This window comes from Lissotriton helveticus, chromosome 5_1, assembly GCF_964261635.1.
Source record: "Lissotriton helveticus chromosome 5_1, aLisHel1.1, whole genome shotgun sequence".
In the NCBI taxonomy this organism is placed as follows: domain Eukaryota; kingdom Metazoa; phylum Chordata; class Amphibia; order Caudata; family Salamandridae; genus Lissotriton; species Lissotriton helveticus.
Window position 1 is genome coordinate 1,529,049,745 of NC_136065.1, and position 72,089 is coordinate 1,529,121,833.

The 72,089-nt window shown below is 44.5% G+C and overlaps 1 protein-coding gene across 1 annotated transcript; it reads left to right on the forward strand.

Moving 5' to 3' along the window:
- The first annotated feature begins 13,398 nt into the window (after positions 1 to 13,398).
- Positions 13,399 to 35,104, forward strand: IL10 (interleukin 10). Its single transcript, XM_078641286.1, has 5 exons — positions 13,399 to 13,659; positions 21,618 to 21,680; positions 22,730 to 22,882; positions 29,176 to 29,241; positions 31,480 to 35,104. Exons 1-5 carry the CDS (start codon positions 13,492 to 13,494, stop codon positions 31,567 to 31,569), a joined length of 540 nt encoding a protein of 179 aa, XP_078497412.1. The 5' UTR covers positions 13,399 to 13,491; the 3' UTR covers positions 31,570 to 35,104.
- Positions 35,105 to 72,089: the final 36,985 nt, after the last annotated feature.

Sequence of the window (72,089 nt, forward strand, 5' to 3'; positions counted from 1 at the left end):
CCAAACTGGGGCAGTTCTGGGAATGGTTCAGATGGCAGTGGTGGCTGGCAACAATGGGAAGGGGACAAGCACTTGAAGAAAATTTAAAATATCAAAATGAAAATGGGGGGCCATACAAAAGAAAACGAAATATATTAAAAGAAACACTTGCCTGACAACAGGACCTCCTGCTCCTGACCTCGTCGTGCTGCAGCACAGCCAACAGGAAACTTCCTGGACCAATCATGGCGCTGCTCTCACCGATGCCTTATTGGAGGGTACAGCCTATCTCAGTGCTCCACATCGCTATGGAGGCCTGGAGCTCATACCCTGAGTAAGAGGTTGCTAAGTGTGCATATCTTGCTGGCCATCAGAAGATGGCAGCCAAAAAGACAAGCGCGCTTTAAAAAGTGCACATACAATCCACCCTCCTACCAGTCCCTGCTGCTGTTATTCAGCAGTGGCCCTGCCCCTGTCCTGGCATTCATTCAGGATGGGAGGATGTCAGGATGAAAAATAAAATAGTAATGATAAATTATCCGTTTATTTTTCATCTCGGTGCATTTAAGTGGGGCAAAGCTCCTCCACTCCAACGGAGAAGCCGCCCCTGTCTGATGGATAAAGTGATGCTGTTACAGATCCTGAGAGCATTAATAGATAAGACCAGTTGTCTTGTTTTTTCTTTTAAATACTTCTTAGTGTGCAGTCTGATGATGTTCTGACTGTCAATGTGCTGAGAATCACCAGGGATGGTGAGCTTGTCTGAAAGATAAGCAGGAGTGCTGGTCATGATGGCTTTGTAAATGGTGCAGCTGGTTTTGAAAATGGAACAGGCCAGCAGAGTTACATCAAGATGGGGGTGATGTGATTTCCTCAGGCACTTTATGAGACATGGTAAGACATATGGAATGCCCGTAAGGGATGCCAGAGTGGAATCTGTCTAAGGCCATTATCACCATCCAAATTTAGGAGTACAAGGGTTTGAACAGCAGTTCTAAAGTCACTTTCTGGAAGAGACAGTTTGACATTCTTTAGGAAAGAGAGGTCATCCAAGTCCATCTTTGTTTTTTTGATAATGTTTTCTTTGAGAATGAGATTGGTGTCCAGGGTAATTCCAAATGACTTGACATTTTATTGATGTATTTTATTTAGAAACTTATATAGCTCGCAGCTACCCTCAACGAGGGTTGTCCCGGCGCTGCAAACAGTAAGCAGTTGTGAGTGTCTCTGTGCGCCTAATGGTTGGTAAACAGCCAGGTTTTTTAAATGGCATTGAAATAAGAATTTCGATTCTGTCACTCAGAGGGACAGGATCGAGCAGTGATAACTGCGAACGCTCTGCCCCCATTCTAGAATGGTGAATTCGGGAAGTACGTAAGAGGCAAAGATGATTTGAGAGATCGGTTGGACTGGGCATGCTTCAGTCTGGCTCTGAGATAGGCTGTCCCCTGACCCTGCATTGCTCTATATGCCAGGACCAGAGATTTAAACTGAATGCGGCTAGTCACAGGCTGCCAGTGTAGCTTTTTTAAGTGAGGTGGGATTGAGTCACGATATGGGATGTTACAGATCATTCTTGCCGACGCATATGGCACAATCTGCAAACATTTGACCAGATAGGCTGGTGATCTGGCATACAGGCTGTTAGTGTAATCCAGGTGTGATGTTATAAGGGCGTGAATAATGGTCGGCGAGTATCCAAAGGAAGGAAAGGGAAAAATTTTTGGATCATGCGGAGTTTACCAAAACATGCAGATATGACCTTATTTATTTGAGCCTTGCAAGATAATTCATTATCAAATAGGAATCCCAGATTCCTGGCAGAAACCACTGGCACTGGGGGGGTGAGGGGTTCAATTCAGGTGGCCACCAAAGTAAGGGTAGAGGGGGATTTTTTTGATTAAAAAACAACACCTCGTTTTCTTCTGAGTTAAGCCTGAGAGTGTTGAGTGATATCCAGGTAGAGATGTTGCTGAGGCAGCATCTGAAGTTCGAAAAACTGGCATCAGAGTGATCTCTAAATGAAAACACCAAATGTGTGTCATCAGCGTACGAGATCACATTGCTGCCTCACCTACGTCCATTAATTCGCAAATAGTCTCTGACACCTGCAGAAGTGCAGTCTCTGTACTATAGCCGGATCTAAAACTGGACTGCGAGTCGTGGAGAAGTTGCCTGGACCAAAGGTAGTTAGAGAGTTGTTCTTGCACTACTTTCTCCAGGATTTTGGCTGGTTTAGGTAAAAGGGACATGGGCCTGTAGTTGCTAAACACCAATAGGTCGGCTTCAGGTTTTTTTAGGATGGAGATCAACATGGCCTGTTTCCAAGACAAGGGAACATGACCACTATGTAAAGAGGTGTCCAAATCAAGTTCAGCGAAGAGATGATAAGATGGACGAGTACACTGAATAATTGTGCCAGACAAGGGCCCAAAGTGGAGCCTGATGTGCATGCCAACATTTTTTGAGAAAAGGTATCAATAGAGATAGAGTTAAAAGAAGTAGAAGCCTCTTCCTTGGTTACCCTGGAGTCAAGAACTGGGGTATCCACGGACTGGTTGAACGTAGAAAAAATGTCTAGGATTTTTTCGTGAAAAAAATTATATAAACCATCACAAAGTCCTTGGCTAGGCGGGGTTGAGCTAGATAATGCAGATGGTTTAGAAAACTATTTCACTGTTTTGAACAGCGTTTTTGAGGAATTATCAGCAGAGCTGACTTTCTCAATGTAATACTCTCTCATAATAGTACATTTCAAGTTGTGGAATTTCTTAATGACAGTTCTGTAAATAGCTTTTGCCTCAGGATCATAGGATTGTCTCCAGCTTCTCGCAAGTTTTTTACAATAGCTCTTCTCAGCACGCAAAGTGGAGGAGAACCAAGGAGCTGAGGGTTTTAGTCTGGAAGAATCTATCAGTTGCACAGGGGCAATCGGGTTTATGGCTGAGGAAAGCCAGCCATTAAACTTTGAAGTGTCAGAGTGTAAATCCCCTTCTGACTGCCACAAACCGTGGGAAAGTGCAGGGGCCTGCGATGAACAGGTAATTTTGCACCGCTTCCTGCCAAACTCCCTGGGCTTAACTGGAATGTCAGAGCGAGGGTTAGTAGCCAGACTAAATGAGATAAGGAAATGGTCTGACCAAGTGAGAGGGAGGGGTGGTTAAGTGGTCAGATTGGGATGGGTGGTCAACAATAGGTCCAGCCTATGGCCAGCCACGTGAGTGGAGCCACTAACCCGCTAGGTAAAATTGAGGCCCATCATGGTATTGAGGAGCAGTCCTGCTTTGATACAGAAGTGTCATCCACATGCAAATTAAAATCACCTAAAATAGTGAAGTGGGGGTGTTTGAGCAATAGATCAGCAGCCATAGTGTAAAAATCCTTGCGGGATTGGGGGGGGGGGGCGGGAGGTCTGTATAAGAGAATACTTGCCAGAATTGAATGCTAGGCTTCAGAAATACTAAAATACATGGCTTCTAAAGGGCTACGGTTAGAGAGGTTCCTAGAAAAGATCTTCCAGCCTGAGCGTAGGATCACAGCAATCCCACCACCCACCTTGGTACTGGTACGATTATTCCCCACAAAACTGTAGTCAGGGGCGATAGCCAGATTAAGTTTGGGATTTGAGGAGTCTTTAACCCACATTTTGGTAAGAAACGTTAAGTCCCAAGCATGATTAGTGAGGGATAGCCAAATATCTCCTGAATGACATGGTAGCAATCTACAGTTCAGCAGGCACACCTTGATGTTTGGAGAGAGGCTTGTGCGCTCAGCTACAGGTCTGGGGGGAGAGGGGAATAGTCTAGATGAAGTATTAGGACCTGTCTTAAAAGAGAATGAAAAAGTAGCACAATTAAAATGGGCATTGAAAGACCCTGAAAATGTACATAGCGTCAGAGCATTACACCCTATCTCATTAACTTCCATTAGTTGGGACCTGGTCCAATGTATTCGTGCTCCGACGGGGTAGCTGGCAGCAAGGCTGGTGCTGGCCGCGGAACATGCACGGACGGGCGCAGACGGGCTTGCCTTTGGCAGGCCTTTGGTGTGTCAGTGGCACATCACAACTGGCATGGTCTTAAGTAGCACCTGGGCGGTTAGCGCTAGAACGCTAACCCCTAGCTCCTCCCCTCAGCGGGACCAGGAGCAAGAGCCCGGCAGCCTGCTCTACCCTCCACAACAATCGGGCACGCCCGTGGTGGACCTGGGTAGGGGCTGTGTCCAGCCGCGGTCGGTAGTAGGAGTTTTTGCAGGGCGGTGATGTGGGGAGGGGGAGGGACAGGGTGGGCGGAAGTAATGTATGGATTTTGGAGTTTAACAGGCAAGTAAACATATAAATAAATAAAACGAATTTTGTTGCGTGCACTGCATCACCAAATGTGATGCAGTGCGCGCTACTAAATTTGTTTTATTTATTTATATGTTTACTTACCTGTTAAACTCTGAAATCCATACATTACTTCCCCCCACCCTGCCCCTCCCCCTCCCCACATCACCGCCCTGCAGAAACTCCTACTACCGACCGCGGCTGGCTGTGACACAGCGATAAAAGGGTGAGAGAGCGTGTGGCCTGATACAGAGCAAAATGCAAAGTGCAGAGTCTAAATTAAAAGATTTAAAACAAGCAACGCCTTTAATAGCGGCTATGCAGCTAGCGCAAATAACTCACAACTGTGCGCGTCACAACTGCCATGGTCTTAAGTAGCACCTGGGCGGTTAGCGCTAGAATGCTAACCCCTAGCTCCTTCCCTCAGCATGAATGGAAGCAAGAGCCCGGCAGCCTGCTCTACCCTCCACAACAATCGGGCACACTCGTGGTGGACCGGGGTAGGGGCTGTGACACAGCGATAAAAGGGTGAGTGAGCGTGTGGCCAGATATAGAGCAAAATGCAAAGTGCAGAGTCTAAATTAAAAGATTTAAAACAAGCAAAGTCTTTAAAAGTGGCAATGCAGCTAGCGCAAAGAACTTACAACTGCACGCGTCCATTTGTTGAGGGTTGGAGTTTAAAACTTTCAAGGTTCATGTCATTGCATCAGGATTGTACTGTCTTGTTTGTTGTTCTTGGCAAATAAGAGGAATTCTTTTTTGGTTGGGTTGAACTTCAGGTAGGCGCTGAACATCCAGGTCTTGATGATGTGCAAGCAGTGTTTGCCGCATTGGGTGTATGAAGCCGAGAAGACTTTCAGGGAAACCCATGTACTATTGTACTTTCAAACAGTAAACTATCCCTTTCTGCAGGGCCACACCAGATTTTTCGCCTTTTGCAGGATCCTATATTTTTGCTGGGTGAAGAAGCCTGTACTCTTTGCTCCTGATGACTAGTGATAAGGTGTCTTTGCCCCTTCTTTCAACATGGTGAGATTGGTATACCCCTAATTGGCATATTTACCTTGCCTATCAGTCCCTAGTATATGGTATAAAGTGTAACTTGGGCCCAGTAAGTTAAATGTCAATATTGGACTGCAGCATCCATTAAGCCACCCACTACAGCGACACTGCAAATATGCATAGAAGCCTACCATTTTCAGACTGGCTGTTCAAATAACTCCTTTTGACAGGTCAAAACATTTCTTTAAGATGTTTATAAGTCATCCCTACATCCACCTTATTGCCCATAAGGCAGAGTGTAGAGTATCTAAAAGTAGGACATGTGGGACTTTAATGTTAAACCTGTCCTAAAGGTGAAAAAGCTCCAAATGCTTTTTTCACCAGAGCAAGCCTGGATGTTCCATGGGAAAACACTAGGTTACATTGTTACATTTAATAATGCTAATCCCAGTTAGGAAATAGCTAGAAAAATAAGTAAACAACTATGTTGCATAAATAATAAAAATCCAATCCAATCATGCAGTCAGTTTTTTAATAAATATTAAGGAAAATGTACTTTTAGAAAGTTACCTTTTCCCTGCCTAAAGCCTCTAAAGGGCGATTTTAATTTCCTGTAACACTTCTTTCAGCCAGTAATTAGCATTTTAATAGGTGTGAATGCGTGTGAAATGCCTCCCAGGAGCAACCAATAGATTGATTTGAAAAGTTGACCCTCCTCAACCTAACAGAATATGCAAAGTTGGGATGTTAGCATGCTTTTTAAAATCCTGCTTGAATATCAAATCTTGCTTAACAGGTCTGCTAGGATTTTACATCTACCACTGGGGGCACAACTTCAAAGGGCAGGAACAGGATGCCAGAACAGTTCATGTGTATCCACTGTCTGGTTTGTGGAAACAATGCTTTGTTCTACCATACTTTGGCCTTTGAGTTTATTGTAGGTACAGTGGCTCCCCCAAAACTAGATTTTAGTGTTCGACATAGGAGGATGCTTGAATTACCAAAGTACACTCCCCATACACAACCCCAGCATTCAGAGCGCAAGTTTATTGTGCTGTAGATTTCCACCAAACACGCCCAAATGGGTAGGGCTGGCCTCCAGAACTTTTACCCAATTGATTAGCGCATGCCCAGGAGTCATTTACACCCACAATCTCATTTCTGGCATAAATGTGGCATCTCCAGGCACCCACTTCATAAGACTGCTGGACCAGAAAAAGAACTGGTCCTGCTGTCTGTGACCAGAGAGGAGCCCTGGAGGCCTGGACCTGCTGCCTCCTGTACTGAGGACAAAGAAGTGGACTGCAAGGGTCATAAGACTTACGTTATGTTAAACTACATGGACACAACAAGTTACAAGAGGCCATTTCTTGCATCTACCTAGCTTACCAGTGGCTACTGGACCTAGACTGAACCCTGCTGTTTGGCCTCTACCTGACACCCTGTGAGTCTCTTAGTGCCTTACATGTGGTTCTGAATGTCTTTAGAAGTGAATTCTGTGGTGAATTGGGACTTAAAGGTCTAAAGTCAGAAGGTAAAATATTTGACTAGGATGTACCTGATTGGCGTGTCTGACCAATGCTCTATTTTGGTTAATGTCAAAGGATGTATGACACTACAACGCATGCTTTTATAACGCATGCCATTACGACGCAGGTTTTACAACGCAAGTCGTTACAACGACTTGCGTTCGGGGCACTGGATAGTTAATAGTTTAATTTACTATTCCAACTCCAGTCCCCATGGATAGTAGGGAAGGTGTGGGATAGTATTTAAACTATTCCCTATACTAGAGCGCCCCCCCCAGCGCAATTCGTTGTAATAACTTGCGTTGTAAAAGTTGCGTCGTAATGGTAGTGCGTTGTAAAAGTTGCGTTGTAAAGGATGTTTCCCATGTCAAACTGCATCGAGGTCTACTGCGACTATTTGCTATCATTGACAATTGACACTTTAAGAAATTAATATCTCTGGTTCCCTTTATTAGATTTTTGTCATTTTAGTGAAAATTTGTTAGCGAAAATGTCCAAATCCTTTTGGGGTTTTATTGTTTTGTATTTTTAATTCTTTACTGTTTTAGTACCACATAAATATGTTATACATTGCCTTCCAATTAAGACTGTCTATTCTGTGCCATAGCTACTAGGGGGTTGAGCTCATCATTTAGGGACTTTTAGGGTTCACCCTGACAAAAGTTGTCATTGTTCATTGAGGTGGATAGTCACCCACCCCAAAATATAATCCAATTTCCTACAAAAATGTTGCCAGAATGCTTCTCTTCAAGTGTACATTTTTATCAACTTTTCAATGCACAATGGCATTACGATAAGGAGACAAACACCAAGTGACTACGAGCGACTGTGTCTGAGTGTTATTTACTGCATCCGATAAATAATGACACCCTCAGGATTGTTATTTATCATATGCAGCAAAGTACTCCAATTATAAATGTCCCCATTGAAATGAGGATTACCACACTTACTACACCAAAATAGTCATGCCCCAATATTCTCTGTGCTATTATCCCCTTGTAAATATTGCCAAGTTCTACCTACCAATATGTACCTGTGGAAAACTCTGAGTGGTCTTTAAAATCAGACTCATTCTTGATTGTGACACCTTTGCAAATAGGAGCTTGCAAGGGATCCACAATTTTCTGAGGCACTTATAAAGGGCCTTTACTGTTTTATGCTAAATATATCTTCTAAAGAAGCACTTTGGCTCTCCTATCCACACTAAGCGATAGGAGCTCCCTAGCCAAGAGTTGCCAGAGCCTCTGAATCCAATCTCGAGGATCTGGAACTATCAAAGACCCCCAATGCGCTAAGTGCACCTGTCTAACCGCAAGTAGGGCTGAGGCTACTTGTCTACCCCTCAGTGATTTCAGCGGAAAGGACCTAGAACAGGGAAGCCCCAGGAATGTATGAGGGAAGTAATGTGCCCGAAATATCTGCAAATACTACAGCTCATACCATTAGACCCACCTGGAGCTTCCACTGAATGAACTGCTAGATGCTGGCCATTGATTGGTGCCTGGGTGATGACGGAAAAGGGGAGGGGGGAGGTAGGGTTGTTCCTTTTTTGTTTTGTATTTTGTGTAAAAGTGGTATCTTCGCTAGGAGCCTTGCGATTTCACTAAGAGGGTAATTCATCGCAAGGTCGTCCTCTGAGATGTAGACCTGAACGCTATGTAATGCTCTTCAGTTTTCGCTCTGCCGGCTCCATGATGTAGGCAGCCAAGCTGTGTAACTGTGACCTTGCTACCACACAATAAAAATTATTGATTCTAAAGAAGTACTTTGGGCCTCATTTATGAATCGTGCCGCATCACTGTGTGAAAACAGTGATGCATCACTTTTCATCACGCCCTCCTTACTAAATAATGGATGCATCATATTTACTGTATGACACATCACGTCGCAAGGAATTACAGATACGTCAGAGTTGTGTCTGAAGCGTGATGCAACTCCAGCAATGCAGGAGGGAGGGCTATGGATATAGCACTGCGTCACCCTTACTCCTGCCATGTAGCAGGCCTAAGGATTTGACGCATTTGCATCCTAGAAGTGGCGTAGCAAAATCTCATAGATTTCACCTCGTCACTTCCACGAGGATTACTTGTGTGGGAACACCCTTCTTGCATACATTATACCTGACGCAGGTATAATGTAGCGCAGGGGTTTACAAAGTGATGTGTCTGCTTAGAGGCGTCACTTTGTAAACAGGGAGCATGTTTTACGCCACCGTCGCATCCCAAAAAGAGACGCAATGGCAGAGCAAAACTGTTGCAAGGCCTCATAAATAAGGCCCTTCGTTTTTATTGAAAGTGGCACAAATTGTGACAAAAGTCACAATTTTCACATTGATGCAAAAACTAGGCTTTCCATCGATTTTCTAGACGTTACTAAATTAACTTGCCACCTGCTAGCTAAATTCCAATTTCTAAAACTATGTAAAAATGTTCATTTTACATTTTAACGTAGTTTCAGCTTTCACTTATACATGTTGCAGATTTTTTGGTAAGCTTATCCTATTTTATGCAACTAGCATCAGAATGTTAATACTTGTACGCTTTGCTGGGGGTTTGATCGGTGAAAAATGTAATTAATTCTAGTCTGTATTAAGTGAGTAGGGAAAGTTCACTTCCGTACAAAAAATTTTTTTCAAAATTGTCATTGATAATCAGTCTCAGCAGAAGGGGAAGTGATTGAATGGCAATAAAGAAATAGTAACCACCTTCCCATAGAGATGGTACTAGCAGAGGAAGGGGTAAGCCTTCTTTTCTTTCAGGTCTGGCATTAGCTAAAACATTTTGATATTCTTAAAGTAGGTATAATATACTTAAATATAGGGACTTTCGGCCACCTCTCTTTATCCATTGATCCGTTGTTGTATCATTCAAATTTTACATCTGTCCACTACAGCCTGTAGCATGGGGCAATGAGCCAGTCTACTTAAGCAACTGATTAACTTCACTTTGAGTAACTGTATTTTGCTCTCACAAGGAGCATATCCTCAGACAAACTAGTTCCCTTCAGTGACAGTGTTTTTGTTTTTCCTTTATAATTACTTATTTTGTGTTTATAGCCTGATGTGATAGCAGGAGGCTTGATACACATTCCAAATTCTCAGATCCCATCTCCTGCCAATGCTGTTGTAAATTCCTTTTGGAGTGTTTTGCTTTTCTGATTGCTGCTATTTCACAGCATAGCAGATTGTGTCCGTTTAAAACTCTTTTTGCATTAAGATATCCTCTTTTTACTTTCTTCTTCCTCTTCTACGTCTGCTCTTTTTTTCATTCTTTCTTTCCTTCTTTCTTTCCTTCCTTTATGTTTTCTTTCTTTCTTACATTCCTTTTTTCTTACCTATTTCCTTCTTCCATTTTCTTTCCTTTACTTTTCTTCTTTCATTCTAGCTGTCTTTCATTCTTTTCTTTCTCTTTCCTTCTCTTTCTTTCTCTATCCTTATTTTTCTTTATTTTTTCCTTCCTTTCTTTCTCCACTCTTTCTTTCTTTCTTTCCTTCTTTTCCTTTTTTCTTTTGCTTCCCTTTTTTTTCTTTCCTGCACTTGTTCCTTTTCCTTCTTCCTCTCTTTCTTTCTTTCTTTCTCTGTATTTCATTATTTTTTCTTTTCTATTCTTTCTTACTTTCTTTCATTTTTTCTTTCTTTCTTTTTCTTTCTTTCTTCTTTCTTCCCTTTCTTTTTTCCTTCTCTCTTTCCTTCTCTCTCTTCTTTCATCCCTTTTCTTGTCTTCTCTCTTTCTTTCTTTTGACCTTTCACTTCTTTCTTTCTCTCTTTCCTTCTTACCTTATCTCTTGCCTTCTTTCTTTCATTCCTTTCTTCTTTACCTCTTTCCATCCTTCTTTCTTTTTCAAAGCAAGAGGCTTTGCAGCCAATGCCCGATTGACTGATTTTTTAAACTTTGTGCTAATCAAGATCTTTTGATGTTACTAATATCAAGGGGCATGTTTATGCAATAGTGGTGCAGTGCAGCACAGCCAGTTGCCTAGCTGAGCTGCACAGCATCACTGGGAAAGGGCAGGAATTTGCCATATTTAAAGCATATGGCACATTCCTGACTTTTCCCCCTGTGTCGGCGCACAATGGGCTGCCTAGCACCAACTCAGGCACCCTTATACCATTGTGCAAGGGTGCCTGTGTTGCTTGCAGGTTTGTTTTTGTGTAGGAAGGGACACCTTCCTGTACAAAAACAATCCTGAGAGGCATTATTCTCTTTCTATGTGTGCTGCGTAAGGGCAAAGTAACGCACAGCAGCAATTTGCGCTACGTTGTGTTACTCCAGAGTTTTTTTGAGCAATTCAAAGTCATCCAAAGTGGGTTGGTGTGGCTTAAAAAAATCTGACTTAAGGTTTGCATCGCTCTTGCACTACGTTCCATGATGCATGAGCTACGCAAAGCGTGTCATAAATATGACCCTAAGCGTTTAACATAGTTACTTATATCAGTTTCAGCCAGACTTCATTCATTAGTCCGTGATTGTGTCATTCACATTTTTCTTCCACTCACTCCAGCGTGCCTTACGGGGCAATGTATTAATGCATTTCAGACATTGGGCAAGTGAGCGCTTTACAAAACTTCCTAACATAACATAACATTGGCTGACTCCAATTGAATCTACTGTATGCTGCCCTTACACAAGGAATAAATCCACACACAAAGTTGTTCCCTTCAGTGCCAGGAAGTACTACTGTAATGCGTGTATTTTTTTTTTTTTAAGACCAAAAACACTTTTTTTGCCTACAGCAAATAATTTTATTGATGATGGGCCAAATTGGTTATTCCAAACAATGAAGTTTTGTAAAAACCATGACAAACAAAATAAGAATATCCGGAAATCTCGTGGCCAACACCAGACCTATTGACTTTGCTAATGCTAGTTAAAGTTTATATTTATGTTGTATGCACTCAAAGTGCGTATGTGTGTGTGTGCGTGCGTGTGCGTGTGCACATGTGTGTGTTTGTGTGTGACACTGTTGCTGCCAAACTCACACTGATTGTGTGTCCCGTAACTTGTGCTGCTGTTGCCTGTGGTCTGCCAGTTTTCTTGTGTGAGGAAGATTGGCACCAAAGACTTCTGGTGCTGAGCTTGGTGCTCTCATATTTAGAAATAACCTGTGGGTTTAAAAATAGCTGCTTTGGGTGTGTCCAGCAGTTTTCAGGCAGCAATAAAAATGTCAAGATAACTGATTAATAATGCTCCTACCCCAGAGAGATCAGAGTTTTGTCTAGTGGCAGTTTAAATTATCATAAAGTACTGAGGGTTAATACGCCTGCTGCAAAGAATGTGAACGTTGAAGATCAGAGAACTGCACTTGATGTGGCTAGCTCCGTGGATTCCCTGCTTTTGTCACAGAGATCCCTTTATTACTAGCATTTCATAAATTATAATCCTAATATAGCACAGTGAGAACGGTTAGATTCCAGTCTACCATTATCTATTCCCAAAGTTTCTAAAAATGTTTTGTGTGGGTAGAAATGCATGTTTAATAGTAAAACCAACCTCAACCACTGTAGTTCATATTAAATCTTGAGTGTGTGCTTCTTCAGACCACTCGTAAAATACACTGCATACATCTTATAATCCTCATTGTTTTATGTAAGATTTCCTATGGACTGACATACACATGAATGATTTATTACCTCTGTTAATGTGTGTGTGATGTAAAGTGCTCTGACACCCTACACTGGTATGAGTAGCGCTTTAAAACAAATTAAATACATGTGAGTGAGTCTACGGAGAGATGATGGGCACAGCTGGAGGGTGGTGAGGGATTCAGTGAAGAAGGAGGTCGTTGGGAAAGACTGTGGCACCAGACTTCACCAGGGCAAAAACCCTGTTGGCACCCCTGCCGTCTGTTGTAGGCTATTTGCGAGCATCCGCTCTGTGTGAATTAGTGGCTGTCTCTGCTCTCATATTTCTTTCTCTCCTGTGAGCGCGAGCGAAGTTTACACGCTGCGCCCCGGTGTGCGTTACCGCTCTGCCCTGCTCTCTGTGCGTGGCAGAGACATTTGCCTTACCGCTTGTGCTGTTTCATTTCTCTGTGAGGGATGTATGCACTGCTAGTGCCTGGGTACCGGTTGTGGCCATTAATTAACCTAACACGTCCCCCCTCTTCGTCTCTGGCTGTAATGTGAGACGAATTATGCCCTGTATATCTTGCGCTAACTACTGGAACCTATTAGAAGTGCACAAAAATGAATGGCGCAATTTAAGGCACGGAATCGCAGAACTTCAAAAATACCAGCAGATTTGACACGGGACATACACGGTCAGGTGAATTCCAGACGTCAGTAACTAAGAATTCCATTATCGAGGTGAATTTGTTAGAAAAAAATGACAAGCAAAGAATATGGTGAGGAGAACGCAGAAGGTTTTTTTTCTGACCAAATATTGATGATTGCGAAGGGACGGCTGTGTAGGGGAGGACTGCGTGGGAGGGGGCCCGTCGGGGGTGGGGAAACCTATGCCGGGAAGATAGCAAGACGACAGTAACCTTAAACTTTTCAGCGGAAGCTTTTAGAGGAAATTGCCACTCGTTGTAGGGTATATATAGGGTAATAAATCCGGAGTATGGAGGGTAAGGAGGCAATTTGCGTCCATTTGGGGTCTTCTAGGCGCGATCGGTGTAAGATTGAGGGGAGTGTGGTCATAGATAGATACGTGAATGATGCGGTGCCTGTGCCTACTGCCTGCCCTCCTGGCAATGTCCGTCGCGGCTGGCTCCAGGAAGGCAGACGCACACCCGGAGGATGGCTGCGCCCACGTCTCCCAAGTCTTCCCGTCCATGCTGCGCGATCTGCGCAACACTTTCGACAAAGTCAAGGACTACTTCGTAAGTATCTTTCATTGGTTTCGTTGAACGTCCACCGAACAGATTTGCGGGTCTATGTGGGGGTATTAGATTCATAAAATATAAGATGGAATACTGTGCTAGCATGAGGAAAATATACATAATGTGTTCTTTTTTTAAATGCAATGCAGGAAGCCTCCTGTTAAGGATTCTGCCCTTGCTAAATTGGCATATATGGTTTGCTTTCTAGCTTCCTTGACAACTAACGTAACTTTACTGATAATAACAGGAGATGGGGACCTTGTCTCTTCCCTCCCTTTCTCCGCCTGCTGTAAAATCGTATACTTCTTTCTACCCAGCAGCCGCTCAATCAGTTCTCTTACAGTGTACAAACCCCACGCACTTCTTGGTTTTTTTCTGGATCTCGTACTAACTTAAAATGGCACCAACGCGCCTTCCCCTCTTCTCTCTCACTCAAAGCACACACACCTGTCACCTACACTTACATACGCCTTTCTCTCCCTCACACACTCAAGCACACATATTCTATCGCCCCTTCCACATGCGCTCTCCAGCCCTCTTCTCACACAACCACTTCTCACTCTGTCCCACCCACGTTTCTCTCCGTCGTGTACACTTTATTGCCCTCTCACACGCACGCCGCTGCCTCTCTCGGTCTCAAAGCGGTTTCTTTTCCTTCTTGAACCAAAGGAGGCACGAAAGGAAACGGAGGCGTCTGCTTGACTAACAGTTTGAGGACAGACCCAGTAAGCTTCCGTTTAACGCGCCCAGGTCTCGTAGTCTCTCCGCTGCCGCTCGGAGCGCACGTCCTGCGTTGTGTGCGCGGCGTTTCGCGGCTGAGCCTGGGTTCTTCATCCGAGGGACACAGGATTCGGTCACGCACTCTTCAGCGCTCACAGGGAGTCCTCAGCTCCGCTCAGGTTCACAGGGACACGGGGCGCTTTACGGTTCTTTCTCAGCGCTAACAACGGGTAAGTTCCGTTTCTTATTGTTATGTCCTCTATACACACAGGGCTACTGGGATTATGCACCACCGGAAGACCAAACGATGTGGTAAATAGTACTGCAAGACAAGGCAAATTAAGCTGTATAGTGCAGCAGCACTTTTTTTGATAGTGCAACTGGAAATCTGCCGTGAATGCTAGGGCCGTGGCATTTAATAGAGCAGTTGGTGCTCTTATGAGCTTTGCAAAAAAATTAGGAAATAGGCCAGTCAAGGAGCTCTTGCACATTTTTAAATCGAAATGTCTGGCTATTGGGACCTATGGGGCGGGCATCTGGGGCTGGCAGCAAGTGCAGCAGATTCAGCGAATCGAGAACAGGTTTCTCCGATTTATAACTGCCACACCAAGGAGTACTTCTATATATGTCCTACATGCAGAACTTGCCCTTAGCTTTATCACGGATACTATAAAACTTGCCCCAGTTTTACTTTGGCATAACGTCTGGACTAACCCTGCCACCGACTTAAACAGATGTATTATAAAGGACTGTCTAAGCTGGCTTACTTATATCAAGAATCTTGTCAGTGAGATTGGTCATCCCGAATACTTTACTGACCCTGCATCATTGGAGTTGCTCTCGCGACCTATGCTCAAAAAGATGTTGCTGGAATATCTGGAACTGCAAAGATGGAAGGGAGAAAGGTCTAGAAAATCCGTCATGAGCAACGATGAAGTGACAACACAGAGGGGGATTCACCTATACCTTGTAATAGATCACCCCTTACATCATCGTAGGCTCCTGACATACTTCCGCCTGGAATTCTTTTATAGACTCGCATCATTCCCGAACTGCAACTACTGGGGGAGAGCAAAAAGGCGGTGTCCTTGCGATGACAAATCATTTCAATCAAATATACACTGCATTCTTTTTTGCACTTTATATAGCCATCCCAGAAGTCAAATTTTAAAACCTTTGTTATTAACTTGGGGCTTAAGGAAAGCAAGAGAGGCCTATAATAAGCTCAGATCCTTAAATGATACCCTTACTATCAGCACAGTGAGTCTCTTCCTGAACACAATTTTAAAAGTGAGAAAAACTATTGTCATGGGTTAACAAGAGGTAGTCAAGTGTTCTTTAACTAATTTGTTTTTAACGGATTATAGTGCTTAATGCTTTTTAAATTTCTTTTTAACTGTAAAAAGTTAAACCATATTAACAATGTGTAACTTGGTTTGGAAAGATGAAATTTTACTTTGTTTGTATACTTTTATGAATTGTGTTTTCAATTCGAATAAAGTATTTTGAAACTTGAAAACTTGAAACTTTATAGTGTTGCTTAATTATTTTTACACGTAAACGCTGCTTTGACAGAGGTTTCACCTTATTAGTACTAGTTTCATACCCAAATACTCCAATAATAAACTAAACGGTGGCCAGTCAACCGTTTGCCGCACCGCGGCCGCAGCATTGAAGAGCCGAAGGGGGGGTTAGCTAGTGTCGAAATGAGGGCGCTTTGTAGACGACAGGTAAAGCGGGAGGAAGCTGCGGTCCCGAAACTCGTGCCGCCCAGGGCGGTCCACACCCCCCATTGCAAGACACGTTGCTGGATTTTTAGTATTTTTTGGTCCATTTGACGAAGAAACTATTATTATTTTTGATAACGATCTACAAATTATGCAGCAGATGATGGGTTATATGGAAAATGTGTCAATTGCATAATTACGTGGAAATCCCCATTGCCCCATAATCATATCAGTACAGTAGTCCAGGTTATACTGTCCATCAGACCTCTTCCTATGGTGGCTACTGGTGATTTTTTTTGTGTCACCATGGATACGGACTGATTTGAGACATAGGTTATGAAGTAATGCACTGTTCCATGGTAAAGCAAACTATTTCAGACCTGGGACACTTTTCAGGTAGCGAGTAAGTAGTGTATTTCAAGTGTGTAAGACACCGCATGAATTAAACATTCAATCATGAGATCCGACTGACATACATAGTCTAACGGACAGATTTCATTTTTCACGCAGCACAACAATCAAATGTGTTGTGGTGCATTACGAAAGTCGCAAAACACAGCTCCGAGCCTTATCTACCAATTTTTTTTTTACTGCTAATGCCATCTCCTCAGTTGGCGTAATTTCAGCAGTGGCTGTGCAGTAGTATAGCACTGGCTTTGTTATGCCACTGCTGCAGGTATTCCATCTTTCCGAAATGCATATGCTATGCTTCTTCAGTGGCTATACAGTATTTAAGTGTTGCCTGCACCGTACCACTGCAGTATTTGCACACTAGCTGTGTTATGTCCATGCAGTGTTATGCACATACAGGAGTGGGTTAAAGCCCTGCAGTAGGTATGCTCTATTTCAGCACTGGCTGTGACATTTTCTGCAGTGAGTGTATGGTATTTTAGTACTCACTGTGTTATCTTGCTGCTTTATTTCAGCACTGGCTGTGATATTTTCTGCAGTGGGTGTATAGTATTTTAGTACTCACTGTGATATCTTGCTGCTTTATTTCAGCACTGGCTGTGTTATTTTTTTGCAGCGGGTCTACAGTATTTTAGTACTCACTGTGTTATGCTGCTGCTTTATTTCAGCACTGGTTGTGGTATGTCTCTGTAGTAGATAAATTATAGATCTGGTTCTGTTATGATTCTGTAGTGGGTATGCAATGTTTTCGTACTAGTTGTTAATGTTAGTATGCTATTTCAGCACTGGTTGTGTCGTTACCACTGTGTGTTTAGAGAATTTTTGCACTAATTGTTTAAGTTTAATGCAGTGGAAAGACAATATTTCAGCTCCTTTATAATTTCAGTACTTGCCTTGCTGTGCTCCTGTGTTAATTCAGCACCGGTTTATTTATGCTCCTGAGTCATTTCTTCTTGTTATGTTGGATTGAATATGTGAGCACAAGCTGTGTTGCTACAGCAGTGCTGTGTTCCTGTATTATTTTTGCGCGGCTCTATTGCACCACTTTAGTATTCACTTATGTCGTAGGAGTGTTTTGTGCTCAGAAAAGTGTCTGAGTCCAAAGTTAACAGGGTCAGGCCAAGTTGGCAATGTTACCACAGCAGCATTCATATACACTGACACTTTTGTTTGCTTTGTGTTTTTTAACTCGAAGCTTTAAGAATTCATATAGTCAGATTTTCACGTAACTGGTTAAGCAATTCTATAGTGCTATTTTCGAACTTTAATGTGGTTTTGATGCTGTTTAAATACCTAATACACATTTCAATGGGGAACATCCTGCTGCTTTGTGCATTAGCTACCAGGGGGTCAGACCAGATCTAATCAGTGAACTGTGTTATATGGTAATATGAAATTTGTGGGATACCTACTCCTTAATCAACAAGACAATCAACTCTGTAGCGTGGCATGACAAACCACGTACATAAATAAACTGAATAAATGCCTTGTCGACAGTTTTTTTTACTCTACGGGACATACGGTTTAAAACTGTCGACGTTTCCTTTATAAATATGACTTCGTGCAATGCAAGGAGACTAGAACGCTGTTTGGCCGCTTCCTGCAATCAATAGCCCGCCACATCTTTCATCGCTGAGGTATTAATTTGCCCTTATTTATTTCGCTCGGCACTAGACGGGCCGCGTCTTCCTGTTCGTGACAAACCTTTCATTCAGAGTGAAGCATGGCGGCAGGCCGAGCGGCGGGGTTAGTATCGTTTGCGTGTTTACTAAGTGCAAGATGGATGACCCACTCAGGCATTTACATCCTCCTGCATTTTAATGACAGCACAAGGAAAGCCGTGATGTATGAGCCGGGAGGAGAATAAGGGGTTTCTGTGTCTAACAGCTGTTCGCGGGAATTTCAGCAATGTTTTAAGAGCTGTCACCATTTACCACTCACCCCTGCTCTCTGCTATTACCATCCGGCCTCAATAATTTCGTTTTTTTCCCTGCGTATTTGCACAAAGCAAAACAACACTGTGCTCAGAAAAGAAGGTATTGTCCCTGGGAGAATGCTGACGTCTCCTTTCCAAGGGTGAACTATGTGTTTCAATTGCTTGTTGGTTTTCTCTTGGAATTAGTTTTTTTTCGCTTGTGGAAAGAGTCCCATTTGGCCGAGTGGACTTTATAAGGGGCAGGTTTGTGCCACATGTGCGGCTAAGCACTACTTTCTGTATTACAAATGTACATAATTTCTAGCTCCTTCTTAGCAAGGCCATAAATGGACTAAACAATAGTCCCTAAGCCAGTTCTAGAGGCGCGCTACTCTCCTTCTCAAACAGGCTATTCAGGGAGCCCCAACACAATTCAGGGAGCCCCAACACAGTGCACTGCACTCCATCACTAGAGGCAATAATGATCAGAGAAACCTGTGTGATTGAGTGGATATGGAAAAGTAAACATTGTTAAACTAACTTACTGGCACCACTACAGCACCACTCAGCACCACCACAGCACCACTCAGCACCACCACAGCATCACTCAGCACCACCACAGTGCCACTAAACACCACCACTCAGCACCACCAAATTATCACTCAGAACCACCACATTATCACTCAACACCACCACAGCACCACTCAGCACCACCACAGCATCAATCAGCACCACCTCAGCACCTCCACAGCATCATTCAGCACCGCCACAGCACCACTCAGCACCACCACAGCATCCCTCAGCACCACCACAGCATCACTCAGCACCACCACAGCACCACTCAGCACCAATCAGCACCACCACAGCACCACTCAGCACCAATCAGCACCACCACAGCGCCACTCAGAACCACCACAGCATCACTCAGCACCACCACAGCACCACTCAGCACCACCACATTTTCACTCAGCGCCACCACATTATCAATCAGCACCACCATATTATCACTCAGCACCACCACAGCACCACTCAGCACCACCACAGCATCACTCAGCACCACCACAGCACCACTCAGCACCCACCACAGCACCACTCAGCACCACCAAGCATCACTCAGCACCACCACAGCACCACTCAGCGCCACCACATTATCACTCAGCACCACCACATTATCACTCAGTGCCACCCCAGCATCACTCAGCACCACCACAGCGCCACTCAGCACCACCACACCACACAGCACCACCACAGCATCACTCAGCGCCACCCCAGCATCACTCAGCACCACCACAGCACCACTCAGCACCACCCCAGCATCACTCAGCACCACCACAACATCACTCAGCGCCACCACAGCACCACCCAGCACCACCACAGCACCACTCAGCACCACCACAGCATCACTCAGCACCACCACAGCACCACTCAGCACCACCACATTATCACTCAGCACCACCACAGCATCACTCAGCACCACCACAGCATCACTCAGCACCACCACAGCACCACCCCAGCATCACTCAGCACCACCACAGCATCACTCAGCGCCACCACAGCATATATATATATATATATTTTTTTTATTATTATTATTTTTTTTATATTTTTAAATATTATTTTTTTTATTTTATTTTTATTTTTTTGTTGTCGGGAAATGTGAACCGTTTGGCAACAGACATTTCCAAGGGGTGGGCAGCAGTAGCTGACATCACAGGCGGGCAAATTTTAAAACCTTCAATTGGTTGGTGTGAAATGGATGCTGGGAATTTCGAATGAAAAGTAGCTGTCAAAGGGACGCCTACTGTTTAAACCTTCAAACAATACGAGCTGCCTTTGCTGACATATATGTTAAGTGCCTTAAACATCTGTGCAACGAACTTAAAGTCATATCGCCGGAATACCAAAATGTGACCACGTTCCTCAGCACGGCAGGCCAGTTTGGCATGTAATGGGCCCCGCCCTTGCTGGGCCTCACTCAGTCAATGCCGCCCTGTGGTTACCCGAGTCATTTCTTTCTACAGATGAGTAAGTGAGTGGGGTGTACAGCTACAGTGCACATGCACGTAACCTCATCTCGCAACCACGAAGGGTGGCCTGCAGCCGCGGGCCGTGGAGGGAGTTACGGTGGGGCAGGGAGGCAGGGAGGGGGAGGGGCGGGGTGGAGGGTGCTAAAAACAGGCATATGGATCATTGCAGGTAAGTACACAATTTAATTAATAAAACGAAATTCATAGCGCGCACAGCATTGCTTTTTGCCATGCAGTGCGCACTACGAATTTCGTTTTATTAATTAAATTGTGTACTTACCTGCAATGATCCATATGCCTGTTTTTAGCACCCTCCACCCTGCCCCTCCCCCTCCCCGCCTCCCTGCCCCACCGTAACTCCCTCCACGGCCCGCGGCTGGTGGCCTGTCAGGGGAAGTTCATAAATAAAAGTGGATCGATCCATGCTGAACAAAATATGTGACTGTATTATGGGGGATTTATCAGGTGCAGCAGTAAGGGACCAGATGGCCACATAGGGAGAACATTCACCGTCTGCAGTGCACGCAAAAGCTCAGTGTCTCTCTGAGTTAATCACGCTTGGTGTTCACGAGCTGTGCTGTTCATAGCATATGGGCTATCGGAGATACTGAATATGTAAAACCGTTATGGACAGTTTAATTACTTCAAAAGTAGGCCAGGCTCAGAATGCGGTGAAAACACCGCTTGTGACACAAAAACACGGGAGCGACAAAATCGAGTGGTGTCACAACTCTCATCTTAAGTTGAAAGAACTAATATAATCATACATCACATCAGCTTTGGACTTCTGGGTACCATTCTCTCTTCCCTCCCAATAAAACCAATTCCTGTTTTGTAAAAGATCTGCTGTGTTATAAAGAGGTCGGCAGACGATCTTTGTGAAAGCCCTTAAGATAAGGGAATTGTGGTCCCACGATTTGGTGTGAATCACCCAATTTAGTGAAGTGAGGATCTCGAGATTGGAACTGCAATGTCTTGGTCCATATTACAATATGTACTGGAGACCATGTTATCCTTGCTCAAATGTTTTCTCAAACTTGTATGTGTCTTATATTTATATCTGCACTTTACCTGTCAGGTATGAGAAATAATGTTCTGCCTTTGTTTGCCCTTTTCATTTAAGAACACAAACTAATGTATTCTCTTACTTTCTTACAGCAAATGAAAGATAATAATCTGGAAACAATATTGCTGCGCGATGATTTATTAGAAGATTTTAAGGTAGGCAAATTGTTTTATATACCATATTCAAGAATCTTGCTCCTTCCCTGGAATACCTTGATACAATTTTGGGCACTGTCTAAATTTGTAAATGATGGGTTGTTTTGAGAGGTGTACTAAAAAGAAATAGATATTACCTAAAGTACTGCTACGAGGGAATATATATTGCCTTAGGTATTGCTAAGTGTGATCTACAGTTGATGGTGAATAATACACTCGTCACTTGCCAGAGTGAATCAGCCACTGGTGAGATTGCATGCTCGTTTGAACTGGGAAAGGGTAACGTTCCTTTTATCGGAACCTAAAATACTTTTCTATCCTCATCTCCCTCCAACATTGAGAAAACAAACTCTGATCATGTGGGGAAACAATTTAATATAGGTTACGTCCATAAAGATTCACCATAAATTAAAATTAGAACACAATATAATTGTAATTCCTTTTCGAAAGGATTCACAGCCGGCCAATCAGAGAATAGATTTCTTTGTTTTTTCAAGAAGAGTTTTTTTTTTTTTTTTTTATTTATTAAAGTTTTGTATAGCGCTAGCTGGACCCGAGGATATCAGAGTGCTTCACAACAAGTACTAGTGTGATTCACCCCTGATTTGGTTCTAATTTTGATCCTGTAACACCAGATTTTATTTTGGTATTTAGAAGGAAGGATTCTGTTTTGGTGCAACCAAGAAAGAATTACATTTCTGCTTACTAAATAACCAATTTGAATTTGCATCTGCCGAGAGGGGATTTCATATTGGCTGTTCAAAGAAGGTACTACATTTTGATTTGGCTGAATTAGATTCCATTTTCATTCACTTGCAAAGGGATGCCATTATCATCTGCATTCTTATTCTTAATTGCAGACAAAGAAGTAAAGAAGTACTTTTCAATTAATCAGTTTTTGGTCTGCTTTCATCAGAGCCTTTATATGTAGCAAATGCAGACACACCTCAGCTGCAAAAATGTATAACTCGTCTCAAGAGCATATCTGCAACATAGTTGAAATGAGAAACATTTCTTAATCAATTATACTCAATTTTCCTTGCCTGTAGGGTCAACTGGGCTGCCACTCTGTTTCAGAAATGATTCGCTTCTACCTGGATGAGGTATTACCCAAGGCCAACAGCCAAAGCAAGCCCATCGAGCAGACAGTCAACTTCATCGGAAACATGTTGCTCGAGCTGAGGCATATGCTTAGGCGCTGTGTGAGTATTTGCTTATAATATTTCAAGTTTGATGTCACTTAAAAGTGACAAAAACATTTTGTTTGTGAAAGCTAATGCAAGCTAGGTCAATAACACATGAAATTGAGGCCAAAAGGAAACACCAAAACCCTTCTCCCACCAGATATAATACAGTGCCATATCTAAACTGCTGGTTAAGAGATACCAAAGTGAGGTGGTCTCTGTCAAAGCCGCACTAGTAAGGGAGACCCATATTGAAGTACTTAGCTCTTTGAAAAGTCCAGTGTGGTGGGCCCTCCCTCATAGGTCAAGAGGGATCTATAGGATAGTCAAAGACAAGTCATAAGTAGAAAAACAGGGGAAACATCTTTAATCACGAATCTTTAACCCCGACGGTATTAAACCACACATTTTTACCACAAACTTTCCTGAACGACTCCGTTGAACCACTGCTTACAAGAACAACGAAATAAACGTACAACTTACCATGTTCGATTTGCTGCATGTGGTTTTTGTGTATCCGTGCCAACATGTTCATTTCCTGGTTGCTGCATGAGGTAGCGTCTCCTCTTCCCCCAAGCATATACCCAGGGCCGGACTGGCTACCGGGCAGTTGTGTGTGCTGCCGAGCAGGGGGATGATTTCTCCGTGGTATGGGCGTATTTCGTTGATGGGGACCTGCGTGCGCTTTGAAAAAAAAAAAGCAAAACGAATTTCGTTTTGCACACACAGGTCCCCATCAACGAAAGCATCCCCCTGCTCGGCAGCACACACAACTGCCCGGTAGCCAGTCTGGCCCTGCATATACCATGCTGGCAAGTTCGTCAGCCACGGCCGGTGGTAGGTGTAACTGCAGGGCGGTGACGTAGGGAGGGGAAGGGGCAGGGTGGGGGGTTGTAATGTATGGATTACGGACTTTAACAGGTAAGTAAACATATAAATTAATAAAACAAATGTCGTTGCGCGCACTGCATTGCATTTGGTGATGCAGTGCACACAACAAAATACGTTTTATTAATTTATATGTTTACTTACCTGTTAAAGTCCGTAATCCATACATTACAACCCCCAACCCTGCCCCTCCCTACGTCACCGCCCTGCAGTTACACCTACCACCGGCCGTGGCTGAAGTTCGTAGATCTTCTATTTCCAGGTTTGGAGCGAGGCGGAAGTGGTTCACAGCATGAAAAGGCGAACAGCTTCAAAGTTCCGGTGTCTTGTGTAAGGCAGGAGGGTTCGGTGACGGAGAGGGGCCCACTTTATCAGCAAGGAAGGGGAGGTAGTACATGAAGGGAAAAAAGTGCAGAGAAGGGAAGATTCACAAATATGAGTTTAAAGACTTTAACCCCTTCGACGCTCATGACGAGCTGGGCTCGTCATGAGGTAGCCTCCTCGCACGCTCATGACGAGCCCAGCTCGTCATGAATAATGGGTTTTTTAAAAAACAAGCACAGGGGCAGAATTTCGCTAGCGCTCATGTGGTTAAACTCATATTTGTGAACGGCCGGTAGTGGGAGTACCGGGCGGGCGGTGACATGGGGAGGGGGAGGGGCAGGGTGGGGGCCGGTAATGTATGGAATCCGGACCTTAACAGTTAAGTAACCATAAAAATAAATAAAAGGAATTTCGTTGAGCGCACTGCATCGCATTTGGTGATGCAGTGCGCACAACGAAATTCGTTTTATTTATTTTTGTGTTTACTTACCTGTTAAGGTCCGGATTCCATACATTACTAGCCCCCACCCTGCCCCTCCCCCTCCCCACGTCACCGCCCGGCCGGTACTCCCACTACCGGCCGCGGCTGAATTATTTGTCCATTTTTTAGTCAGTACCGAAACAAGTATTCTTTCGAAATGGCGAAATAAAGAATATATGTTGTGACATAGCTGTAAGGCATTCCCAATGTATTCTTTGCTTTTCTTGGTGTTTAAAACATGTGTTTTTTTAAGAACTGAGTGGTATAATCGGGAAATTAGCTAATTGTATATTTTTCGTTGTTCAGGACGTCGTTGTTAAAAATGTAGTGGTTTGGCTTTGTTTGTGGTTTAGCATTCGTGGTTTAGGAATTCATTATATAGGAAGTAGTGGTTTAGTCATTGAACCCTCAGAGATAGAAAGCAGCTGTATCATTCATGATTCATGTAAAATTACACGAAGCATCAAGAGTTTTTTTTAACCTAGCATGAATCATGAAAATGAACTCTACTTTGAATGTATGAACTCTCTCCTCTGAATGTATGAACCTCCAAAAGGCAGTTTTTGATTTGTTGGTGATTGCCTGGCATTGGGCTTATCACAGACTCAGATTAACCGACAGTTTAGAGAGAGATGTCAACATTGTCTAGCACATATAGATATATTTTAATGATCCAGAATGAGAGGGGTAATCATTTCACTATTTATAGTTGGAGGAACAAAACTGGCACAATTGTAAACTAGTTTACTTAGATGGAGGTTATATTGGATATAAGCTAGAGACAGACCAACATTTATAGAAACATATGTGCAAATCTTACGAAATATTTTCTCATTACTGAGTGAAAAATATTGAAATCTAGTTAAAATATGGTGAAAACAAATCAATGTTACGTAGATGAGTGTAAAAAATATTGACAAAGCATCTGTATTTATTTTCAAAGTTTCTCAATGTTTCGAAAATAAGCTAATTTCAAATATGTAAGCTCTGTTCCCATTCACAAATATCTTTGTCCACAGGGTCTCTATCCACCTCTCACATTCTTCCAGTCTTGCACATTTCTTTCAGCAGTCCTTCAGTGTCCTGCAGCAACTCAAACATTCCCTTAGCCCCCCATCTTTGCATATTTGTACACCTCATACAGCCTATGTGCATAATAAATATGTTATAGTGGGTGGGATTCTCCTAATAACTAAGTGACTTGAGTGGCCAGCTTCCTGGCCATGCCAAGAATTACTAAGCATATATCCACTGCTTATTTTAGCCTGCTGCTCAACCACCATAACCTCATAAATTCTTTCTTTCTGCTATTTTTACATTCTCTCTCTGGAAATTCTGGTTCACATAAAAAATGAATGGGCACATTCCCAAAATGTCAAACATCTTCTGAATATTTGAATGTCTAAAACCTGCAAGAAACTAAGAAATGAACATTTTTGGAGCAGAAAAATTCCCTGAATATTTTGATTCAGTAAGAGTGACATAAAGGCACTAACCCTGACAAGAATTATAACCGCACTATCTTCCCTTCTCGAATTTAAATAGAAAAGAGCAATACAGTACAAAATGTTAACAATTCACAGGCCACCTCATCCGATAAAGACAGGGAGCTCATAAAGACACGCTAAACACTTCGAAGTAAATAATATGAGCCAGATTACCAAAGGGTTGGTTTGAGAAGGTGTGATTTACTCTTGTAATAATCCTGCCTTACTCCCGGAATTCAATAGCAAGACAGGAGTTCTCCTGGCTTTATACTGGTATTCATGAGTAAGCCAAGAATACTACTCAAGTAAGTCTCACCTGCTCACAGCCACATCTTTGTGCATTAAACCCTATGTGAATTTATTGTTGAGGAATGTCCAAGTAGACGGTACATAAAATGAAAGTAACTGCCTCTTTAATGACAGTATGGCATGCTGCTCTCGCTCTGATCCCACTCATCATTGCAGAAATAGAAAGGCAACCCTATCTTTCCACATATGTATTATTATACTTAGAACAGGATACTGATGTCACACCTGTTGGCAAATTCTCCTGGTTTCCACAGTAAAGTATTTGAGCCTCAGTGGGAAAACCTCACAGAGTTTAGAAAAGGAAACTAGGATTAGATCTCAAGTGTTCTGGCTCCTCAGGCAATAATGTCCCAGTAGACCACAGTAAGCACCAGTATTTCAATGTCGCGGTAAGGAATGCACCCTACAATCCACAGCCACGAGACCATAAAGAGACTAACCCCTTCTGATAAGACTATCTATTCCTGATCCAGTTCTGTCTCTTCTGAATCATTCCCTCAACTCTGGGAAGGTGCCTAATGCATCCAAGACGGCAATAGTGGTACCACTCCAGAAAAAACAAGGTGAAGATCCTCTCACCTTGAAATACTACCTCCAAATCTGTATCCTACCTTATTTAGCAAAACTATTAGAGGCACATGTGGCACATAAGCTCTGCACCTTCAATAAGGAATCGGAATTTCTGGACCCTTGCCAAGCTGGCTTCCGCCCTGCTCATTCTACCGAAGCAGTCATCCTATCTGTGGAGAATGACATGCCAGGGAAAGGCAACAAATAGGATACCCAAGCATTGGTGCTCCTCGACCTATCCACGGCCTTTGACACAGTGGACCACCATCTCCTGATGGACTGTGTCAGGGCCGCTGGACTGAGGGGCCCAGCACTGGAATGGATCACCTCAATTTTAGGAGCTTGGTCCCAATCCATTTGCTTGAGTCCTTACACCTCACCTCAGGTCCATCTTGGCTGCGGAGTCCCCTAAGGATCTTATTTATCACCCCACCTCTGCAACATCTACGTATGTCCATTAGTTCATTCGCTTAGGAAGATACACTGCCAAATCTTTAACTATGCTGACGACATGCAACTACTTTTCAAATTAGATAATTCCCCCAAATAAAATGCGTTTCCAATTGGCAATACTGTTCATCCGTGACTGGATGAAAAGCTGTAGTTTGACACTGAATGCAGAAAAAAACAAGTTATCATTACCAAAATTCGAAGTTATCATTACCAAAAATAAAGTCAAATATGAGATTGACTCATTCTGACCACCTGAGCTTGGAGATCCCCCTCTCCCAAAAACAGCAGTAAAAAGTCTTGATATAACCATCGATGCTGACTTATCCATAAATCTACAAATCAGCTCAGTAATCTCATCTTCCGTCCTAATGCTTTGCAAAATATTTACCAATGCCAAATATCTCACCTTAGAGGCCCTAGTTTAGGTTGTCATCGTTCTTGGCCTCTCAAGGTTTGATAATGCCAAATCTTCTTGTGTTGGCTTACCCAAAGGCCTCATAAAAAGAACCTGGAGCCCATCCTATCTACAAACAACCTAAATGTTACCATATCACCCCCCCTTGATGAAGGACCTTCATTGGCTACCTGTTGAGCAAAAAATTATCTTCAAAGTCGGCGGCGCTACTTTTAAATCACATCATAGCTAAAACCCCCACTTCATCAATTCTTGAATCATGAAGTTCACCCCAAATCGCCTTTTACGTTCTGCCCATTTGAACTTTTTATCAGTTCCTCATTTCAAGAAGAAGAGACTGGGTGGCTCCAAGTTCTCAGTTATGGCCCCAAACTTTAGAACCACCCTCATCCCCCAGACAAGATCTGCAACTTGCCATCCTGGATTCATGAACCTATTAAAAACCTGGCTATTCAGACAAGCCTACAACTAACACACTATTGCTGGTATCAATCACCCCCTGTTCCCTGCATAGGGCCATGAAACCGTTAGGTGAATGTCCTCTTTATAAACGCAGTAACATAACATACAACCTTATTTATGAGGCCTTGCAACACTTTTGCTCCGCTGTTGCATCACTTTTTGTGACGCACCAGCGGCGTAAAAAATGCTCCATGTGACGCTCTATTTTACAAAGTGACGCATCTAAGCAGATGCCTCACTTTGTAAAGCCCTGTGCTACATTATACCTGCATCAGGAATAATGTATGCAGGGTGGGCATTCCCACTTAAAAAGCCTTGTAGAAGTAGAGCAGTGAAATCTATCAGATTTCACTGCACCACTTCTAGGACGCCTCTACGTCAAAATCTTACACCTGCCTCACAACAGGCATAAGACTGACTCGGGCCCTTTCACATGGGGCCTGCCCCATGTGAAAGGCCCATTTTGCTGGAGTTGCGTCACTTTTGTGACACACTCCAGCAATGCATCATTACTGCGCCTACCAATATGTCAGAAATACTGCTGTATCTGTAACTCCTTGTGACATGATGCATCATACAGTAAATATGACGCATCCATCATGTCGCAAGGAGGGTGCAGTTAAAACTGCTGCATCGCTGTTTTCACACAGCGATGCAACAGTTTTCATAAATAAAGCCAATAACATCTAACATGACAAAGGTAATCAGGGTTTTCTTCACCAAAGTCAATATACATCAGGGCTGTAGCATGCACACCATGATGCTCAAATATATTAAACAGCAGTCTGGTTGCTGATGTGTTCCTGTATGACCAGCTCCTAAGCACATGCTTGTGGAACTATTTGTGGTCTGTATAACTTAACCTTTGCATGTTGCATGTTAGCTGGAAAGTGGACTAACATTTGTATGATTTTCTTTAAAGCATCGTTTTTTGGACTGTGAGAAGAGGAGCAAAACTATACGACAGATCAAGGAAACCTACAGCAAGGTGAGTACTAGTGCAAACTTCATGTTCTCGAAAGAACTTCGGCATGGTGTTCCCTAGCAATTACGATGAAAATTCAGTGTCACTATAATTGCACATATTTACAGGACAAAACAAAATAATATACATAAGTAGAGCTTGCATTTTTTTTGTCATTGTCTAAGTAGCTTCAGGCTATTGGTCAACTTTGCAAATAACACTTCATGTATGATTATGAAGAGAATTCTGTGTTGTATCTACAAGATTATATTTAAACAGCATAACATTGGTCAGAGAGGACAAATAGGAGCGGGCAGAAATTTGTTTTTACGGAGTTTTTTTTTACAAAGTTTTACGATGTTTGCAAGCTCTTTGTGAAAAATGCAAAGGCCTTGCAACGTCACAATAAGTCACCTATGGATGAAATTTCCTGTAAAAAAATATTCTGTGAGAAATATTTCCGATTTCAATTGGGATTTTTCCGGAGTATACTTCAAGTGTGCAAACTGAACATTTAGAAAAGTGCTGGAAAATATTTCACCAAGTTTGCAAAAGAAAATCTTTGCAAATTCCAGCAAGTGGAATCATGGCTTTTTCTTCTCATCTGCAAATCCTAGTTAGCTTTAGGAAAGCAGTGCAGGGCCCCCCCTGCTTCTTAAATTGCTGGAAGAATGAATATGGCCCCTGTTAGTAAATAGAACATCGTTTTCATACAAACTGTTCTTGCCATACACTGAACAGTCCAGTGAAAGAGGTAACCTTATTTTTATGAAGAGAAATCGTAAACATGGGTAGGAATGTAGGGAAGACACGGGAACAGATCTAAGAAGAAATCCTACTGCTTGTAGTGGAGTTTCCTTCTGCGTCTCAGAAGTTCAGCTTTTCCTGGAATGTTCATGATGAGTCATTCCACAGAAATATGAATCTTCCTCAGAGTCATTACTATATGCGTGGAGGAGGTGGCATGTTCATGTGCAGGAGTGACCTCATTGCGACAACTAAAGTACTTAGCGAGTTAGTCATAGAACTATTTGAGGAAAATATCCAGTCTAAAACGAATGTGTCAACACATTATTGAGCAGGTTGACATATTCAGCTTCCTGTAAAAAGTTCAGTCAATGGATGTTGCAATCTCATCACTACAGACTTATAAACGATATATGTGCACTAATTCTCAACATAGCCACTTGTATGTGTGTGTGCGTGTGTGTTTTAAAATGATGTATATAATAATGAATTTTATGGGCTAACACAATGATGCCAAGAATCAATTTCACAAAAAACTCTGTTCAACCAAGTGATTTTGAAAAATGGCGTATTTGTGGATTTCTCCACTGCAAATGGTAGTAGAAATCGGGGGAAACCAACAAGTAGGTGGAAATGGGCAGAGAACATTTTGGAAGTTTGTGTGTATACACAGGCATTTTGTCTGCCTAGTCTCACCCTGGAAACCCAAGAGAGGTACTTTTAACAAATGTAGGAGTAAGTGTGTTTTATGGCGCCAGAGATGTAGGTGAGATAGTTTCTGTACCTGGAAAATCATGTCTAAGTGAGGAAAGAATATCTGTCTGTTTCACTTATACATGCAAATAATGCTCCAGTGTTAAAGTAGGCCAGTTGGAAAATGCATAACAATGCTCATTATGGTTTACATCCATTACAACAAAACTTTTACCACGCAGTGCTGTTACAACGCAGGTTTTACCACGCATACCATTACAACGCATTACACTGGGGGGCGCTCTAGGATAGGGAATAAGTTTAATTTACTATCCAACACCTTCCCTACTATCCACGGGGACTGGAGTTGGAATAGTAAATTAAACTATTCACTATCCAGCACCCCCAAGTGTAATGCGTTGTAGTGGTATGCGTGGTAAAACCTGCGTTGTAACAGCATGCGTGGTAAAAGCATGCGTTGTAACGTCATACATTCCTCATTATGTACATTTCTATACATACGCTTGTGGGGTTTAAGTGAACCTGCGTAACGTAGACAATCTACTCAAATTATAGCTATGATTTGCAAATTTCCGACTTTTAAAAATATTTTTACCCCTCTTTAAGCACTATAGCTGGTTCCTATACGTTTTACCTTCACATAATACAACATGTTATATTACCCTTCCATATGACATTCCAGTGAACATTCTTTTTTACCACCCTGTGAAACAAAAAAATGCAACTGTCCGAGCAATTAATTCTTCTGTCTACACATAATAAAGCAATGTTCTAATGTTTCCTCCTCTTTTACTCACGCAGATGCAGGACAATGGTATCTACAAGGCAATGGGAGAATTTGACATCTTTATTGACTACATCGAGGAATATTTGATGGGCAAGAAAAGATAACAAGAAGCCACGATTAGCATGGACAAATGACTGGGAGATGAACTTAAAAGCCTTGACAGATAACCCTCAGGTTGTTAGATTGAGTGTAACTCTTGAATCTAGAAGGATGCTGGTGATTCCTCAAAGAAGAGCTGGCGAGAGCTTTTCATAAGAATCAGCCCATTTACCAAAGTAAAGTATGGAGATACCTGTAGAAAGGAACAGATGCTGGGTTTTCCAGATGGCAGCTGGCTTTAGGATAGCATATGAATATTTTCTTTTCTGTAAATGGATCTTGTGCACCAATGTGTAATCATAGGAGTGGTAGCACTACATGAAATATAATGACATTGAATGGGTAAAAATGGGGCAGGTTGTCCTATGCATGACGGGCTATAATGACTGCGCTAACAAAATATTGTAACTTAAAGGCAAATAGTTTTGTATTTCATATTTATTTATTGATTGACAATTTCTGTTTGGTGGTGATTGTAGTGTTTTAGTGGTTCAGGTCTCCGCTGCTGGTTAGGGAATAGTCGTATTTTAAACAGCTTAAGGAATTTTAATAGGGAGTGTTTGCACCTCTGTGTTATCAAAAGACAGGGTCATTATTTGAGGCCTGCTCTGCTTTAGAGAGTCTGATGTCTCCATTAGTGTTAGTTTTTTAAACAGGTGGAGGTGGTTTATACCAGAACGTTGGAAGCAGGTCTGAGATTTTTTACTGTGGAATTAATTTTATTCAATGTTTGTAGATAGAGTTAGCTGTGATTATTTATTTTTGTGTGAGTTATTATTGCTGCTGGATTTCTGAGCACCTATTGATTGAACAGTCTGTGGATTGTATTTGTCTTCTTTGCAGGTAAATGGCCAGTTTTTCAGAAGCTTTCAGTAGATGTCATCACAATTGTCAATTTTCACTCCCTTTCAAATTATTGTTTTTTTCTTTCTAGAGGAACATTTCAACGGTCTGTACCGAATTTGTAGTTATGGCTTTAGTAGTCTGTTTCTTTTTCCCGTTTTAGCTAAGTTACGTGAATCCCTAGGTTTGGTTACTGGTGACAGTGGTGCTTAAGTTAGAAACACATATTGCAACCAAAAACTGCCATCTGTTATCCCCTGTTATGATTCATTCACATGACAACTGAATAGTGAAAAACATAAACCATAATAAGGTTTTATAATGAAAGTATATTGAACTAATCTTTTCTGCTGGCATTGAAAGTGTGTAAGACCTGCACTTCAGTTTCTGACCTCAGTTCTCTTAATGATGTCATTGTAGCACAATGCTGTGGAGTTACATGGCTGCAATCCCGACTTGAAGCATCTTTCTTCTGTATATATATATATATATATATATATATATATATATATATATATATATATATATATATATATCATGTCATAAACATCTTTTGAAGATAGCATTTTATAATAGGGTGCAATTAATATTCAGATCACCTATGCTGAAGTTAAATCCTTCAATCAAGTTTTACTTACCATGCCACAGATCTGAAACTAATCTCTGTGTTTTCGACGCAGCTCTTTGTTATAAGGGAAACATTTGCTCTACTTGCTTCTGAAGTCATCCAAGATCCTCATGGATACTGTGTCAAAACCAGTAGTGCAAAACACTAATGCACGTTCCCACTCAAGCAAGAAGAACATCACAAGTGTGAACTCTTGTATATCAATTTTGCAGAAAGAAAATGGCGTGACAGCACAAATCAATGATTTAACAATACCAATTTGACATCTTTGGTGGCTAAAAATGTTAAATCTACACACAGTGGTGAGCCGGCACACGTTATATACTTAAGGATATATATTGCATGAGAAAGCACAGAAAATTGATTATCTTATGGAAATGTGAATCTAACTGGATTTTATTTCTGGTCAATAAATACCCAGCAGGAATAATTAAGAATCATAATCTCTAATTTTTCTTAGAGATAAAGGGACCGCTTCTGTCAGTATCTATACTGATTATTATAACATAGTAAATTTATGTTTGGAATGTTTTTGCTACGATGTAGTATTATGGTGTTCCTCTCTTTTGTTTGAGAGTTTTTACCATGGCAATTTTTTATTTTATACTTTTTACACGTTTTTGTATTAGATAACTCATCCTTCTATTTAGAAATTGTGATACAAGGATGGTCCACATATTTGTGGTTTAAATAAAGTGTTCGATTATGGCAATGTCTGTGTATTAGTTACCCAAATCATATTTGTATTTATTATTTCTAGGTAGAGCTATACAGCGAAGAATTGAAATATGGCTCTGTCGGGATTTGATCTTGACCTTTACATTTATTACACGTTAGTGGCATATTACAGCAAAAACATCACATTATTTATAATGATAAATGATGATATATTTTTGCCTAGGAGAAAAAAAAACATTTTTTAAATTTGTTAAAACAATTAATTCATTCATCACTTGTTCATTGTAAATGAAAGCTAGTCATGACATTTTTTATCTTCATAAGGCTTCAGAGGATATTAAATTTTGCCGGGTCTTGGTACTATGACCCCAATTTCTAAATGGAATTCAAAATACAGAGAACCCCATTCATACACTGTATTTGTGTATTATGTTTTGTATTACAATAGTACAAGTAAAGTACTACAAAATGCAAATCACAAACCTACAAGTGGAAAATCCACATCTACCTCTCCTATATTTTCTGTGGCGTGATCCTCACACATGTAAGCGTAGTAGTTATTAATAAATGTGGGAAGAACCGGGGGACTGGCTGGAAAAAGGGGGATACTTACTACTAAATTGGAGGAGTTTTGGAGGTGCAAAAAAAGTTCAGAAAGGGTTGGAGAGGGGTTAAATGGTAAACCTATGGCTGTTCAAAAACTAACTTCTAAAGTTACCAGAGCCACAAAGGACCTAATCAGAGCTAAATGTAGTCCAGCTCAGAGCTGTATTAACTCTAGCTCAAAACATGGAAAATAACTGGTACTGTAACACCCGCCAATAGAAAATAATAGAGGCAAGGACCTAAAATAAAACCCCATAGGGAATAATTTTACACTGCGTTTAAATATATTTTCACACCTTGTTTTGAATGTAATAATATTTGTATTTAAATATAATTAAATCATTTTAATTAATTCTGTAGGAAAGTTACTTAAAAGTGTGAGAGTAAACTTATACCTAAAACGTACTCTCAAATGAAAGTAACCTTCCTTAATTGCCGCAAGACTTAATACATTTCATAGTGGCTTTACAGCCTCATATTGTGTTTAAAATATGTGGTTGGACAAGCTGAAGTTTCGGAGCAGAGAAACCCAGTATTGCAGCACCATTGATCAATGCAGCATTCTCATCTTCTGAAGCAGTGAACTACCTGCCTTCCAAACTAATCCCCATAAGCACCAATACCTTACATCACAATGCCTATACCATGTTAATGCAATTTATGCACAGTTATTTTGTTCTGTTATCGCCTACTATTTTCAGTAGGTGTTACTGTGTAAAGTATTTTCTGTCTGTTTAATGCACCACTGGTTGTCATGTTTTGTTCAATAAATTATTCTAAATAGACCTCACAGCGTCTGGAGTGCTATAGTACATAATCTCCTTAATTTTTACGCTTTTTGTTTCAGTAGATTTTTCTTTACTAGAAACTGTGAGTAGTACCTGGTTTAGTTGTTCCAGATTTTACTTATGGCTGATGCTTTGTTTTGCTCAGTCACAGCCGGAATTCGTCTCTCGTTCCTTATTACAAGTGAGATACATTTCCTTTAGAAGATAGTTCTCACCAAAAGTTCAACCAATAAATTAATAGAGAAAGGAGAGACAAGTAGTCCATGATGTGCACTGCATATTCTCCTTCAAGTTCCTGATGATAACTGTTAAACTTGTCAGTTTTAGTGTGAACACCCCCAAATATGTTGCCTACTTACCTCCATTTTTGTGCTGAAATTAGTTTTTTGTTGGCCTTAGGACTAAGTGCACTTTACAACTACTAGCCACTGCTAAAGTGCTTGTGCTCACTCCCATAAAAAGGGTTTGATTAGCTTACACCTGATTGACATATTTAATTTACTTCTACGTTCCATGTAGAGTGGTATAGCATATACCCAGGGCCTGTGAGCCCACAGCACTTATTGTGCCGCCCACTGAGGTACTGGGTTTTTAAGAACCGGCACAGAACCGGTAACCCAGCGGTGCCAGGGGATCAACACACCAGAGACCTCGGGTTCTCCTGAGTCAGACCTACAGAAACTTCAGAGTCTTCCAGGTGAAGTCAAAGATTCGTTTATTGGCTGCAACCAAGGTGACAGGGTCCTAGAAGTACGATACAAGTATATTCAGGAGACTGCACACTTTCACGAAGTCAGGCTTCTCTTCTTATACCTAATATTCAGCCTGGAGCAAAACATTCCTTGGGTTCGTGGTATTTCATTTATGGTCACTGATTACAAAAGAAAAGCAGAGTCATGATGACATGTACATATTTCACGTCGTGCTGCTCATAACAAATCATCCGGCAAGACCCAACATTTCATCAGATATCGCTGGACCCCTAATAAAAATGGTCACCTCCCCATCATAAAGCAAGTGAAGAAAAGGAGTGGAGAAAGATGTGAGCGAGATATGGCAGGTGTGCGCGCTGAAATGGTTTTATGGCTGGTTGAGCCTAGATGCTATCTTGCTCGGCCACTGGGAGGGAACTGACCTAACGAGTTCGGCCTGGGGCAATGGTTCTAACTTGTACTGGGGTCAGAGAGAAGTCGATTAAGGAGTATGTGTCCTTGTGGAATCAAATTCAACTGGATTAAGGCCTATGTAGAGGGCAACATGCAGCTAAGGGTTTAGAAGGTAAATGACGATTTCGAGGTAAAATCGTCACTCGAATATGCCGGAAATACATGTACTTGATGTACTCGTCATTCTCGGTCTTTTGATACCAAATTCGTCCTATTTCGACGAAGTTTTTATTCTCGAGTCCAGAACTATTACGGATCCAGATTTTTCAGAACCACAGACCCTCCTTTTGCCCTTACATAGGCAATTAATCTATCCTCATGTTAATCTGAGTCCAGATCTATATTCCTAAAGTCATTGAGATGTTGCTGCAACATCATTCTAGTGCTGAGCTCATGTCTTGACACAGGCTTCCTTACACATGATGTAGCACAGAGGCCACATATTGCAGGAGCACACTGTATGCATAGACAGAACAGGAAAAGAATGGCTAAGACCATCCCAATGACCATCAGAATTTTCCATCCCCAGGCAGATATCAGTCCCCAGAACCATCCCATTAATGACCAATCTCCTTTATCCACATGAATAGATTCGGAAATCTTATGTAGTTTGGAGATGGCCCCGTATACTGTTGGAGCATTATCTGGAATAAAAATGCAACAACTGGACTGGATCAATTTGCATACTCCACCTCGGTCCGCCAGTATTACATCCAAAGCGACCCGGTTTTGAAGGGTCATCAGTCGATCCGACTGGAGCTCAGCAGTCAGGTTACTAAGGGCACCAGCAGTTTCGATCACGGTGGATTCAACTACCCTTGTCAATTGCCTTATGTTTCTGCTGTTAATCATGGCTCCCCAGAACGGCAGAACACCCATTGCAAAGTCACCGAATTCTTGACCTGCAGTGTCTTCTTTACTCAAAACACCTCTAACTACCCTTGTCCGATGGTAATCCGCCGCTGCTGTGTAGGTGGGAGGTAACAGGAATGAAACAAAACATGAGCCCGAGAAGTCAGGGGGCAACCATGTATAGGCTCTATCATGGCAGATGAAGTAAGTACCCTTAGCGGCTAAAAAGGCAGGGGAAGTCTGAGATCCAAAAACGTACGTTTCTGTACAGACACTCTTCCCTAGCTGAGCTCTGGGATTCTTACCAATACCTTGCAGACACAGGTGACCTTGATGGGGTACGATCCAGATTGGGGACGATCTCTTGGCTTGCTGTTTCTCACTTACTGTAGTGCCATACCCGGTCACATTCCAACCTACATATGCAAGTATCTCATCGTCCGGGGTATCTTCGTAAGAAGTTACTTCCTTGATCATGTCAACTATACCCTTGACTAGGGCGCTAGTCTTGAGGTTGTCTTTTACAGAACGTAGGGGTTGGATTTCTCGTGCATATATGAACATTGTCCTATATGCCCATACTGACCCATTGCGACTAAATGGCAGGACCAAATAGGGGATACCTCTATCCGTGGTGTGGGGCATGAGACCACACACCCAACAGTTGGTTGTGTTCATTACAAGTTGGTGCTGGTGTAATAGCTGAACGAAGGAGTTATTAATGAACTCTAATCTCCTATTTGATTCGTGGTCAGGCAAAGGGTGGAAAGAATGAGAGGAAACAGTAGGGGGAGGTATGGGTGATGTAGTGGGCGTGAATGTCACATGAAAAGAGAATAAAACATAGCTTATCAGAAAGACCATTACGCTAAATAGCATAAAAATACACATTATTATAAAAATTCTCTTCCTCATTGTTCTCAAAAGTCTCTGCTTAAAGTTCATTTGTTTGGCAGCTCTCTCCACATCAGGAAACTCCATCCTCTCTAAGGTGCTGCCCGCGGCGGTAGGTTGTTTCTGCTAAAGGATGCTTCTGTCAGTCTAGGGTGGCTCCCTTGGACCAACTGGAACCAGCGACCTATCGTCGTCAGCTGCACCCAAAAGTCTTTAATCAACCGCGACCCTAGCAGCGGAACCCGGATGGCGGTTCAAGAAAAAACAAAAATAAGCAAGTTACCTAGATGGGAGAATCTGCACTTTCAAAAATAGGAATTTGGGGAAAGAAAAACAAAACTTTTTATTAGTCCACAGGTTCTTTCTCTCGAATCATAAAATAAATCACTTTTACTTTAGTCTGTTTTTCTTGGTCGCAAATTATAGCGTCTTTTCCCGGGTACTGTCTGGTCCAGAAATAGTAGCTCAGGTTCCACAAAGTTCAATTGTCCTGATGGCGGCGTAGTTTCTTGAAAAATGTTCCCACTCTTATAATCACGTTTAGCTTCTTTTACACGTTCATCAGTTGTGCGCTCGGAGTCAGTGCCTCCTTTTCGGACCCATTGGTCATGTGGCAGAGGGAAGGGTATCTTCTTACAATGGATCCCGTGGACCCAATTGGCCTTCCCCTCCACTTTAACAGTCGACCTTGTAGACAGGAGGACGAGGTGAGGCCCGGTCCATCTGGGCTGGTCGTTTCTTGTCCTCTGGAAATTGCGGACCAACACCCAGGAACCGGGGTCAATGGAGTGACCCGGTGTCTCAGAGACCGGAGGCAAGGTGTTGTGGACCTGTTGATATAAAACACGCAATTTAGCCATCAATTCATACAAATAGTCAAGCAAAATGGGGTGTTGCAGCTCGCTAAACTTCATGGGCCTAGGCACTCCCCATATGTTGGCTGGCCGACCAAAGATTATTTCATAGGGGCTGAGTTTCATTCGCGAATGCACAGTCATTCTGGTGGATAGGAGTGCTAAGGGTAGAGCGTCAGGCCATTTAAGACCTGTGCTCGCTTGGATTTTGGCCAATTTAAGTTTAAGCGTGCCATTGTAACATTCCACTAATCCAGCTGATTGGGGGTGATTTGCAGCGTGGAACTTCTGCCTAATGCCTAGCCCTTCACACACTCTTCTCATCACACAACCCACAAATTCACTTCCGTTGTCCGACCAGACCATTCTAGGCATTCCGAACCTGGGGAAGAACTCTTTCACAAGGGCTTTCGCTGTGGACAAGGCAGTATTGTCTCTTAGGGGATAGGCTTCTACCCACCTTGAGAAGGCACAAACAACCACGAGCACATATTTTAAGTTGTTGCACCTCTCCATGTGTATGAAATCTAGCTGCAAAACCTCGAACGGATACGTAGGAGGTGAAAAATGACCAGCTGGAGTTGGGGTTCCCCTACCAGGATTGTGCTTCAGACATACCATGCAATTCTTGACAACATTCTCTGCACACTTGGGAATCCCTGAATTCTTCCATACTGGGGCCAACAACTCGCAAATCCCTTTCGCGCTGATATGGGCCATCCCATGAGCCATTGTAACCACTGCAGGCACATATGCATCGGGTAACAACCATCTCTGTTGCTCTGTCGATTCAATCCAACAACCATTTGCATCCATTCTCCCTGTACTTTCTTTCCACATGCTTAACTGTTTCTCCCTGGCCTCAGCTTGGATGGACTTCACACTTTCTATCGTGTCCTCACATATTCCAACATCACCAGTCCATCTTTCTGGGCTCGCAACATACATTCGGCTCATCATATTCTTTGCCGTATCCTTAGCAGTTTCATCAGCAAATGCATTTCCACGACCAACATCATCAATCACTTTCTTGTGTGCACTACATTTTACGATCGCTACTTTCAGGGGCAACGTCAGTGATTCAAGAAGCTCATTCACCAACTGACCATGCTGAATCTTAGCTCCATGCGAAGTCAGGAACCCACGTTCTCTCCACAATCGTCCAAAACTGTGAGCCACTCCAAAAGCATACTGACTGTCGGTATAGACAGTCACTTTCATTCCTTTGGATAACACACATGCTCTCGTCAATGCCACGAGTTCAGCGGCTTGAGCTGAACCATGTGGTATTCGCGCAGTTTCAACGATTGTGTGCAAAGTTGTGACAGCATATGCTGTAGTCACGTTACCATTTGGGAGTTTAAAGCATGAACCATCCACCCATAATGTACCATCACATTCAGCAAGAGGAGTGTCGAATAAATCAACTCTCCCTTTCGTCTCTTCCTCCGTTCTGAGGAAACAATCGTGCTGTTCTGAAGCATCCGATTCCTCTGTAATTGGTAACAATGTGGCTATGTTCAAGGTACTGCACCTTTTGATGTGCACATGGCTCGCTAGTAGCGTCAATTCGTAACTGGACAGTCGAGCACTAGTTAAGTGCTGTGTCTTGGTCCTATTTAACAATGTGTCTACTGCATGCGGGACCATCACGATTAGTGTATTATTCATTACTAGACCTGCAGACTGTCGAATAGAAACAGCTGCTGCTGCTGTGGCCCTTAGACAACTTGGCAATGCTCGTGCTACCGGATCTAAAGTTGACGAAAAATAGGCGCATGGCCGCTGTCTATCTCCGTATAACTGAGTCAGCACGGACAATGCACAACCCTCCTTCTCGTGGACATATAATGTGAAAGGCTTACTGTAGTTGGGGTTACCTAACACAGGGGCCGAACATAATGCTGTGCGTAATTCGAGAAAACTTTTCTGACACTCATCAGACCAAGGAATGGGATTGGGTGTATTTGTACACGTTAGTGCCAATAAGGGTTTGGCTAATAACGAAAAATTTGGAATCCACTGTCTACAGTACGATGTAATGCCCAAGAAAGCGCGTACTTCTCTCTGCGTTCTTGGCACATTCAATTTCGCTATTGCCTGAATTCTTTCTGGGGTCAGTTTCCTTCCCTCCTTCGATAAGAGATGACCTAAGTAGGTCACTTCTTGTCGGCAATATTGGAGCTTGGAAAGTGACACCTTGTGATGTAGATCACATAGATGACGCAGTAATTCCAACGTGGCCATTTTACATATTTTCTCAGTATCCGCAGCTATGAGCAAATCGTCTACGTACTGTACGAGAGTGGAACCTTTGGGCAAAACCATTGCGTCGAGCTGACTTTTCAGAGCTTGACTGTATATTGAGGGGCTTTCACAGTAGCCTTGAGGAGCGCGTTTAAAGCGGAAACTGCGACCACCTAAACTGAAGGAAAAAATATCCCTGCTTTCCTCAGCAATCGGGATACTGAAGAAAGCATTCTTCAGGTCAATCACCGAAAACCAGGATGCCGATGCTGGAATCATAGTCAATAATGTTTTAATGTCGGGGACAACTGGGAATTGTGGCACCACTATCTTATTTACTTCTCTAAGATCAATCACGAATCGATACACAGGTGGCTGAGAAGGGTCAGTTCGTTTTAAAACAGGCAGAACAGGACTATTGCAAACATTTCTTCGTGTTTCTTCAATTACGTCTTTCTCAATCAACTCGTAAACAATCGCTAGCAAAGCTTTTTCGCCCTCATTGGATATTCTGTATTGGGGAATTCGTGGCATTTTGACATTCGGTTTCAATGTTACAACATACGGTGGAATTTCTAAAAGACCTACATCATTCGGACCAGTAGCCCAAAGAATATCTGGAAGAAGTGCCAATTCTGCTGGAAGTGTATTTCTCGACAAATACATGGGAGAAACCACTTTCTTACCTAAAGTCAGTTGTACTCCTGAAGGAGAACAGTACAGAGTCGCATACAATCTTTTTAGCAAATCTAATCCTAGTAAATTTTCACCACAACCTGTTGTCAAAATAAGGGGTGCTTCGAATTCACAAGGACCAACAGAAAGAGATAACGGGTCAGAAATCGGATTTCTAACCGAGGCGCCAGAAAAACCTACGGAAACGTTCATTTCGCCAGACAAAGGTGCGCCAGGGAGTTTGGAGTGCATAATAGAACTCTTTGTAGCACCAGTATCCAACAGAAAAGGTTCTGACACACCCGATGTAATCACCTCAACGTAAGGTCCACTCTGATCTACTGGAACTGAAACAACTCCCTCTCCTTGTCTAAGGCTGTCCTAGCAATCATTATTCTCCCACTGCTCATTTTCTGTGTAATACTCATCAACGTAGTATTGAGCTGTCCTGTCAGATACGTTATTTTGCTGGTCAAACCTGTTCATAGAGTTTTGTGGTGGAAGGGGACGTGCGTCCTGAGGGGTGTTTCCACGCCCTCTACCTCTAGGCGCTTGCTGACTACCACGACCTCTTACGCCAGAAAATCCATTCGCACGTTGTGGCAGGGCAGGACAGTCATACTTGTAATGACCCTCTTGTTTGCAGTATAAACACTGGTTGGGACCTACGCGGTTTTGATTGTAATCGAATCTCTGCAAGTTTCTCTGAGGCTGCTGAAAAGTGTTCTGGTAGTTATTCTGACCATTATTATTTTTATTACCACCACCACGTGGAGGATAGGCTTGCTGTAGCAAAACCTTCGTTTTGAGTTCTCTAGTTTTCTTCTCTACTTTATCTTTCTCATCTTTGTCTCTATTCTCGTAGTACTGTGCGGTAGCTAATATCTGGGCTGAGGATGAGACTGCCCAAGAACTTTCCGAATCTTTCAATTTTCTACACAAGTCTGGAAGTAGATTGTGCACAAATTTATCGACAAACAATCTCTGACCACCTTCTGTGGTCATATCTTGACCGCTGTGGTCAATGAATGTTTCTTCAAATCTGGTGAAGAAATCTGAAACAGTTTCTTCTTTCTTTTGCTTGCATGCAGATAACTTATCCCAATTTACGCGTATTGCAGGCATTATCGTTTTCATGTAATCTACTATTCTACCAGGTAGTTCTGCTATCAGAGGCTCAGGCTTGGCACCAACAACTTGTCGTGCATCTGCAGCAGTAATATTAGCCCACGTGTCACCTAATTCCTGGTCATGATCTACATGGCGAATTTTTCCCCATAAGGGCTGTGGAACAACGTTCCCGAATAACATATCGATATCGGCCAAATTCATTATACACGACCCAGCAGTTTGCGACAATTCTTTATAGTATCCTGCAGGATTTTTACGCGGATCTGGTAGTGTTTGTTTGAGTGCTAAAACTTCAGCTCGCTTCCATGGAACATGTACCCATACGCGGTGAAAGTGGGGCAGGACAGGTGGGACAGCTGTCGCGTCACCCTCTCTCCATTGTGGGGGAACTTCTCTCATAGGGTATTGTCGTGCCTTTTTCCTACTAGATGTACTGGATTCTGATGGTGACCCAGAACTGCTTCCCTTACTTCGATATGATAATAGCATTTCAACTGCTTTTTCCACATCGGGACCTACAATCATACCAAGACTAAATTTAAACCTTATACGACACATCTCTTGTGGGAGGCAATCCTGATCATTGTCTTCTAAATCCTCGCAAAGAAAAACACACATCTGTTCGAACACATATCTCTGTGTCGCTGTTTCCCATTGAGGAAAAACTTCCATGACAGACTGTAAATCATATTTTGCAGTGTCCAAAACCCATTTCCGAGCTAAACTATTCAGGGAATCTCTCTCTTGATAATCAGGCAGTTGACTTCACAACTGTCTTCTACTTATGTTAGGGGTCGTAGCAGGCGACCCGAAAAGAGGTAAAAGAAGATTAGTAACAGTGCTGGCCATTTTCTGCCGAAGGGAAGGTGAAACGGAAGAACAAACAGATGAAAAAACGGGGTGAGATAAGGCGGGGGTAGAGATGGCAGAAGAGGTATGAGGAATAATAGAGGTGGTACTAGGCAAAATCATAGAGGGGGCATTAGGAGATGTAGAAAGCACTGTAGGCACAATCGTAGAAAACACAGGAGAAACAGAAGTTGTCGGTGGGCCTGAAGGAGGCTGCACCGAAGAAGTAGGAGCCAGCTGAAGAACAGCTGGTGAGTGCTGTGGAAGAGCCAGAGGCGCAGTTTGTGCAACTAAAGGTTGCGGGGGTGCTGTAGCATTCTGCGCATAGGGGGGTGGCGAAGTTAATAATTGCGACATTAATTGGTCTTTTTCACGCTCTTTTGCTGTCCCTTGCTGAAGAGACGGCAAAACTGGATAGCACTTATCTATTGCCATTTTACGTTACCTGTGCAATTGCTCATTCATCTGCTCTTCCTCATTATCTTTAAACTGCACGGCAGCTTGCATTACTGAAAGTCCCCCTTCTCTCTTATTTTTCTCAGCTAATTTAATTTCTTTTTGTTTGGCTTCTTTGCGCCATATGCGGAAAGAGTCAAACATCGCCGGCCGGGCTTTCTTTTTGAACAGTTTAACTTCAAGGTTGTCTAAGATTTCAGAGTCAAAGCTACCATATTGGGGCCATTTTAAAACACCATCTTTCCTGGTGTATTTAATCCATACCTCGTTGTAAACGATGGGGTCTACCCCATGTTTAACGTACAGCTCGTAAGTCGGAGTTCCAACTGGAGGAACCGGACATGAGTCCTCCAATCGGGAGTCCCTATTATTACTACCAAGACAAAACCAATTCCCGAGTCTAAGACTAGGCATCCTTTCTCTCTAGTCTAGTTCCAAAACTTCAAAGGATTTATCGATTACGATATTTCTCGTGAAAACACGAGTCCTTCGGTTATGGTGCTTGCAAGAACCAATAAAAACCTTTATGTATCTCCAAGATACCACAAAGTAAGTCCAACTAAGGACTGGGAGACGCTCCACTTATACTTAACTGAAAAATATCGATGGCTTCACCAGAAGACTCGTCTCAGCGTTTCGCTCTACCGAAAATTTCAAGGGTCCAACATCAGGGCGATAGCCAGGGCAGCAGTCCTTGTAGCCGTCGGGAAGCGGGGAACCTCGCAGTAAAGACCTTCGGACCACGTCGACATGCAGGGGTCGATGAGGTGGTGGGCCCTCCTCCGGAATTTTCACACGAAGCTCCTCACGATCTTCAGGCTGATTGGTACCACTGGAATCGCCCCACGTTGGGCGCCAAATGAGGTACTGGGTTTTTAAGAACCGGCACAGAACCGGTAACCCAGCGGTGCCAGGGGATCAACACACCAGAGACCTCGGGTTCTCCTGAGTCAGACCTACAGAAACTTCAGAGTCTTCCAGGTGAAGTCAAAGATTCGTTTATTGGCTGCAACCAAGGTGACAGGGTCCTAGAAGTACGATACAAGTATATTCAGGAGACTGCACACTTTCACGAAGTCAGGCTTCTCTTCTTATACCTAATATTCAGCCTGGAGCAAAACATTCCTTGGGTTCGTGGTATTTCATTTATGGTCACTGATTACAAAAGAAAAGCAGAGTCATGATGACATGTACATATTTCACGTCGTGCTGCTCATAACAAATCATCCGGCAAGACCCAACATTTCATCAGATATCGCTGGACCCCTAATAAAAATGGTCACCTCCCCATCATAAAGCAAATGAAGAAAAGGAGTGGAGAAAGATGTGAGCGAGATATGGCAGGTGTGCGCGCTGAAATGGTTTTATGGCTGGTTGAGCCTAGATGCTATCTTGCTCGGCCACTGGGAGGGAACTGACCTAACGAGTTCGGCCTGGGGCAATGGTTCTAACTTGTACTGGGGTCAGAGAGAAGTCGATTAAGGAGTATGTGTCCTTGTGGAATCAAATTCAACTGGATTAAGGCCTATGTAGAGGGCAACATGCAGCTAAGGGTTTAGAAGGTAAATGACGATTTCGAGGTGAAATCGTCACTCGAATATGCCGGAAATACATGTACTTGATGTACTCGTCATTCTCGGTCTTTTGATACCAAATTCGTCCTATTTCGACGAAGTTTTTATTCTCGAGTCCAGAACTATTACGGATCCAGATTTTTCAGAACCACACCACTTACGTAGCACTTTAAAACATGCCCCAGGCAATCCAATTCAGACTGAAGTGCAGTTTTATACTGCCAATTCGACTTGGCAATATAACTCCTTGCGAAGCCTTAGACTCCCCTTTTATTACATACAAGTCACCTCTAAGCTACGCCCTAGTTAGCCCATATGGCAGGGTGCATTGTAATTAAAAGGTTATTCATGTGAAAAACTCCTGTATTTGCTTTTCATGACTGTGAAAAACAAATTCAGAAGTTTTTCTCTACCAGGACATGTAAAGCTCAAAAATACATGCCCAAACTAAAGTCTAGCTTGGGGTAACATATGTAATAAAAGGGGAGTCTAAGGCTTGGCAAGAGGATTTGTTGGAAAGTGAAAGTGGATTATTGGTAGTGGTAAATATACATCTACCACTGGCAATAAGGCCACTTACACAGTCCAGGGCTCTGAATAGGTCTCAGAAAATTATTCCCATGCTCAACCCTTGGTAGCTTGGCTGGGAGTAGGCAGGCTTAACATCAGAGACAGGTATGTAAAGCATTTCAAAACACCAAGTCAGTAAATAATTGAGACACAATACCCAATAAAAATCCAACACCAGTTAATAAAAATAGTGAATATTTGTAATTTTAAAATGACACCAAAATGAAAAAGATCCAATGTAGGAAACTGGAGATATACATTTTGAAATATTTAGCACTATAGAGCACATAGAAAGCTATAGCAGATATTGGGACATCTGGTCACGCTAGACTCGGAACAAAGTCAAAGTTTCAGGCCGATCGCGATGGAGCCCTGCGTAGCTATCCCTCGTGATAGGCCTCGGTCAAAGTTTTTACTCTTTGACTTAAAAACGTTTCTGGAGATTTTTTTCCCATGGTGACTCGAGACTCTCCACCAGTCTGGCTTTGGTGAGGATTCACCAGCCTGCTTTGCGAAGAGTGTGGCTCATCTGTCTCCCAGAAAGCACAATTTCTCCAAAACTCAATATGGCTGAAGTTTCAGCAGAAAGGGAAGAGCTTGCTAAACCAACCTCCAGGATGTCTCATCGCCATAGCCTCCCTCCCTCTAGCATCTACACATTCCTTCCTTAAGCATGCCATTTAGCTGGGATCATAGGGGGTGGGCATAGATGGACCTGCCTTTCTCTGCCTGTCCTCCTGGGCCTTTGAAGCGCATGGTTTATGACCCCTCCCCCTTGCCCTGGAATTTCTATGCAGTAGAATCCTCTCCTGCCAGAATGGCTCTACATCCCAGGTGCCGCTTATCACTTCATCAAAGCAGCATGGCTAATCCGATTAAACCTGACCAATCAGGACAGATCACTGGAAGGCTGAATTTTGGCTTACAGACAAGAACGTCTTATAACTTCCTTTCTCTACATTTTATGATAAATTCGACAGCAGCATATTGTTGGAGTTATTAATACCATTCTCCTAAGATCCTGAAATATATTTTTCTTTAAAGCCTAGCGTTATTTATAAATAATAACTGATTGCCATGTTAATCTATGTGGCTGGGGATCTACAATGGGGAAAATGAATTGGGTAATTTCTCCAACACTAAGTCGTATAATACATCTTTATAATGACCCTGCCTAGGGGAGACACTAGGGGTTCTGAATATACAAAAAATGTGTAGATCCTCACTCAACAGTGCTCCTAGTTCAAAAGGCTATTTTAGGAATCAATTTACTACAATGTGGGAAGTGAAATGTGCAATTTCACAACCACCAAGCCATATAAAACCTCTTTTATAAGGGTCCTACTTATATGTACCCAATCCCACACCCATGGGACTCCTAGGGGAGACCCTTGGGTACCTATTATGCCAGAATATTGTAGGATATCAGTTTGTAGGTGCCCGTAACACCAAAGTCAAGCTTGGGCACAATTTACATTTTAAAAACAGTCCTGCAACACAGGGCTGCTTTTAAACTGACCTCATCAGTGCACACATGCAAGTGAAAAAGGGCTGCCAGTCTCTAAATAGCCATGCTCCATTATATACTAGGGACTTAAAGTTAGTTTTAATCCCCCTGCCCTAGTGCGTACAAGGGCCTTTTAGGGTAGGCCATGCCAATCATTGGAGTCCCATAACCCATAGTGTACCCTAGTGTATGTAGGTGTGTTCACTGTTTTCTAACTGTGTTTTCAGGATAGCACTGGGCCTGGTTAAGCAGAGGCCAGGGACAGTCAGAGTTAGTTACCACCACTACCGATCAGCAAAAAATGGGGGTACGCAGGGCACAAGGATGACTTTGCAACAGAGATATATTGCCAAGATGAATGGGTAGTTTAAAAATGCATTCAGGCTGCAATGGGGCCGGCTGTGATTAAACAACATTATGGATGTCTTGGGTCATGAATCCTTATTACTCCACTTTCTTTGAAACTTTGTGCATTTAGCCAAAGGTCGTATACACTGTTCAAGCAAACAAGAGTAAAAGAGTGTGGAAAACATTAAAGATGAATTATAAAAAATCATTATTCAAGAAAACAAAAATCAAAATGTATTAGAAAATAGTTTCGATTCACAGTTCAATTGTCATTGGGTGGCTACAGCCGGAAAAGGTCTTTTGCAAAAAAAAAAAACACTTTTTACATTTCCCTGAAAATTCCCTGACCTGCAGCACTTTGCATTGGCAAATGAAAGAGCTAATAAGGCAAATGATTGTATGGTGGGATTAACACTATAATAAACTAATTTTGTAGATAGGGAGAAACGTGAGGATTTACTGAAGGATTTGCGCTCAGTAGAGATCGGAAGGTTAACTCTATATATTGAAATTGTTACAATTAAGTAACACTTATGATTTGGTAAATACCTAATGAATTCGAGAATACTTGACCATTACAAGATGGCGCTCACGATTAGATAGTATTTAAAGACACTCCAATAGGGCGAACGAGCTGCACGCCGGTTTCACGATAGACATGGATATACTACCTTCTGGTGAGTTATACGACTCCAGTTAATTCTATTTAAGTAAATTGATCATTCAGATAGGACGAATATTAATACCTACTCTCGTATATATATTTTGTCTTCTGTTCGTCTCTTATATGTTGAAATAGATTTGACGTACAAACGAAGATATTCGGTGAGTTTGTGTCGCGCCCCCTTTTTGGAGGACTAGCGAGGATAATGGTGTACGTTTACGACAGGTTGAACTGATAAATTGAACCCTTTTTTATATATTTTTCAACTTGACAGGTCATTGCTACTTAAGAGATTAGACTTGAGGTTAGTAACACATAAATATGAAAACTTTGTTATAGTCGCTAGTACTGACTGTCGAAACACGTACTGTTAGAGACAATATGTTTATGTCTCCCTCTACAGATACGAATGTTTTTGTGACTTGGAATCACCTTATACCTATGTGGAACAAACATTGGTAAGGGATAACATCGGTTGGTTTAGATACACATTGCTCCTTTCTTTAGAAATGTTAACCTCTGACACTGAACATTCATTTATTACAGAGACTGATTAGTGGTGTGCAGCCAGGTTTCGTCATAGATTTCTGTTGTGTATATTTGGAGCTCATGTAAATAATTTGAGTTGGTGAGTTAGTAGGAACTGTACCATGTAATTTAAATATCATAGCAGTGATTTTTTGATCTTTGGTCTAGATCGAATAAACTGAGGAGAATGTTTACTCGAAATACAGTGGAGACAGTGGAAGATGGTATTGTAGTCAAATTAGAATTGTTATTGATCAACATTTTCTTGTATTGTATAGAGAACAAGAGGACGAGGAGTATTGAATTAAGGGTATGAGATATACCACCCATGAGATTAACCCTACTTGTATAGTAAGGTGATTATGACTATTGAACATTTTATTGTACTAAATGGGTGTACATAAAGGTGACCTTATGGCCTCGGTGGCGTTGAGAAACTTTCTCTTATGCTTTTTTCCTCATGAAATCACTGGGATATAATAAAGGTGTTTTAGCACTTTCTATTTTTTACTTTTTTCTTTTCTCTTACTGTTTTCAGTAAATAAAGTGCAGCAGGATAGTTTATTGATTGTTATTCATTTGATGTTTATATAACAGCCCTGATGAAGTCATTGGCTAATGTGAAAAGCCAGACGAAACACGTGTTGGCTGTTGACTGAATGAAGTTTGATACATCATTTCAAGATTTCCAGTGAATAAAGAAGATTTCTACGCTTATCAGCATACTTTGTGGACTGTAATTTTGGACAATTTCCTATATTTTGGATGATTATTGATATTTTGGACCAGGATTTGAGGAATAACAACAGTGCACTTTTATAACCAGGGACGTTGGTTATTCTTTGCATTAGAATTGTACTATAAATATTTGTGGTTTACCCCTTCCATGCTAATGACAAGGTCAGCTCGTCATGCAGTACACTGGAGCTGTGCTTATGACGAGCTGACCTTGTCATGAACAATGGGTTTTTATATTCATCAGCACAGGAGGGGAAAAGCCATAGCACCCAAGGTGATAAATTGGTTGTACTCAGCATACTAGATACAGACTTGATTTAATAATTAGGAGCGCAGTTGAGATCACTTTGTTTTGATTGTAGGTCTTTGTTACAGTTGCTTCAGCGAGGAACAAGCCAGCATCAGCTGTGTGAAATTAAACTGTTAAGAACAGCCTCTTCCTGAGAAATGAAACGCTGGTGGCTGGAAAGTCACATTTCCCCATCCCAATGATACTACTGCCTTATGTTTTCCTTCTTTCTTGGTGCTGTACAAAAAGCCGTCTTTTGCAGGGGTTCGTAAAAAGACATCGCCTTTGCTTAATTAACCTTTATATATAAACTCTGCACTGCAACTTTTAGATGAACATAAAATGCAAACTTAGTAAATCTCATGGACCTTACTATAGCCATCAGTTGACATCCTTGTGGTAGATTGGGCTATGGGGTTGAGTCAAATTGGGCAACTTTGTTTTCGTAAAATTGTGGTATTGCATGGAAAAGCATGCAATGTAGAACATACAATTCCTGTTGTTAATTCCTGTGGGAGAAAAATGATATTATGTTCAAGGAAGAGTATCAAATTAACCTTTTGCTGAAAATATTTTACTGATAAAAGCAAGTTCAGTTCTGACAAAAAAATCAATCAAAATCAAATTACGGCTGAGCAGACTTATATTTTTATTCTTTTGCCGTTTCATAACATTGAGAATGATGATTTCAAGCAACTAAATTCAGTACAATTGTAATTTTCCTCAACTCTCTTTAATACTCCATACTGTGCGGGTTGTGTTTTTCCAGGTATACTGTTGCCATCTGTTCCTATAATTGTTTTTTCATGTGAATATCTACCTCTTGTAGTATTAAAAAAAATGAACGAAATTAATGGGTGAGTCAACAGCTCATGAAGTTCAGAATAACATTTGGTTGCTTTATTACATTAATAAGTACTAACTTTTAATTGGGTCCAGGTACCCAGTTCATGTTTGGTATCTATGAAATTATTATGAAAAATCCAATTTAATGGTAAAGTTGAATGTTTATTCGTCATTTTGAGAAAAACTCCAGAGTAAAGATTCATCTGGTCCCCTTTACACACTATGCAATAAGTAGCAAATAAATTGTGGATTCTACTTAATACAGCACTAGTTAAATAAGGCATACATCATTGCATGTCAATGCAAATTAAAATGTATTAATCATAGGGAAATAAAAGACGGGTACAAAATAAATCACATTTTCCCTGCTATCAGAACAAGATCACCAAAGTAATGTTTTTAGAGGCCCTGTAGTGATCCAAGAAAGCCAGGGAATGACTCAACCACATCATCCTCCTTGCATTTAGATGACTTTCCTTGAGGAAAAGATTTCAGAGACTTTCAGGTTTTGTTAATGTGGTGGTCTTCAATCGTCTAACAAGTACATGAAACCATCCTCAGGACAAGGTGTCAGGTTTGATACAGGTATGTAGACTCTTGTAAAGTAAAATAGCCTAAAAATGTTGGAGTCAACAATAAAACAAAATTTTTAATATAATTGTCAAAAAAACAAATGAATAATAAACAAAGAAGTATGCCACCAGTGAAACCAGGATGTGAATCACAAACACCCAATGCAGAACAAACCATAACCAAACCATAAGTGGAGAAGTGTGGCTTAATGGTTAGAGCGGCAGACCCTGATGCAGAGGTCTAGCCCGGGACCAGGGTTCAATTCCCCGCCTCGGCGGGTCTTGACTTGAGCTCAAAAATTCCACGGACCTGATAATTCTCGCCTCGGTGCCTATTCCAATCATGGAGTGCAACTCTGGGCAATAGCTTGCTTAATCTCCACAATGGCCCCCACAACCCTAAGGATGCCTGGCCTCCACCTTGGGGGTGCCCAGGAGTGGACACCTCACAGGGAAAGACAGGATGGGTTCCACAGCGGTATTCGTACAAGCGCCTTGAGACCCTTGCGGGTGAGTAGTGCGCTTTACAAGTATCAATTTACAATTTACAATGTATAACCAGTGAGAGCAATCACCATAACTTGTGTCGACAAGACACTCATTATAAAGCACAAGACAATCATATTGACTACTCACAACAAGTATCACTGTAATCCAAAAGCCAACAAGAGAATCCTAAAAAAGTTAGGAAATCAGAAAGCCCATTATATCAATCTGCTAAAATATAAGAGAAGAATAGTGTCTCCAGTGTAATGTATACTCACACTGTATGTTGGTGATATCAGAATGAACCTGTAAAGAAGTTTCTGAAGTCAATGAAAACCTTTATAATGACCAACATGGTAGAACTAGCGATAAAGGAGCTGCCAGTATTTGCTTACCAATCAAGGAAACATGTTAAACAGTGTAGCAATCCTGAATGTTGTCAGCACACATGGGGAAAATTGCTGCGCTTCCTTGCTCAGTTAAACAAGCCATGTGCATGTCAGGAGTGTATAGATGGATGTATGATGTTACAACGCATACTTTTACATCGCATGCCTTTACAACGCGGTATTTACAACGAATACCATTACAACGCATAGTGCTTTGGGGCGCTGGATAGTAAATAGTTTAATTTACTATTCCAACTCCAGTCCTCGTGGACACTAGGGAAGGTGTTGGACAGAAAATCAAACTTATTCCCTATCCTAGAGCGCCCCCCAGCGCAATGCGTTGTAATGGTTTGCGTTGTAAAAGTTGCGTCGTAAAGGCACTGCGAGGTAAAAGTTGCATTGTAAAGGATGTTTCCCGTATAAATTAGCGTGTGCATAGTGGACACCATGATGTGCACAGAATGACAGCTGGAGTATGTGAGCAGAGCTGCCATATTGAAAGAAACAATATAATACTAATAGGCTCTATAGAACCAATCTCTCTACAAGATAAAAGTACAGGAGCAACAAATGTCAATGAGAAAGCTACAAAAAAGGCACAAAATCTGTCCTACCAATCGTCCATTCCAACTGGAAACACATAAAATATGCTAATTAACAGTCAAAACATGTTGCTGAATATGTGAGACAAACAATATAAGAATAGTCACGCACACACAGAATGGACAAAAAGAAGCAGAGTCATTAATACCCAAAAGACAGCCAAATATGACCTTAAGAAAGCATCCACCAAGAATGAGTAACATTATTGCCAAATCACACAACTGGGGCCATAAATGAAGAATATACATTGCTGTGTTACCTCAAGCAATGATATTAGCTTCTCAGAGCACCTCACCACAATACCTGATTCAGAGAAACCAGCTAACAAGAAATTAACTAAATCATAGTAAAGCCAAAGTTTGCCACACAATCTGTTGGTTGAGGCCTTAAATACAGAGTCACAGTGGCAAATCCATCTGTTTTCTTTCTGCATGAGTAAACAATCCAAATCATGGTTCCTAGTAGTGCCAGAAACAATGTCCATGACAAACCATCCTCTATGAGTGGCATTAATTTATGATGCAATGGTTGATAATTATCAACCAAAGGCACATTACAGCTAATCCTAGATTGATGTTTGAGGATTCAGCGTCTCACTTCTTGTGTAGTGTTACCAATGTATTAAAAGATCCATGGGCATTTAATACAGTATACAAAATGTTTAGATGCATAGTTAGAGAAATGTTTGAATATACACTCTTTACCATTAGCAAGGCAGCTTTTGGTGGAGCAGGTATAATTTCAGGCAGTGTAAGTGCCAGATTTAAAATGTCTTTCAACCAAACTTAAGTTCCACAGTTGTGTCATTGTAGATTTTCTATGTTCCTTGGAGACCTTGACTAAACTGTATTTCAAGTTACGTTCTCTTTTGAAGTCAATCATTGGCCTCTCTAATGTAAAACTGGTTGATTAAAGAAAATGCCAATCCTTTAGCTTTTCTTTCTTTTTGTACTATTGAATTCCATACCAATTGTGGTTACACATGCCATGCATGTGGTGTTTGGGTTTCTCTTTTTAGGTTGAGCTAGACAGCACATTCGCTCACTATTCGAAACCTGCTGTAAGCAGCCTGTGGGCTTCAAGTCCATCCCCTTTCTTGACATTGCTTTTCATTTGTCTATATCAGTGTTCTCTAAATATCCTTGCTAGTGGTCAGTCCTACCTCTTTGTCCCTCCTTTCTCTCTTCTGTTCCTCCCACAGAGCAGGGACTTAGTACTGTCTCATTCCACTATAGTTCTTTATCTATTCTATGAGGTATTATTTTTTTCTTGATTTCCTGCTCTGTAACTGTTTGTCTGTGTTAGCTTCAGCACCCTGGTATAAAAATCACAACTATGTTTCCACAGGAACATCATGGATTTGAAGTAAGGTCCAGAGCTTCCTCAAATCACCTATTACACCCGACACAATCAAGGTGGCAAGGTGGCAATGGTAACCCGGGGAAGAAGGGAAACAAAACAAGGAAAAAAGGGAAATAATTTCCGCGTTGTAACTCAGATAACCACAGAATATGTCTAGATAAGGCAAGAGGTTGTAGGCAGGAGAGAGTCAGTACATAATTTAGAGAACAGAAACATATATAGCTCGTCTGTATTTCTTGGTATTACTTCTTAATTCCCTACTTTATGATATCCCTAATTCCATAAACTGGGTAGTGAAATATAACGGAATTTAGAGCTTGTGTCTGTTGCTAGGACCATAACAATGAAGTAATGTAAGCATAAAGACCTTTTGGGAATGAAAAGACACAATATGTAAGGGTCTGTGTATGAGCCTACCTATTTACCTAGTAGTGCACGTGGAAACAATCCCCAAGTAACGGTCTTAAACAGCAAATTAAATACACCTTATGCTCAGGTAAAAATAACTGTTCTCAATTATTCCTTTAGATCCGAAAAGGGAAGAGCAGATCCTCACAGTACTGAGAGCACAGAATCAGGTAAGTAATACAAACAATTAATCTTGGAATAACATGGCAGCGCAAGAGCGCTGTTACCGTATAAACTGATAATGCTGCTTTGTCTTAGTCTTTTTTCTTATAATTGCATGTAATCCGGAACGAAGTCTAAATGAATGCCAGGAAAAGACGACCCGACAGGAGAAACGCTGCACCCACGCCAAGTCCAACGCGAGGAGCGCGACGACCCGGAAGAAAACAGGTAAAACGGCAGGCTTCCACTAAGCACTAGAACACGAAGCACTGCTGCTTGCGGAAGGCCGGGCTTTAACTAGCCCGACCTGTCCCAGCGCATGCGCGCTCCAGGCCGGCGGCCATCTTAGCAGTTTTTTGCTCCCGGTCCGTCCCTGTGCAATCATGACAGTACACCCCCCATTCATGGACCCCCCTACCGGCTTCGGGTTTTCAGGATGTCTTCTGTGAAATATACGCAACAACCGAGGGGCATGTACTTGACTGGCCGGCTCCCAAGTACATTCCTCAACCCCGTAACCCTTCCAGTGTATTAGATACTGGAGTTTGCGTCTCACCCTACGTGAATTTATGATCGCCTCAGCCTCATATTTTTGTTCATCATCCACCATTACAGGCGTAGGGATATGTGTGCCCGGTTCTACCGGTTTCAGGAGAGAGGCATGAAACGCTGGATGAATTTTCATTGAGGCAGGAAGGTCCAGCTTCATAGCAACAGGGTTCACCACCTTACATATCTTGTAAGGGCCTATGTACCTAGGTTTGATTTTGCAAGAACCTCTCAATGTCAAATTCTTAAAGGATAACCAGACCTCGTACCCTTATTTGTATCCAGGCTCTATGCGTCTGTGAACATCCGTCCCCCATTTATAACTAGCCTTGGCTCTTTCCAGGTTCACCTGTGTTGTCTTGTGTACATCTTGTAATTCCTTTACAAAGTCTATGGCTGCAGGAGCAGAGCAAGAGGAGGAAAGCGGAGATAGCATAGTTTGGGGATGAAAACCATAAATACAATATATAGGTGAGTAAGCAGTGGAAGAGTGGCAACTATTGTTATAAGAAAACTCAACTATCCATACCATCTCCTCCCAATTGCAAGAGTGTGTAAGACCTGGCACCTGATATATTGTTCAAAACATTGGTTCACTCTCTGTTTGACCGACTGTCTGAGGGTGGTGACTTGAGGACAGGCGTACGTCTATCTGCAGTAAGTCTCCCATCCCCCTCCAAAACCTAGAGATAAACTGAGCTCCCCTGTCTGATACAAACACAGAGGGGAGGCCATGTAAATGAACCACTTGCTGAACAAATACAGAGGCTAATACTCGAGATGTGTGGAGGTTTGTCATTGGGATGAATTGGGCCATCTTGGTCAACAAGTCTACTACAAAGAAGAGGATAGTATTCCCTTTCGCCGTCCTGTCTAATACAAACACAGAAGGGAGGCCACGGAAATGCACCACTTGCTGAACAAATACAGAGGCTAACACTCGAGATGTGGGGAGGTTTGTCATTGGGATGAAATGGGCCATCTTGGTCAACAAGTCTACCACAAAGAGGAGGGTAGTATTCCCTTTCGCCGTCCTCGGTAGGTCTACTATAAAATCTAAGGACACTGTATGCCAAGGACTAGGTAGTGTAGGTAAAGGCTGTAACAATCCTGCATGGCTCTGGTGAGAGGCCTTCCCCTGGGCACACACGTGGCATGTCTGAATATAGAGTTTTTTGGCACCAAAAGTGTCTCTGTAGTAAGTCAAGGGTCTTCTTATACCCTGGATGCCCTGCAAGGGGATGAGTGTGACACTATTCTAAGGCCTGTAATCTCAGCTCTTGAGAGGGGAGTACAAATCCTCCCTGAACGTAGGACAGTTCTTGTTCTACAGTGACTTCTTGTGTACCTGTTATTTCTTCCATGTCTGTGGATGTTTGTGCCTCCTTAACTGACTTTAGGAAGCCTACTTCGGACCACACAACCCCAACGATTCACTCTCTAGCTATTATAGGGGGGGGGCTCACCGTTTGATTCTATGGGTTCATACCCCAAGCGAGACAAAGCATCTGCTATCCTGTTCTTTTTTCCTGCTTGGAACTGTATATTGAAATCATAATCACTAAAAAGCGGAGTCCAACGTAGTTGTCGCATGGATAGAACCCTTGTGAATTTTAAGAATTGTAAATTACGGTGGTCTGTTAGGACTGTTTTTTTGTGATTGGCCCCCAATAAATACTGCCTCCATTATTCGAATACTCTTTTTATGGCTAATAACTCCTTGTCTCCTATAGAGTAGTTTATTTAATCTGGAGCCAACGTACGTGAGTAATAAGCAACTGAATGAAGAACCCCTGTGCTAGGATCCATCTGAGATAGTACCCCCCCCATTGCCACTTGTGAAGCATCAGCCTCAACCACAAAGGGACTTGAAGGATCTGGATGCCTTAGTATGGTTGCTTATCTGAAGGCTTCTTTTAGTTTGCAAAAGACTGCCTCTGCCTCGGGAGTCCATTGAAATGTAATTCCTTTTTTCAACAGTCTAGTTATCTGGGAGGCAAAATCAGCAAAACCACTAATAAAGCGTCTGTAAAAATTGCCGAAGCCAATTAAACTCGAAGTCTCTTTAACATTTTGTGGTACTTGCCAACTGTGGATGGCCTCTACCTTCTGTGGATCCATACTAAGTCCCTGTGGGGAGATTATAAATCCCAGGAAGCCCCCTTGCTGAGTATGGAAATGACATTTCTCTAGCTTACAATACAAATGGTTGTCTTGCAGACGTTCTAGTACTCTCCTTACATGGATTACATGTTCCTGCATGGAGGGAGAATACATCAAGAGGTCATCGATATAAGCAATGACAAATATATCAAGCATGTCCTTTAGTACCTCATTGATAAAAAACTGAAAAGTCGAAGGGGCATTACATAGCACAAAGGGCATCACTAGATATTCATACAACCCATACTTGGAGCAAAAAGCTGTTTTCCACTCACCTCCCTCCTTGATTCTCACAAGATGGTATGCCCCTCGCAAATCTAACTTGGTGAACACTTGGGCATTTTTTATCTGATCAAGGAGGGAGGATATCAGTGGTAAGGGATACCTATTCTTGATTGTAATGGTATTCAGTGCCCTATAGTCTATGTAGCATCTAAGATGCCCTTCTCTCTTTGGTATAAAAAAACAGAAGCCGAAGCAGGTGATCTAGAAGGATGGATAAACTCTATTCTCAACATTTCGTCCAGGTATTCTCGCAGATACACAATCTCTTTTTGTGTTAAGGAGTTTATCGTGGACAAAGCATTCCCCCGGCGGTGCTGACGACCCTGCGTGGTGCCCCGGTGCAGCGGAGCACCTGGGCATTGATCGGGAACGGAGAGAGGGTCCTGGTGGCGGCAGGCCCGGAGGACGGTGGGGCTCCGCCCACGGCGGCCGGCCGTCTTGCTCGCGGCCCGGAGAGGCCTGCTGATCCCCGGCCTCGCGTGGTGAGGGGCCGCGGAGGTGACCGCGCTTCAGTGGTCGGGCGGAAGCTGATCCTTGCCCACGGACTGCACCCTGCTGCGCACGGGAACGGGCGCCCGGCTGAGTAGGCGCCCGTGGATAATTGCGGCACCTGGAGCGGATGCTGGTGAGGATTTGGAGGTGGGGCCCGGTGAGCTGTGCCACGGCCCCATCGCCCCTGACCGCGGGGGCGATGCTCTGATGCGGCCCTAACTTAGCGGCATCCTGCTTGAAGAGCGGTGTCGACTGGGGGCCTGGCTCGCTGTTGATTGTGGTGCGACACGGCTGGTGGCATTGGGGCGGTGCCCGGCCCGGAGGGGGCGGCTGAAGCGCCTGAAACAGCGTGAGGTGCTCCACAACCTGGGGGAGGCTGAACAGCGGACCGCCATCTGGGCGGTTGGTGCGCACACGACCTGGACAGTTCATTGAAGGGAGCACCCTGTCCAGGACTTGGCAGTGGAAGTGTTAGTGGAGGTGATGCCTTGATCCCTGGGGGAAGTAGTCCTGGGTGCATTGCGGCGCACAGAGTCCCTTGGTGGCGGAGCTGGCCTGCGGGCGCCGTGCTACCCCCGCGTCCTGCTGTCTAAAGAGCGGAGAGGCCTGGGGCTCCGACGGGCCCCCACTGGGTGCGGGGGTGCCTGGTTGAATTGCCCTATTTACCACAAGGCCCTGCAGACGCTGTTCTAGACAGAGAGTGCTGAGACTAGCGAGAGGTGCCCCGCCGGATCGGTGGGTGCCTGTGGGTCCGCGGCATCGTCTGGAGAGGGGACTGGTGCCTGGGCATTCTCACGCAGGTGGCTGACCTGGCTACAGTACTGGTAGATTGCCCAGACGGAGCGGCGAGAGGCGCGATCCTTATTCCTTCCAGGGGCACCCCGTGAAGTTGGGACTTTGTGGTTGGCACGATTAATGGGACCCAGAGTTAGATTATGGGGAAGCTGCGAAAGGGTGCGGGAGCGGCGCCAGCCGACCAGGCGGAGGACATGCCGGAGGCTCCAGGTCAGAGCTCGACAGAGGGCCAGAATGCAGGCCTACAACAGCAGCAGATGGACCAGATTCACATGGCCATAATGGACACGAGGGACGCGCTGCGGCAAGACATTGCTCAGGTATCGTCAGGCCTAGGCTTGCTGCGGGCGGATCACGACAAGCTCGCTGATCGGGTTAAGTCTGCGGAGCTGGTGTTGGAAACGCTGGAGCCGGCCCAAAAAGCAACAGATGCCACGATGGAAGACTTATCGCGTAGAGTGCGTCAATCGGAAAGGAGGGCAGAAGATGCGGAAGGACGCAATAGGCGCAACAACGTCCGAGTGGTGGGATTGCCAGAAAATATTGAAGGGAGTAATATGGTCTCCTTCTTGGAAAATTGGCTGCGAGATGTGGTGGTCCCTGAGGGCCTGACGCACTTCTACACGCTGGAAAGAGCTCACCGGGTCCCGGCCAGGCCCCCGGCACCAGGCCGTCCTTCCCGACCAGTGGTTGCGCGCCAGCTGCATTTTAGGGACCGGGACATCATCCTGCGACAGGCCAGAACGGCTGGCCCGTATAAAGTGGATAACGCCTCGGTCTCTCTCTTCCCCGATTACTCTCAGGTGGTCCAACGTAGTCGCTTCTCCTTGCTGGCGGTCAAGAGGGCCCTTCGCGATGAGGGTGTCCAGTTCTCCTTATTGTTTCCGGCGCGCTTGAAAGTGATGGTGGACGGAGTGGCGACCTTCTGCGATACACCGGAGGACGCCTGGCAGTGGCTGGAACGGTACAGAGCGGGCAAGGACGGCGCTGGCACTTGGGCTGAGGCAGCGGAGGGGCGGCCTAGGCCACGCAGGAGTAGGCGCAACCAAAAACGTACGCAGAACAGGAGTTCCCCATCGGCATCGCAGACGGAGCTGGAGAGACAGGCTGCCCTGCAAGCGGTGTCGGTCATCTCTGGAGTGGTGACGGAGGCACCATTGGTGGACTCAGGCTCCCGGCAGGGGTCGGATGAAGCGGAATTTGGGGGCTCTGATGGGGGCTCCGAGAAGGGTCCTAGGGAGCTCCCTAAAGTTACCCCACAGACGGCCGATGGCCTGCTGGACGAATGATCCTCACTGATGCTGAGCGAACTACAGTAAGAGGGCTTGATCGGCCTTTGACATTCACTCTGTGGGAGACACTGGGTGACTGCTTATTGTGGCGCTGGGAGGAACGCTTTCTTCAAGTATTGAGGGGAGGCTGCTGGGTAATGAGAGGGCCCTAGAGGACTGGGGATGCGCAGGGGGGGAGGCGCTGCTGGGGTGAGGAGATTAACATGTTCGAGGTCAGCATATCACGGTGTGATGGGTCGCTTGCTGTCCGGCTTGGCTGGTTTGGGGTCACCCCCTCTACCTCACATAACTGTGAGTCTCTGGTGGTTACCAGAGTTCCCCGTTAGCGGGGGTCGGGTTTGGATGGGTAACAACTGTTTGGCGCCTGTTCTGGGGGAGGGTGGGTTGGGGGTTGGTTGGGGTTGTTTTGGGTTACAGGGGTTTGCCGGTGTGCCATTAGGGTTGTGTGGGGTTGGATCCAGCTACATGCCTACCAATGTCGGCTAGACTGGAGTTAAAGTGTATTACTTGGAATGTGCGGGGGCTCAACTCTATGAGGAAGCGATATAAGGTACATGCATATTTGGTCCGCAGGGGGGTCCAGGTGGCCTTTTTACAGGAAACACACATAACACAAGCAGAAGGGCAGGCGCTACAGCGGCGATGGAGGGGGCAGCTCTTTTATACCACTTACTCCGCTTATGCTAGGGGGACATTGATCTGGGTGCGCGCAGGGGTTCTTTTTCAACCTGTGACAATGATGGTAGACTCGGACGGCAGGTTCGTTGCTGTGTTCGGACGTCTAGATGGCCGGGATGTTACGCTTTGCAGTGTCTATGTCCCGAACTCCGATCAGGCAGGCCGCGTTCTTCTCGACGCTTTCGAGGAGGCTGGCGTCCCTTTTGGTGGGCACCATGTTTATGGGGGGCGACTTCAACTCGGTGGTGGATGTAGAGATGGGCCGTTCCCATCCTCCACTGACACAATCGGTAGTGCGCAGGGTGGCCAAGGCGCGGAGGAACTGGCAGGAGGAGTGGGGCCTTGTGGATACATGGCGAACACACCACCCCGCAGACAGGGATTATTCGTTTTACTCTGCGCCCCACGACCTTCATGTGCGCCTCAACACTGTTCTCTGCACACCTGGGGCCCAGGAACTCACGCATCGCAGCAAATACCTGGCGAGGAATATCTCAGATCATAACCCCTGTTTGCTCACGGTCCTCTGGTCGAGACAACGGCAGATGGTTCCTACTTGGAGACTGAACCCGTTGGCGCTGGAGGACCCAGTGTTTTCTGCGGAAGTGAGGGAGGGCATTGAGCATTACTTTCAGGAGAACGCGGGGTCTGCGACTACTAGGGCGCATGAGTGGGATGCCTTCAAAGTGATAATGCGGGGTGTGTGCCTCTCATCCACAGTGGGGGCACGTCGGACATTGTTGGGCGACATAGAGCGGGAGGAGATCTGCCTGCGGCAGGCGGAGAAGGCTAGCCATGTTGCGGGGGGCGGTAAGGAAGAAGTTCTAGCGGCTCGGGAGCGAGTGACTACCCAAGTTGAGAGGCTTCGCTGTTTCGATTATAGAGAATATATGGTCCGGGCGCATGCTGAGAGAGATCGAGTGGGAACGTTATTGGCGTGGCTGGCCAACCCGCACACCAGGGGCACTCCGATACTGTCACTGACCACACCCGCGGGGGATAGGGTTCACTCGCAGAAAGAAATTAACGACCAGTTTCTGGATTATTACACGGCACTATACCGGAGCAGGCTGACGGTGCCACCGACTGGCTTAGATACTTTTTTAGAAGAGGCGCAGTTGCCAGCGGCGGTTAAGCACATGGCTAGGAAAAAAACGCCGGGGGCGGACGGCTTGCCGGTGGAATTTTACACCTCATACATTGACCTCTTAGCACCGCAATTACATAAGGTGTATGGTGAGGCCTGGGAATTGGGCAGGCTGCCACCATCAGCTAGAGAGGCGATTATAGTACCGCTATTGAAGGAGGGCGGGCTACCTACCGCAAGGACGGCATATCGTCCGCTCTCCATGCTTACTGTGGATTATAAGGTGCTGAGCAGGATCTTGGCCTCGCGGCTGTCAGTGCACATGTGTAAGCTGGTACACCCGGACCAGTCGGGTTTCATTCCCACGCGGAACACTTCGACGTGCATACGGAGACTGATACGGGTCATGGAAGTCGAGGGGGAAGGTCCGTCGGGCGCGGCGGTGCTATCGGTGGATATCGAAAAGGCATTCAATAGCGTGGAATGGTCGTACCTGTTTTGCGTGCTTTGTAGGTTCGGGCTGGGGGATGATTTCGTCCGTTGGACGCAGCTGCTGTACAATTGCGCCACAGCCAGGGTTCGCACGGGCCGTTCAGTGTCAGCGGCGTGTCCGGTGGAGAGAGGCACCCGACACGGCTGCTCCCTGTCTCCGCTTCTCTTCGCATTAGCGATCGAGCCCTTAGCGGCCCTCCTCCGGGAGTTCGGGGAACTGTCGGGGCTGCGGGTTAACTGGTCCAAGACTTGCTTATTCCCACTGGCACAGAATTGCGCTCGACCCACGGCACTGGAGGGCCTACGCTGGGAATCGGAGTGCTTACCATATCTTGGTGTCTATATTTATCATACCCACTCGCTCCTTTATGAAGGAAATGTGGGCAGAGCGGTGAGGGGCATCAGAGGCAATATGGGGTTTTGGCGCACCCTTCCGCTGTCAGTGGCCGGACGAATAGCATTACTAAAGATGGTGGCCCTCCCACGGTTGCTTTACTTCTTTCGCACGTTACCGGTGTGGATTCCGGCTTCCTTCTTCAAGATGCTACGGTCAATGGTGATAGGGTTTATCTGGGGCTCCGGCAGGAGACGCGTGGCATTGAACACCCTGCTCAGATCACGGGAGGACGGAGGACTGGCAGTACCAGATTTTGAGTGGTACTATCTGGCAGCGCAGCTGCAGTGGCTCACGCAGGCGGTGGCACGGGAATTTAGAGGTCCAGACGGTCCGCAGGGCAGAATTATTCAGTGCCATGTCCTGTCCTTTATAGTGCTCCCGCAGAAGATTCGGCTGGACCAGCTCAATCTTGAGGAGCGTACCCTTCGCCAATGCTGGCTACGTAGCCAGAAACGGGCGGGTATCGCCGTCCCGTATGCCTGGAGATCCCTCTGGGCATGTGCACTGCCATCCCACATGGTGGGGATTGGTCGGCACTGGCCGGCTGGGAGTACCTTGGGGTCCACATGATAGGGGACCTGTATAGAGATGGTATATTGCTTCCATTTCACGAGCTGCAGAGCGCCTTCGATCTGCCGAGGGGGGACTTTTTATTACATACAGCCGTGGTGTCGGGAATTCAGAAACATTGAAAATGGGTTTGGTGGAGCCTCCCACGTCATTAGGCTGCCAATACGTCACGATGGCCGCCGGTACTTTCAAGGCTATCACCTGCTTATACAGGAGATTGGCGTTGGTGGGACTGCCGCCCCTGGACGGGTTGAGGGCGCGCTGGGAGGAGGACCTCGGCCAGTCGATACCGGAGGCGACCTGGCCACAGCTCGTGCGGAAGGCCTGGAAGGGCACACGCAACGTCCGGTTTCAGTTGGTCCAATATTTTACACTACACAGGGCTTATTTGACGCCAGTTAAAATCCAACAGGTCTTTGGGGGAGCCCATTCAATGTGTCCTGGGTGTAACGCAGAAGGAGCTGACTTTGGTCATATGTTTTGGTCTTGCGCAGGGCTGGGTGCATATTGGACCGATGTTGTGACATGTTTGAATGGGATCACGGGGGGTCAGATTGAAGTAAGCATGGGGACTTGCCTCTTACTTTGGTTTCCGCATACACCTGCCACGAAAATCACAAGCAAATTCTTCGATCTGGGGCTGATTATGGCCAAAAGAGAGCACACCATGCACTGGAAATCCAGGGGGAGACCTAGCTTTCTAAGATGGCGAGGGAGCTTCCAACAATGGGCGAGTAGCGAAGGAACTCTTAGACTACAATTGGCCAGACGCACTTCTAATGACAAATCGCTGGAGGCGGCTAGGGCGTGGGGCATGCTGGTGGTGGACCTTCAATTAACGGTGGAGGATGATGAGGGAGATGATGCGGAGGTGCCGACGAGTCAGACACCAGAGACTGGGGAGGAGACCACAGGGGTACACACGGGAGATGGGACCAACTAGACCCTAGTACTCCATCGCAAGTGCTGGTTTCAGTGAGGGTTGCATGGACTGCTTTGCACATTTACCTGAGGTTGCCAGAGTCCTGAGGGATATAACTGTGAATGTACGCGGGAGGAGTTGGGTGCTGTAGCACAAGGGTTTATGCCAATCCATAGGAGAAGAGTAGAAGGCACACCGGCTTGGGGGGGTGGGGGTAGAGGGGGAGGCGGGAGGGGGACTTGAGTAGGGATGTGGGATGCGAAATAATGTTGATTTTCATCCTGACAAATGAACCCACGATGCTGATGGTCTTCTTATGCTGAATGTTTGTAAGCTGATTGAAAAAAAGTTAATAAAAATCTGTTAAAAAAAAAAATGATTGAAAGTTAATGTCATAGTCTTCCAATCAATAAACGGGCTATGTTGACAAAACCATGGTAGCCCTACAATAGCTGGAAACTGAGGAGACTGTATCAGGTTAAATGCAATGTTTTCTTGGTGTTTCTTCGCGATAACCAGCGTCAAACCAATCGTAGCATGCGTATTGGGACCAGACTTCAGATCGCTACAATCAACTGTTATAACTTCTTCCCAAGACGATTTAGACACCAAGGGGATTTTCTGACTCTGAGCCCACTGTGCATCCATAAAATTACCCGAAGCACCAGAATCAACCAATATTTGCACATCTACCACCTGATGTTCCCATTTTAGACGTGTGGAGAGAAGGAAGTGACGTGGCTGGGATGCCCCTTCCTCTATAGACGAGACAATCAAGCCTGAATTACCTCAAGTCCTTGTCTCCTGAGACTTCGGGCTCACTAGTTTTCTGAACTCCTTGTCTGTTTTGGTTTGACAGGACACTCCCAAAGAAAATGGCCCTGCTTTCCACAGTACACGCATAATTTCTTGTCACACCTTCTCTGCTTTTCTTCTTCACTGAGGGGCCCTCTTATGCTCCCTATTTGCTTAGGTTCGGGTTCCTAGGCTATTCTCTCAGAATCTGACTTTATTTCTCGATAAGCAAAAACTCATCCCGCTGACCTGCCTCTTTCTCTCTTACGTCCATTGATTCTATTATCCAACTTGACCACTGTTAGAAAACAAGGCAGCATCTGTGAGGCCTGCACAAATAACATGACTACATTTGTCCTTCACTGGGAGCCAAACACCCAATTGTAGTGCCTGACTCTCAGAGGGTAGCGTTGCAGAGCAGTCTGAGCCCTACTCATGGGAGGTGGTGTGGGCTAGTAATCGCCCTTTTCAGGTGCGCAGAAATACCACTCAATATTTGATTGTCCAGTCTGTACTTTGCTTTATAAAGGTAAGAGTACATTTATTAAACACACACTAAATACTATGCACCAATTTACAAATATACATAAGCTGTTGGAATTACTTTGTGACATTGCATAACATCCTCACCCCTCCCATAGGGGGGTGGGGTCTAGTACCACCACTCCCATGTTTGCACATCATCTTGCCCCCAATGCAGTTAGTTGAACATAACCTGGAGCGAGGGCCCTGCGCACTGGCACCATCCCAGTGGCGACCCCCCCATTATCTCAACAAGCATTTAAAATAGGTAACCCTGCCTTGGTGACACACAACCCTGACTGAGCATTTCCTACTGACCAGGAAGTATTCACCTCTACATCTTAAGGGCTAGCAGTCTGGGTTCTTCACCTAAGCGCAGCAGCAAAAATACATGTTTACGCATCACTTTAGATCGACAGTACTCATCACATTTGTGGACCATTAGAATGCATTGCAATTACAGCCCCTAAAGGAATCACAGATGAAATCACAGAATTACGCATATACAGCCAGACACTCGAGCAGGAATGTCTGACAACATAACCCCACTTTGCTTGTAACATCACCTTACACAGGTACTTCACATTACACATGTGACCTTCAGTCCCTCTAAAAGAACTGCCATTAGTAAATGCACTACGGGTGCAATTTCACCACTTCACCTCCGGGGATGCCCTACGCCAGACATCCCCCACTCAGCCTTTCACTCCTTGATGCATTTCTCAGCGCACCTCTAGCTGTAGAACGAAATTTCCAGCCCAAGAGGAGTTAAAATGCTGGCTGAAACCATGCGGGGTTTTTCTTTTCAAGTCCCTATGTGACTTAGGGAGGGATTTCCATTTTCGTGCTGGGGGAGTCTGCGCTTCTTCAGCAGCTCCCCCTGCACCTTTGCACACATATGGTGGTGACCCCATTCTTCAGGGGCCACCACAAGCAGTGAAAATGCTGTTTTCTCCCTGCAGGCCGGTCCAGGCCTGCAAGGCATTATGGGGTGATTCTCTGCTTTGTCGTGAATATTTAATGAGCGGCTCTTCCACTGTGCCAGGGAGAGCCGCACTGGTGGTGCTGGTGGTCCCCCGCTGCGTTCTTGCCTCTTAGGGGGGCCCGGCCCCACCCGGACCCCAGGTGAGTATTTCCTGCTGCTCGGGGAGCCTGCCCCCGGCCGCTCTTCTTTTCGCGGGGCCTGGTCCCACCTGGTACCCCGCATTGCCACCTCTTCTTTTCCTGTGGGGGCTTCCGGTCCCACCCAGGACCCCCGCATTGCCACCATGTTGGAGGGCAGCCCGGGGAGCCCACCCCCGGCTGCCCCTGCCGGCTCCCCGATCGGACAACACTCTTGTATGGTGATATGGGAGCAGGCCTCTCTAGTCTGGTCTGTTCTGTATGCGCCGGCGGGCAGACACGCCAGATGCCGCTGTTCGAGCAGGCCGTGGAGGAGTGCGCAAGCACTCCCCCCTCCTTCCTCAAGGGGCCCCGAGATGGGGTATCCCGGGCCCCCAGGCATTCCGTCCTGAGGAGCGCGACGGCGCGCCCAAACCTCAGCTCTTCTTCGGGGCCAGGGTGGGCTCCTGGCCCTCTCGCGCACACCTTCACTGGGAGCGCAACAGCGCTTCCCGGCTTGGCTTTGGGGCCCAAAGGATGGGGTCCCTGGCCTCTACAGACCTCTTCACGGGGGGCGCGATGGCGCTCCCCCACCTCCACCTTCGGCGGGGGCCAGGGTGGGCTCCTGGCCCCCTAGCAGTGCATTTTCACGGGGAGCGCGACGGCGCTCCCTGGCTTGGCTTTGGGGTCCGGGGATGGGGTCCTGGCCCCTACAGACCTCTTTGCAGGGGGAGCAAGGGCGCCTCCACCTTCGGCAGTGGCCAGGGTGGGCTTCTGGCCCCCTTGCAGGGCATTTTCACGGGGAGCGCAATGGGTTCTCCCTGGCTTCCCTTCAGCTGGGGGCAGCCCCCAGGGACCTGACCCACCCTGGTTGCATAGCTGAGACAGGCAGCGGAGCCCCACGTGCTTCGTTGTCAGTCCACTGAGGGGTCAAAGGTCGCCTACCTTCTGGGGGGCATATCTCAGCCCCCAGGTGACCGATGTTCACCATTTGCATTTCTCCTTGCTCCTCTTGGCCAGCCCCTGTCACTGGGAACACTCTCCTTTGCCCTCCTGGTGTCAAGGAGGGGGCATTCAGCAGGGAGCTGTCTTCACTGGCTCCCTGCACCAGCTTTTCGCCTGCTCTCCTCCTGGGCATCTCTTTCCCTGCGCAGAGGCCCCTGCTTCTGCGCACTGGTCCTGGACTCTTCTCCTGGCGCTGTTCAGGATCCTGGAGGCAGTCAGGGGGTTCTTCCTTCCAACTGTCCATTTTGCCAGGTTTCAGCACCTTCTGCCTCAGCAGACCACACCCCAGAGAGAGCTTCTCTTCCTGTGCAAGCACTTTTTAAAAGTTGAGTAGGTGACTGGCAGGAAGTCTCTGTTTGTCCTATCAAACAGCGACACATCACTTCATTGCCCCTGATCCCTCCTTCCTGCCCAGCCCCCGGGTTTGTTCAAAATGGCGTCGTCCAGGGTCTCTGGCCGCTTGGTCTCTGAAAAAGCCCCTTTCCCCCTCGCTGCCTTCCCACCTTGGTGCAGCCTGACGCCTGGCACCCAGTGATAGCTGTTGATGGATGACCCTGTAGCCCCATCCACCTTCTCTTCGTGGAGAGGTCTTAGCCTGTGGAAGAAAGGTTATCAATCCATCCTGTTGAGGTCAGCCCTCAGCAAGACCCTGATTAGGGCTTACTCAGAGAAATGTGACATTTCTGGATGACCCAAAAGCAGTACAAATATGACTTTGGATTCTGCAGAATCTTTCTTTTCTGGACTTTAGTGCATGTCTGGAATCTGTAGGCCTTAGGAAAGTAAAACTAGCACAGGTGCTCCCTATTCCCATAAGGGAATAATGGAATACACACTGACTTTCCCTGGCATGTTTCTCCCCACTGTATAATGCCTATTCCATGTCACCACCCCATTCTTCATAAGTCCTGCCACACCAGTCTATCGGCACCTGTTCCTTGGCTGCGCATAATAGGACTCTCTCCTGCGCTGCCCCTATACATGTGCACACACATGTACACATATGTCTGCATGTAACCATCCCGGTGTCCCTTGCTCCAGCTGCTGCACAGTGGCCCGGTCAAGCCAGGGGGACACCAGTAAAATCCCCATGCAGTCTCTTTCATTATGATTCCCAACTTATGAGGCTCACCCACAGTAAAAGCAGGGCCAGACTGGAAGCTGAAAGTAGCCCTTGCAACATTTTCCAGACCAGCCCCCGTCCGGCCGGTAGCAAGCGAGTGCAGTGAATGAGCCCGACCGCTACTAGGGGGGCTCGGGGGGGGTTCTCTCCCCAAGGAAATTTTGGAAAAAGACAGACCAAAATGGTGAATTTTACAGCACATTTTTCATGACATATTCAATTGTATCAACTTTGAAAGCACAGTAAATAGTAAATGATGACCTTAAAGAGCACCAGGTTACCCACCAAGTCATATGTACCCATAGACCTTCTTTCAGAGAGCACCAAAAATAGACACAAGTAGTGAATCAGAGAGAACGAAGCAAAAGTGAGACCAGCTCCAAATGGTGTGTAGCGAGTAAGCGCAGTGAGCAACGACTACTAGGGGGAGTTTGTCTCCCCAAGAAAATTTGAGACAGAAAGGCCAAAACAAAGCATTTTTCAACACATTTTTCATTACATATTAGATTGTATTAACTTTTAAAGCATAGTAAATGATTACCTTATGGAGTTCCAGGATACCCAGTCATAAATCACAGACATCCCTACAGAGAACACTAAAAAATGAAATGTCGAGCACGAAACATGAATTTAAATATAACCAATTTATTCTTCATATAAAATAGCATAAAGTCATTTAAAAATGCACATAACGTCAAACAATTGTGCAAAGGTTCATAGTAAAAAGTGTACAAGACAATGTGTACTTCAACCCTTGTGGGACCAACACTTTTGCAAAGAGCTGCTACTCATTAGTGCGACCGAAAGCAACAATTCTAAAGAGGACTGATTTCCTTTCTTGGTGCAGCACGTCACTGCCAGGGTGTAATAACTGTGATAGGTCAGTGACTGCACTTCTGAGATGAATGCAGCAATATGGGACAGTGAGCACCCACTTTATTTATTTTAAACATTTGCTAACCCGTTTGCAGCAATGCTGTGTGTGAACTGAGGCATTTTTTGTTTGCTTTTTATACAGAATGACTGATCTTTGTAGCAGTCTGGTGCAACTGCAAGATTTGGGTGCCCTTTGGGGTGAATTGTTGTGCCAGAAGGGTGCACTCACTGAATAGTTCTTGAAAAGGGAAGTGTCTGAATTTCTCAAAAAAAGGCCCATAATAATAATAATTATAAAAAAAGTAAGGGAAGACCAGTTAAGTTTCCCTTGAATGAGGCAATGTACGTTTTGCCAATTAGTTTTGCTGTGTATGTATTCTCTAATGAGTTCTGGAAAAGGCCCGAGTGATGCTATAGCCGAAATATAGCAAAGGCTCTCCGCCTCCTCCTGCCCTCTGCTCACCACATGCCCTCGAGGTCCTACTGGATTCCAGATTGAGGCATGTAGCATGTTTCGACCTCTAAGGGGTGGTGATGGCTCATGGCTGGCTAAGTTACATGGAGGATCGGGGTCCGGGATAGCCGCTCCTGAGTCATCAATCAGAGCCTGCCTGGCCTAGAGCCTGAGGCCAGCCACCACCTTGCTCCGCCCCTGCTCACAACAAGCAAAACCACTACGCTGCGGAACCAGGCTGGGGCCTAGCCCTGCTGCCCCTTGCCCCTTTATGCCCCTTTGCTCCCTTTTGCTTTTAATTCATTTCTCTGGCCCGGTCGGGACGCCCCCATACAGTGCCGCTCGGCAACACCACTCAGTGGTCAAAGTGAGGGGAAAAAGTAGGGTAACTGTGGGCGGATAATCAGAGGGCGGGAATAACCTGTGGATTGGGTCAGTGGGCGAAGTCGAAGATGTGGCAGAAAGAGCAAAATATCAAAATTTTTAGTATTTGCTTCCCATTTCACTAACCTGTTACAGCTTATTACGTTATTTAATTAAACCAATGGATACACATGTTTATTTAAGGTTTAATATTAGTTATTGACAGAAAAATACATTCAATCAATCAATCAAAGCATTTATATAGCGCACTACTCACCCGGAGGGTCTCAAGGCGCTGGGGGGGGTCCGCTACTGTTCGAACAGCCAGGTCTTGAGCTGCTTCCTGAAGGCGAGGTGGTCTTGGGTCAGGCGGAGGTGGGTCGGAAGGGAGTTCCAGGTCTTGGCGGCCAGGTAGGAGAAGGACCTTCCTCCTGTGGTGGCTCTTCGGATGCGGGGGACGGCGGCGAGGGCGTGGCTGGTCGATCGAAGCTGGCTTTTGGGAGCGTAGAAGTTGAGGCGGCTGTTGAGGTATCCTGGGCCTTGGTTGTGTAGGGCTTTGTGTGCGTGGGTGAGGAGCCGGAAGGTGATTCTCTTGTTGACCGGGAGCCAGTGCAGGTCTCTCAGGTGTCCGGAGATGTGGCTTCGGCGGGGGATGTCCAGGATGAGTCGTGCTGAGGTGTTCTGGATCCGCTGGAGTCTCTTCTGGAGTTTGGCGGTGGTTCCGGCGTAGAGGGAGTTGCCGTAGTCCAGACGGCTGGTGACGAGGGCCTGGGTGACCGTCTTCCTGGTCTCGGTGGGGATGTAAATGTAAATGTGTAAATGTATTGCGACTTATATAGCGCACGTATCAC

What these genes read in the sequence shown, in the direction of transcription:
- IL10 (XM_078641286.1), top strand. Translation starts at nt 13,492, where the DNA reads ATGATGCGGTGCCTGTGCCTACTGCCTGCCCTCCTGGCAATGTCCGTC. An exon ending in GGCATATGCTTAGGCGCTGT is followed by an intron (nt 22,883 to 29,175) that starts GTGAGTATTTGC and finishes TTTTCTTTAAAG; the next exon opens with CATCGTTTTTTGGACTGTGA. An exon ending in TCAAGGAAACCTACAGCAAG is followed by an intron (nt 29,242 to 31,479) that starts GTGAGTACTAGT and finishes TTACTCACGCAG; the next exon opens with ATGCAGGACAATGGTATCTA.